This window comes from Brassica napus, chromosome C1, assembly GCF_020379485.1.
Source record: "Brassica napus cultivar Da-Ae chromosome C1, Da-Ae, whole genome shotgun sequence".
NCBI classification, from domain to species: Eukaryota; Viridiplantae; Streptophyta; class Magnoliopsida; order Brassicales; family Brassicaceae; genus Brassica; species Brassica napus.
The window spans coordinates 26,909,219-26,981,307 of NC_063444.1; the positions used below are offsets into that span (position 1 = coordinate 26,909,219).

Genomic DNA, 72,089 nt, shown 5'->3' on the forward strand with positions numbered 1-72,089 from the left:
TCTGAAAGAGGTTTGAAAACAACAGGGACTCACATGATTTAAAAACTTAGAATCATCACCTCTACAATATTGCAATCCACATCTAAAAATCCTAATCATAAAAGCACATTATACCATATCCTAGCTTAGCAACCAAATTCACCTAGCCAACAACTTAACAAATCCTATCTGAAATTCCCCTCTACCAACCTCATTTTTTAACATAAATAAAAGTGCAGACTTTACATTAGAAGTATCGATCACAGGATGCAAGGATTTTCAAACAAGTATCTGGATCTGCATGTAAAAGTTAGTTCATATCTTTTCTCTCTACTAATTTCTCTCTTTAGTCAAAGTTTGCTTATATTGAAAGATCATTGACCAAGATTGGACAGGATTCCATGAATCAAGCCTTAATGGTGGTTGCCACCAAGTCATGTTCACTTCTTTTTGACATATATCCAAGAATTCATGTGAATCGAACCTTGATGATTGCCGACACCAAGTCCCGTTCCAATTCTTTTTGTTGGAATCCTTATGAAGCAAGCCTTAATGGTTGTAGCCACCAAGTCATGTTCGGATTCCACCTAACTAACACCTATATATATATATATTTTTTTTTTCTTTTTTAATATTTTTTTTTTCTTTTTCTTTCTTTTTCTTTCTTTTCGTTTTTTTTTCAAAATAAATATCTCTACCTATAAATCTAGGGTCGAAATAGAGAGATAAAAGATGATAAATCTACACAAGACTTTACCTTCCAGACTTGTTTGAAGAATCCGATCCCATGTATACCAAGCCCCAAGACAAGCAGTTGTGTCAGGTTTAGTGTTGGAGGTCAGCTTTGGTTCCTTCAAACAATCTTAGCAAGTGTGAATAGTTGACAGGTTGATCCACTTTAGTATCTTTAGTACTATCTGCAACCAGTAAGTCTAGAATGGTGCTAAAGAGTGGTTAGATAACAAGCAAAAATCTAATAAGTTCATTATCCCCTTCTTGACTCAATAAAACTCTTTTGAAAATATTTTGATAAGACTCATGGACACACTAATATCAGTAAACATCCTCCCAGACTTAAATTACACTGTCCCCAATGTATATCTAGTCGGAGTTATTGTGAGAAATAATCATAAGTACATAATTAAACAAGTAAGAACGATATACATGCTCGCTGATGTTAGTGTCGATCGACACAATGAAGTGACAATCGATCGTTGTTGATGAAGTGCTGTCGACTGATAGCGACATGGTCTCATCGGTCGATGGCTAGAGAAATCATTCGACACAATGAATAGACAATCGATCGTTGGATCTAAAGTGCTGTCAATCGATATCGAGCTGGTCTCATCGGTCGATGTGCTCAGGAATCGTCTACTCAGATCTCTTTATTTTTTTTTTAAATAACTATTAAAACATAATATTAGTAGAACCTCCCCCAGACTTAAACAACACTGTGACCAGTGTTATACATTCTAAGAATGGTGGAGAAATAAACCATAAGGACAATATTTAACAAGGTGAAACGTTATACTTGATTGTTGATGGTGAGCGTCGATCGACACAGTTAAGTGGCGATCGATCGATACTCGTGATGCTCTGTCAACCGACAATGGCCTGTTGTCGTCGATCGCTGCTAGTATATCAACTCTTCTTCCTTGGATCTTTTTCCTTTTACCTATCATAAACTAAACACTAAAAGATAGCTAATAAAACATAATTTTTTTTCGATGAACACTGTTCTGCTACAGTAACTCCCGATTTTCGGCTAAAGTGTCGATCGATTTGTTTGCTCGATTTTCTTGCTACAGTGTCGATCGATGCTACAGTGCCTCTGCTACCGTGCGGTTGCTACAGTACCGTCGTTCCTGTTCATCCATCTTTTTTTTTGACCTGCAATAAATAAAAACTTTAGTCAGTAACAATCTAAACTAAACTGAAAGAAATTACGTAATAGTGGGTTGCCTCCCACTCAACGCTTTGTTATAGTCATTTAGCTTGACTTTGGAGATCTGATTTTGTCCGGATGAGAATGAGAACATGCTCCAAAACAAGTCTCAATGTCTCCTCTCTGAAGCTTTATCATTCTTGTGTGAAAGCCTCATCCATAGACTCTTCTCCTTTGTCTATCATCTCAGCAATAAGGAATGCTCGAAGCTTTGCAAATGGTTGTGAGAAGCATCTGCTGCGCACTCTGAATTTTCTGACACCATCTGAGAAGTGAGGAATAAATGATAACTGAGAATCACTCTTGATCCTTTTTCTCTTCTTCCAATTCCTCCTCTTCTTTCCCCCAGACTTGTCTGATCGCGTGGTGGTATCTCCATCAAATATATTTTCACACAAATCAAACTCCTTCTGCTCTGATACACGTCCACTGTCGATCGATGGAGAAGTGGTAGCGTCGATCGATGGTGAAGTGTTAGTGTCGATCGATGGTATCTGGTCGGTGTCGATCGATGCTGCTTCTGCTGGGCTTTTATCGACTTCATCTCTAAATCGCAACCCTCTCTGAGAAGCTTCTACGTGCTGATGATCATCAAATACCCCAATGTAAGAACTGAACTGCATACTTCTATCAGGTGGAATAGGAGATTCACCTTCAAATACAGCGCATGGAACCACAATCTTCACAGGATCATGTATCCTCTTCACTCTTTTGTGAAACCCCGCAGCTTCTTCTATCCAGATAGGTGGTCTCTGATGTTTAGGGAGAGCAAGGTGTGAGGCCTCAGACTTGTGCATTCTCACCTTAATCTGTTCCAGCTCGACTACATATCATGGCAGTTCATCCAACCATGGGTGTCGATCGATGCAATCAGGTGGGTGCCGATCGATGATGGAGCGTGGGTGTAGATCGATGCTATCTGCTGATTGTCGATCGATGATATAGGGTGGGTGTTGATCGATGATGTAGGGTGGTTGTCGATCGATCTCATCAGGTTTGTGTCGATCGATGCTAGCCTTTGGTGAAGTTTCCAGATCTCCTCTCGAAGTATGCTAATCGTCATCAAGCTTCTTCTTTGAATTCTGATCTATATCTTCAAGCCATTCCTCCAGCTCTAAGAAGTCTTCCATAATGACTTCTCTACTCGAATCCAAGTTTTCAAGCTTTTCTCCATCCTCCAACTCCAAAAACTCTTATAGCTCCAAGAAATCTTCCATGGTGATCTCTTTTCGAACATCTGGGGAAGGAAAACAACTTGATACATCAGTGCTCTTATGGGTCGAGTCTGTAATGTCCTGAGGACAACTCGATCTTTCAGGGATTTCGAGTGGTATCGATCGATGACAAAAGTCTGCGTCGATTGTTTCTGAAGTGCCGATGTCGATCGATTCTGAGGTACTGCTGTCGATCGATGCTGAAGTCGGATCACTTGTATCAGCTTCTTCTACTTTGCTTGGCTCTCCAGATCCATGTTGTTCATCCCTTTTTGCCATAATGTCGTCGAGCACCTGTATTGGAATCATATACTCCTCATCTAACGATACCAAGAACCTGTCCCATTTTTCATTTTTCTTCTTTTCTCGAATTGCTTCAGCATCATCAAGAAATTTGTAAAGTAAGGCTCTTTCAATGTCCTCCCAGCTGGTTAGAGATCCTGGCTTTAGTTGACTGGACCAGATGAATGCATCCCCAAAAATAGAACAGGGGAAGATCTTGCAGAGCATGTGGTGTTCAGACACTTCATGCTGCTCACTACTTGACACGAGATCCTCAAGCTCTTCGATGTGGTTTCTAGGATCTTGGTGAGGAAGACCCTCGAAGGGGTCTTGACCTACCCAATCGTACCACTCTCGGCTCAGATCAAAGTCATTCATCTCAGCAACATCAATCACATCAGGGATCACAGCACCCTGAGCATTAATTAATTGTCTTGCGATGTTGCGAGTGCGACCTTCTTCGTCTCTTAACATCCCATTCTCGTCGACTTTAAGTATGAGCACTTCGATCTTCTCTGTCTCCCCGCAAGTGGTGTTGTTTCTCACCGGATAAACAGTGTCAGGATGAACAGTGCTCGAATGAACAGTGTCACGAGGAACAGTGCCCTGGTGAACAGTGTCACGGTGAACAGTGTTCGGGTGAACAGTGTCGATCGACGCGGGATGCACAGTGTCGATCGACGGGAGATGAACAGTGTCGATCGATGCAGTATGAACAGAGTCGATCGACAGGAGATGAACAGTATCGATCGACGCGGGATGAATAGTGTCAAAATGAACAGTGCCTCGATGAACAGTGCCTCGCAGAAACAGTACCGTGATGAACAGTACTGGAGTGAACAGTGTTGTCTGACACAAGTTGGATAGTGTCTATCGATGCTTGGTTCACGCTGTCGATCGATGCTGCTTGGAGGGTGTCGATCGATTCTTCCCTCGTAGACTTACGAATCCTGCGTGAATCAGCAGGCTCCTTTGAAGAACCCATAAATCCTCTCTCGGCAACGGCACCAAATTTGATATCACTCAGATTACCCTAATGAGTGATTTATACTCTCTCAAATAAGAGGTCAAGTTGTAGTACTTAGGGATCGAATTCCCAGGGAGGTAGAGAACCAATTAGATCTAAACAGTTTATGATTAAGTTAGGCTAATAGTTTATAAAGCAGTAAATAAGCAGTAAACAAGTTGAACAAGGCAATTGTTCAGCTTGGCAGGGAATTTTTTTGATGGAAGGATGGTTTGCTAGATCTAGGGCTTCTATTCAGGAAATTAGGATTATAATGATATAAATGCATAAGATGTTTGTTGGATGCACAAGAACTCAAACAATAACAATAATCTACCAGTTCTCGCATGTCTAGATTATCTATCACTAGATCTAAGATCTCAACTCTCGCATGTTGATCTGTAGAAAGTGTCGATCGACAATTCGATTGGAATGTCGATCGATATACCTTTCAGACCACCGATCGATACAACTACCGAGTTGTCGATCGACGATCCTTCCAGCGAGCTTTACCGAGCAGGTTTGAACTATGTTCACTAGGTTCCTTGATCAACTCTCCTCTTTCTCTAGGAATCCTAGCACAATATGAATTATTCAGGAGATAAACCATACTCTCGCGTGCGCCTATTCATTCTAACATCATGGTTCTAGTTCGCGACTCTAGAACACAAGCAATAAGTGCAATTAAATTGATGGACATCCTAACAACTTAGCAATCTATATTTGGGGCTAATCCCTCATCCTATATGAACCCTAAACCTAACAGATGGATCTATTCAAGCATGAAGTTTTCACAGAAAATCATAGATAAATAGATAATAAAACTGCAATAGAATATATATAAAAGCAATCAAGAAACCAAAACAGTTCCAGGAGGACTCTGAAGGAGTTCCTCCTTTCTCTCCTAACTAAGAACAAAAATCAAAGAAAGCTTTTATATTTGGGGTTAATCCTAACAAATTAGCAATCTATATTTGGGGCTAATCTCTCATCCTATCTAAACCCCAAACCTAACAGATGGATCTATTCAAGCATGAAGTTGTCACAGAAAATAATAGATGAATAGATAATAAAACTGCAATAGAATAGATATAAAAGCAATCAAGAAACCAAAGGAGTTCTATGAGGACTCTGAAGGAGTTCTTCTTTTCTCTCCTAACTAAGAACAAGAATCAAAGAAAGTTTAAATAGCGTAGCCGTCAACAATGGCTTATAAATAACATAAATAGGGTTTCTGGTCATCCAAGGGTATTCTGGTAATTTGGGGTTGATTCTGGGATTCAACGGTCATAAAATATGCTCAACCCATATTCTGGCATCACTGTCGATCGACACCAATGCTTCAACATCGATCGACAGTCCTCCATCTCCTCGACAGCTTCCTCTCGCGAGGTAGACTGGCCACTCTTCAGTAAAACGAGCATAACTTCTGATACATGATGCTGAATGACCTCAAACCGGTGGCATTCGAAAGCTAACTCAAAGCTCTATCTTGTATCAAAATATAAGCTCAATCTAACGGTGGGAATCTCTCCATCCATAGCTAGTCATCTGACGCGTTTGTGCAGTTCTGCACCTCAAAAGACTCCAAAATCACCATATTTCTCAAGAACGTACATGAACCTGTAAATAATCTATATAGACTCTATATAGTAGTAAATATATATTAAAACACTTATAGACCATGGCTAAAAGTGGGTAAAATCCATGGTCTATCAGACGTCATCATATGTGGTTCGACTTGCCATTATAGAGTATTCAGTGCCCGAGGTATAGCTGACTGGCTATCGCAATGTATGCATAGAGTCGGGACTGGTTTCTTCCACATTGAAATATCTTCAAAAAGATTACTAAGCCATTCTACTTCTTCAGCTGCTTTGTCTAAAACAATGAACTCAGATTCCATTGTGGATTTGGCCAATACTGTTTGTTTGGAATATTTCTAACATATCACTGCACAGCCAAGTGTAAAGACATATGCACTTGTTGACTTCGAGTTCATAGAGTCAGATATCCAGTTTGCATTATTGTATCCTTCTAAGACGACTTGTTCTTTACCATAGTGCAGCTCATAACTTTTGGTGTATCGTAAATAATTCAATATCCTTGTTATGACTTTCCAGTGTATATGACATGGATTACTGGTGTAGCGACAATACGTTTACCGCATGCACTAAATCGATCGGGTCATGTACAATTGGTTAGGTACATTAGACTTCCAATGACCTTTGCATACTCCACAGGCGACACTCACCCGTCTGCGGTTTTAGTTAAGTGCAGTTGAGTGTCTATCGAATTTTCGCAATTCCATTTGAGTAACTTTTAAACTTCTTGATATCACTCAAATTACCCTAAAGAGTGAATTTACTCTCTCAAATAAGAGGTTCAATTACAGTACTTAGGATCGAATCCACAAGGAGCTAAGGAACCTAATCAATCTAATGGGATTTGTTAAGTAGGATGGTTTAATGATAAAAATGTAAATTTGTAGTTTTGTTGAGCAATCGATTGATTGGTTGAGGTTTTGGTGCTTTAAAGGAAATAGCTAGACTTAGGGTTTTTATTCAGGAAACTTGGAATTATAATCCTACAAATGCCTAATGAGTTACATGCATGATAATGTAGAGCTCAACTACTAAACAACAAGTCAATCAGCTCTCGCGTTTATGGACTTGTCTATTAACTAGATCTAATGACCCAAACAAGAGTGTTCGATCAATAGCAAGTGTCGATCGATTATACTATAGGGATATCGATCAGTATACATTTCACTTCGTCGATCGATTATCCAGTATGGATATCGATCGACGCGCTTGTAGTTAAGCTTTATGTGCGGGTTGAATGATGCTCACTAAGCTCACTAGATCAGCTCTCGCCTTACTCTAGCAAGAATCCTCAATTAGAATGGTTTCAGGATGAGAATGAAGCTATCGCTTTTATCTAACAATCATAGGGCAAGTTCTAGGTAGCTAATCTATAATCAGGCATTAATGACAATCCTAATGATTATTATCACAACTCAGCAATCTATAGTTGGGGCTAATCCCTCATAACATATTTAAACCCTAAAATCTAACAATGGAATTACTCAGACATGACCAAGCAATTCATAACAGCATTTAGGTAAAAAAACTTCATTAGAATAATAAATAGATATCAATGGAGTTCCAATCACAAATATAACTTTGGATCTTCTCTCCAATCTATCAAAATCCTAAAAACCTTTTGCTGATAATAGTAAAACAAGAAACACAAGAAAGCACACTTTGCCTCTAACATGGTGGCAAAGCTTATATAATTAGGTTAAAACTCACGAGGAGTAATCTTGTAATTTGGTGAAGACTTGGGCTTTAAGTCGGCTGTGACCAAACATGCTTTCTGCGCACTTCGCTGTTGATCGATGTTCTGATGTGAACATCGATCGATATTCATTCCTTAATATCGACCGATGGTCGAGCTCGATGGTCATCTCGGGTGCTTGCTCCAAATATCTCCAAAATTCTCCAAAATCATCACTTATCTCCAAATCACTCACGATCTTAAAAATATAATAAATAGACTATAATATAATAATTAGTAGTAAAAATACCTATAAACCATGTGTGAAAGGGGGTCAAATCCACGGTCTATCAACTCCCCCAGACTTACCCTTTTGCTTGTCCTCAAGCAAAACAAACAGGCAGTCTCTTTGAAAGAAGTTTGAAAACAACAGGGACTCACACAATTTTAAACTTAGAATCATCACATTTACAATATTGCAATCCACATTTAAGAAGTCCTAATCACAAAAGCACATTGTACTATATCATAGCTTAGCAACCAAATTCACCTAGCTAACAACTTAGCAAATCTTGTCTGACATTCCCTTCTACAAACCTTATTTCTTAGCATAAATAAAAGTGCAGGCTTTACAGGATGCAAGGATTTTCAAACAAGTATCTGGACCTGCAGGTAAATATTAGTTTCTATCCTCTCTCTCTACTAATTTTCTCTCTTAGTCAAAAGTCTGCTTATATTTACAAGATCATTGACCAAGATTGGACAAGCTTCCATGAATCAAGCCTTAATGGTGGTTGCCACCAAGTCATGTTCACTTCTTTTTGACCTATATCCTAGGATTATTTGTGAAGCAAGCCTTAATGGTTGTAGCCACCAAATCCTGTTCTAATCCTTTACCTATAGAATTTTTATGAAGCAAGCCTTAATGGTTGTAGCCACCAAGTCCTGTTCGAATCCGTTTCCAATAAATCTCTAATAGATATATATATATATATATATATATATTTATAATATCTATATTTTGAAAATAGAGAGAGAGGGTGATAAATCTATCTGCACAAGATTTTACCTTTCAGACTTGTTTGAATAATCCAATACCATGTATACCAAGCCCCAAGACAAGCAGTTGTGTCAAGTTTTAGTGTTGGAGGCCAGCTTTGGTTCCTTCAAACAATCTCAGCAAGTGTAACATAGTTGACAGGTTGATCCACGTTAGTATCTTTAGTACTATCTACAATCAGTAAGTCTAGAATGGTGCTAAAGAGTGGTTAGGTAACAAGCAAAAATCTAATAAGTTCATTATCCCTTCTTAACTCAATAAAAACTTTATGTTTTAAAATATTTTTAAAATTCAAGAATAAACTAATATCAGTAAACCTCCCCCAGACTTAAACTACACTGTCCCCAGTGTAAACTGAGTCGGAGTTATGGTGATAATTAAATCATAAGTACGTAATGTAACAAGTTAGAACGATATACCAGACCAGAATGGATATCGATCGATGTAAGCATGTTGATATCGGTCACGGCAGGTGATGCTATGTCAATCGATGTCGACAGTGTCTCGTCGGTCGATACTCACGGCAATCGTCTACTCGGATCTTTTTTTTTATTTATAATGACCTGCAATAATTAAAAATCAACATAAATAGTAGATTAATAAAAACCAAATAAATATTACCTAATAGTGGGTTGACTCCCACTCAGTGCTTTGTTATAGTCATTTAGCTTGACTTTGGAGGTGATTGGGCTAGTAAAGTTGAAAGCTGGCACTTGTTGGGAAAAAAGTCTCCATCTCTTCTTTGCGCTTGTTGAACCATGTACCAGTGAAGTCTCGCATTGCTTCATCTCCTCTTCGCCATTCGTCCTTCATTGTTGTAGTTGCATCTTCTATCTTCTGCAATCTATCTCCAAGACTCTCAAGATTATACTGATGTCTCATAATTGTGGCGTATGTATCAGCTGAGATCTCGTCTTCACGGTTGTGTGTATTAGACATATCTGATGTCACCTTTTGTACTAGCCTCCCTCGGTTTGAAGCTTCTTCGACTGATGTCTGTCTGTGAATGTCGGTTGATTTAGTGTTGCGTCTGTCGATCGATGATGATGCTTTTGGTCGACGGGCAATGTAACTCTGAATCTCCACTAATTCCCCTTGAGTAGCTTCTATCTTGGAAGTCAAAGCAGTAATGGTGAGGTCCATTGGGAAATAGATGTCATCACATCTCCTATCAAGCCTCTCTTTTGTAGTTTCCAGATCGATGTTGGTAAGTGTCTGTCGAACGATGTAGGGCGATAAACGTCCGTCGCACGCTGAATTCTGGCTATGTCTAGCCTCATCTCTTCCATGCAGGTAGTTAGCCAACTGATACTATCATTCAATGGATAGTATACTCCATCAAGCTTCATCTGGAATTCTTCTTTGTTCTTCTCTTGTTCTCCGCAGATTCCATAGAACATCTCTTTGATCTCGTCCTTGGTGTAGATCTCTGGTACTAGCTTGGTTTGAGTGAATGAGCTAGCATCTTCTGGACGACAGATGTAGTTGGGGTCATCTCTCGAAGCTCTTTCCAGAAGTCTTCGTATATCTTTGTTGTGAACGCGAATGGTGTGTCCATCTACGTCTCTGGCGTATCCCTGATCATCTTTGTAGATTCCATACTCATCCTTCTCTTCCCAGTAGAATTTTCAAGTACCGAAAAGATCAAAGGCTCTTCTGCCAAATTCAGGACGTCTGTCGACCGATGTTGAGACGTCAACGTCGATCGATGGTCGAGTAGGATGCCGAGACCTCTGTTTGAAGCTTTTATCTATGCCACCAGCTGTGTCATAGAACTCCTTTGTAACCTTCTGCTGGTGTTCTGGAAAATTGTGTTGTTGCACGAAGAGGTTGTCTGCTCCATTAGCCGTCTGAAGGATGTCTTCAATATCCTCTCGAGATACATGCAGAGTACGTCCATCGACTGCTCTTGCGTAGCCATTTGGGTCCTTGAAAATACCAAATTCGCCTGGAGTTAGATACTGCTTATCAAATTTATCTTTTTCGCTTACAGTAGTTTTTGATTTTGGACGGATGTCGATCGATGTTGTATGGTTGATATCGATCGATGTTGTATGGTTGATGTCGATCGATGTTGTATGGTTGATGTCGATCGATGGAGGTATCGCTCTGTCGATCGAATAGCTGAAATGTGTTCTTTCCCAAGCAGCTTCTGCTCGTTTCTGATCTGCTTCATCGCGTGTTTGCATGTTGAGAAGTTCCTCATATGTGAAACCCTTATGAAGTTCATCAGCTCTTTGATCAAGGTATGTTGTCTCTACTGCGTAGCTCTCGTGATGGCGATCATCTGCCCAACTTCCAATTGAGTAATCTCCGTCTCGGGTAGCGTCGAAGTTAGTGTCGATCGATGGGTAGTAGGCGATGTCGGTCGATGCTCGAAGGCGGTTTGGTTGATGAAGTTGAGTGTCGATCGATGTTGAACCGTTCATGTCGATTGATGGAGAAGTCTATCTTCCTCGTCAAGAATCGCTCTTTGCTCTATAGCTCGTTCTTCCTTATAATCTTCATCATACTCCTCCGTATGCATGGTGTGTGCTGCCATAGTGGGATTGTAGTAATCATTTTCCCATTATATTGGACTACTGTCGACCGATTCTTCTCCTGCTGCGTCGGTCGATTTTTGCTGGGCACTGTGATCGATGTTGCAGTGTGAGTTTCGATCGACGCTGAGTATTCTGTCTCGTATTCTGCTCCACAGTGGCATGCTGCAATGATTCCTGGATCATTGATTCTTCTGGAGGTCGTCTGTGGCTTCTTGACTGAAATAGGGTTGTAGTGGACATGAGGATCTATGAGCGTTAGGCACAACTGGTTGGTTTGCAAGTTGCACACTACTCCCACTGTTGACAAGAAAGCTCTCCCAAGTAATAGATAAGAGTTCCAGTTGAACTTGATATCCAAAACATGGAAATCAACTGGAACTAGGGCATTACCAATCTGCACCTCTAGGTCTCTCACAATCCCTCTTGAGTTCCTCTGAGAACAATCCACAAAAGTGAATGATTCCTTTGGAAGGCTCCACCGGCAAACCTAGATGATCTGCCATAACCCTAGGTAGGATGCTGACTGATGCTCCTGTGTCGCACAAGGCATGTGGGAATTCAATACCCTTCACCGTGCATGGTATTGCAAATTGCCCAGTATCACTCTTCTTCTTCAATGTAATCCTTTTCCTCATCTTCTCTCTAGCTTCACAGTACATTCTCCTGATGTCTTGTTCTGTCTCTCTAGTTTCTCTGAAGAACATCCACAATCTGTGGGTAAAATAAGCCTCCTCGAATGGCTTATCTAGAGGAATCCCGAAGACTCTTTTTCGGAAACTTTCCTTTTCCTTTGCATTAGCCCCCCCTCTTCAGATGTTTATCCACTTTTTCCTTTCTTTTCCTTAGGGTTCTTCCCGTAGGAACCTTATCAACCTCCATAGAATCTGTTTCAACTTCTGAAGGTGTCATGACGGCCTCTGGTGGGTTTTCTGAATGTTTGGGTTTGGGCCTGAGTGCATTAAGACGTTGAACATCTATTTTGGCATCTGCTATAGGTACGTAAGAGGTGCTCGTCGATCGATGGGCGCTGGAGGTTGTCGATCGATGGCGCGGTCTCCTGATGTCGATCGATGACGGCGTCAGAATGTTGATCGATTTTTACGTAGACAGGGATGGGCGGATGTGGGTGTTTTGCTGCGAACTCCTCGTGAGTCATGATCCTCACGGCATTGCAAGATGTGGTTGACTCCGTAGGTGTTGTCGATCGATGTTCAGGAGAGGATGTCGATCGGTTTTGGATGACTTCTGTCGACCGATGTTCGTGGCTTGGCGTCGATCGACACCAATGCGATCCACCGAAACTCATCAGTCTTTCTACTTCGAAATCTCCTTCTTGCAGCTTCTCTTCCTTCACCACTTGACAGAAATCATCCCCAATGATGGCATTCAAGTGGTGCTTCATCACATCATCTTTTACCCCTCTTGTCAAGGCTCCCTGTCTCTTAACAGCTTCTCATGTCTGAACAACCTTCATCTCCAGTTTCTTAACATGAGTGTTCAAAGTCTCAAACTTTTTGTTCAGGTTGGTGTAGACAGAATCAATCTTCCAATTGAAGTCTACCGTCATGCGGTGCTGTCCCTCAAGAAATCTATCAAGCATCTCCTCAATCTTGCTCTCTTGAGTTGGCGGTAGTGGCTTCTGGTAGTTGTTGTTGTAAGGTGTCTGGTGCTGCGAACTCTAGTTGAAATTGCCCCTATTTCCATAGGAGTTTCTGTTTCTGTCTTGGTTTCCAGAACCTTGGAATCAGTTCCACTGATGAAGTTAACATCTGCTTCCTCTGCTCTACCCTCTGTGTCTACAGCCTCTGCATCTTTAACCAAGCAGACCGGCTTCCTGAGAAGCTTGTGAACACTGTCCAGCTTTGCCTTCACTTCATCCATCTGGTCATTCCCAAGGATGGTGGCAGATCTCTTCCTCTCAAAGTCAGTGTTCTTGGTGCTGCTGCTAGATGCTAGGTTTTCAATGACCTTCACTGCCTCCTTTGGTCCTGGTGATGAAGTTCCCATTGCTGGATGCATCAAGAGCCATCTTGTACTGCACCGCGATGCCTCTGTAGAAAGTACTGAGCAGTTGTACTTCATTGAATCCGTGGTGTGGACAATCTCTCTGATAAGACTAGAATCTGAGCTTCTGAATGATTCTGCATGCTCCTGAGTGAATGTAGCAATCTTGCTCTCCAAGTCTTCAGCACGTGCTTCATCAAAGAAGTTGCATGATAATGCATTCATGATGTCCCTCCAGGATGTAAGAGATCCTGGTGGTAATTGCTTAAGCCAATGCAAAGCATCTCCAGCAAGTGAGTACTTGAAGAGCTTGCATAGGAGGTAGTCTTTAGAGAGTCCCTCGACTTTAATAGCAGATATGAGATCCTCGAACCTCTCCAGGTGGTCCATAGGATGCTCGTGAGATAACCCATAGTAGGGTCTCTGTCCCACGAGTGTGTAATACTGCGGCTTCAACTCGAAATCCCTATGAATAGTTGGAGGTCGAATGGCGGATCTGTTGGTCTAGAACTGATCTCGACGGTTGTAGTCAACCAATGTTCTTGGTCGAGCGGCCTCATCTACAGGTAGAGTAGCTTCTGTAGCTTTAGACTCAGGGATTGCAGCCCCTTGAGCGTCTATCCTCTGACCTGTTGCATTACGCAAATGACCTTCCTGGTCATACAGGTCTCCTCTCTCATCACGTACAAGAATCAAAGTCGTAACCATGTCTCACGGCTCAGTATCGATCGATGTTCGGACTGAAGTATCGATCGATGTCGGATGGAAGATGTCAGTTGATGGGAGATGAGTGTCTTCGGTCAACGGTGGTGAGCGAGTATCGGTCGACGGGACTAGTGCCTGGATCGTCGGTGGTTGACGAAAATCGAGCGACGAACAAGCGTTGTTGTCGATCGATGAGGAGCGTGCTTCTTTGCGGATTGAACGCTCCAAACTTGCAGGATCTGGTGAGAATAGCAGTTGAGTTTCCTTGTTGCTTTTGGTACTGCTGGGCATGTACCTGAAAATCCAAGAAAAAAAAATTTATGTCAAAAACTTAACAAAATTAAATCTAATAGGCGATCAAAGCTCCCCGGCAACGGCGCAAAATTTGATATCACTAAAATTACCCTAAAGAGTGAATTTACTTTCTCAAATAAGAGGTTTAATTGCAGTACTTAGGGATCAAATCCACAAGGAGCTAGGGAACCTAATAAATCTAATGGGATTTGTTAAGTAGGATGGTTTAATGATTAAAATGAAAATCTGTAGTTTTGTTGAGCAATCGATTGATTGGTTGAGGTTTTGGTGGTTAAAAGGAAATAGCTAGACTTAGGGTTTTTATTCAGGAAACTTGGAATTATAATCCTACAGATGCCTAATGAATTGCATGCATGATAATGTAGATCTCAACTACTAAACAACAAGTCAATCAGCTCTCGCATTTCTAGACTTGTCTATTAACTAGATCTAATGACCCAAACAAGTGTGTTCGATCAATAGCAAGTGTCGATCGATTATCCTATAGGGATATCGATCGATACACCTTTCACTCCGACGATCGATTATCCAGTATGGATATCGATCGACGCGCTTCTAGTTAAGCTTTATGTGTGGGTTGAATGATGCTCACTAAGCTCACTAGATCAGCTCTCGCCTTACTCTAGCAAGAATATTAGCTCAATTAGAATGGTTTCAGGATGAGAATGAAGCTATCGCTTTTATCTAACAATCATAGGGCAAGTTCTAGGTAGCTAATCTAGAATCAGACATTAATGACAATCCTAATGATTATTATCACAACTCAGCAATCTATAGTTGGGGCTAATCTCTCATAACCTATTTAAACCTTATAATCTAACAATGGAACTACTCAGACATGGCCAAGCAATTCATAACATCAATTTTGTAAGAAAACTTCATTAAAATAATAAATAGATATCAATGGAGTTCCAATCACAAATATAATTTTGGATCTTCTCTCCAATCTATCAAAATCCTAAAATCCTTTTGCTGATAATAGTAAAACAAGAAACACAAGAAAGCACAATTTCCCTCGAACATGGTGGCAAAGCTTATATAATTAGGTTAAAACTCGTCAGGGGTAATCTTGTAAATTGGTGAAGACTTGGGCTTCAAGTCGGCTGTGACCAAACGGGCTTTCTGCGCGCTTCTCTGTCGATCGATGTTCTGATGTGAACATCGATCGATATTCGTTCCTTAATATCGACCGATGGTCGAGCTCGATGGTCATCTCGGGTGCTTGCTCCAAATATCTCCAAAATGCTCTAAAATCATCATTTATCTCCAAATCACTCCTTATCTTATAAATATAATAAATAGACTCTATAATATAATAATTAGTAGTAAAAACACCTATAAACCATGGGTGAAAGTGGGTCAAATCCATGTCTATCCCTTCTCAAGTATGTTTTCAACATAATGATCATGAGATAAAATTATCTCGCCAGGAGTTCTTGTGATTTTAATGCCGAGGATAACATCCGCAACACCCATGTCTTTCATGTCAAACCGACTATGAAGCATGTTCTTGTTTTGTTGGATGATATATGTATTATTGCTAGGTTCTTAGGGCGGATAGGATATTACAGGAGGTTTGTTCAAAGCTATGGGATGTTGGGAAAACCTTTAACATATATGGAACAGATCAAGTGGTCAACTGAAGCACATAATTCGTTTGATAGATGGAAAGCAACGACGATTTCAGCTCACGTTCTCGCTATACCCGAATTTTCCAAGTTATTCATCATCGAGTCTGATGCCTCTAGATATGGTCTCGGCGCAGTCTTGATGGCAGTCTTTATGCAGGACGAATATCCTATAGCATACTTTAGTCATGGACTAACATATAAGGAGCAACTGAAGCCAATCTATTAGTGTGAGTTGATGGCAATAGTAATGATGCATATACAAAAATGACGGAGAACAGATCAGAGTAGTCTGAAAATTTTGTTGGAACAAGGAGAAGTAACATTAGACTACTAGCGTTAGCTCACAAGAATCATGAGGTATGAATTTGACATTGAATACAAGGTGGGGACTGAGAACAAAGTGGCTGATGGGTTAACGAGAATTGTTTAGCATGAAACAACTTCTGCAATATTGTTCTATCTCACAATACCAAAAATGTTGGAGTTACAAGACCTATACAAGGAGGTTTATGGGAGTGATGAGATTAAGGAGTTTCTATGGATGAGAATGAGGATACAAAAGAGTAGAAGAGTCACTCAGTGAAGAAAGAATGCTTATTCTATAAAAATAAGTTGGTATTTCCCTCAGATTGTTAAAAGCGTTCCAATGAATGAAGTTAACATTCTAAAGGTCTAAGATGAGGCATATAGTACAACGTTATGTAGCTGAATGTGCAATTTATCAAACACACCAGTACTCAAACTTATCACCCGTCGGGCTTCTACAACCAATCAAGATTCCTACTCAGATATGGAAGGACCTCTCAATGGATTTTATTGAAGGGTTGCCATTATCACGAGGAGTAAATGTGATACTACTTTGGTTTGAGACATCCCTTTACTGCATCAAATGTGGCAAGGAAGTTTGTTCAGGAAGTGATACGGCTTCATGGATATCCCAAGTCGATGATCTCTGTAAGAGACAAAATCTTTCTCATTAATTTTTGGAGAGAGTGTTATAAAGTTTTGGGTACAAAGTTGAGATTCAGTACAGCCTTCCATCCACAATCAGATGGACAAATAGAGGTCTTGATCATATGTTTGGAGACATTCTTACGCTGTTTTGCGTCTACACATCCAAAGAGTTGTTCTCATTTTCTTTCTTGGGCAGAGTTGTTGTATAACACATCATTCCATACCACCACTTATTGCACACCTTTTAAGATGGTTTATGGCCGAGAACCATTTGCATTGTTGAGTTATGAGAAGGGGTTTATAAATAATTTTGAGTTGGAAGAAATGTTGACTGAGAGGGATAAGATGTTGCTAAAGGTAAGCACCATCTTTTGAGAGCTCAAACTATCTTGTAAAACAATGCAGATAAACATATAAGGGATAGGGGTAAAAGAAAAAGAGATTGAAGCTGGATAAGCAACAAACGAAGAGTTTGATATGGCAAGGAAGTTGGAGTAATGGCTACTTGAAGTTGAAGCTGGATAAGCAACAAACGAAGAGTTTGATATTACAGGCCATTTGAAGTCTTGGTGAGAGTGAGGAAGGTGGTTTATTATTTGAGACTTTCGAATAATTCTAAAATTCATCCAATGTTTCATATCTCTCAGTTGAAATTTGTGGTGGGATCCATTCAAAAAGTCAATCCATTTCCGTCGACGCTATCAGTTAATTATGAGTTGATTGTGGAACCAGAAGAATTGTTGGACAAGCGCTATGATGAGTTGGGTCATTTGGATGTTTTGATTAAGTGGACGATTCTACCTACACACGAGACTATTTGGATGAGGATGAAGGATCGTAAACATCAGTTTCCTAATTCATCAACTGCGGACAAGTTGGTTCTGCCAAACCGGGGATTGATAAGCCATGGCAAGTATATACACGAAGGCAAAAGAAGGTGATAGCAGCTCAGGAAACAAAGGAAGCACATGAAGAGCTTTAAACATTTGTATATTAATGATAAGAAGTAACAAGAAAACAGTTAGTTACAATTCTTTTAAATCTAGTTGTTTTGGGCCTTAAACTATGATTGGAAGATACAGAATCTTGCGAGAGTCTTTGTAGCTCATTTGTATACAGAATCTTGCGAGAGTCTTTGTAGCTCATTTGTATTCTACTATCAGTGCCATAGGTTATATTTTAGTTGGGAGAAGTTAAAGTTTGCAGAGGGGAGTTAAATACATCATATGTATTTCACCTTAGAAGATACATTCATCATAGTCATAGTTCAAAAAAGAAAAGGAAAAAGAAACCTTCAGAGTTATTCATATTAAGCAAAAATGTTCAGTGGTTTTGATTTGTACAACGTTGTTTTCGGTGTTGAATTACATAACACTTTTATATTGTTTAATTGATCTGGTAATGATTTGGCCAGATGTTTGTATTACAAATCAGGTACCTGGTAAAGGATCCGATTTGTTTAATCGGAAAACGGTAATAAATAAGATGTGGGTTTAAACAAAGACGTTTTATTAATGGTCGGAAGTATCAACGTTCGATCGGTTACAAGGGAAAAGAAGAGAGTGCGACAGAAAGGAAGCCGGTGGCTCGATGAGCTACCGGAAAAGTACAACTAACGGCGAGATGAAGCAAAAGGTGAAAACCCTAATCTAGCCGTCAAGTCTTAGTCAGTGATTTCGGATCCTTCTCTCGTTGTCTCCCCTTTCCCTTATATAGACGTCCTGATGCCTCGTCCTTGACCTAATTTACGCCATCTTGGTGGGCCTCCTCTGCTGGGCCGAGAAGCCCGTAGGCGTCCGAGCAGCCACTGAGCTGGATGTACTTCAGTCGATGATGATCGACTAAAAGTACCCAAGAGTCAAGCCGAGAGACCTGACTCTTGAGCCGACCGATCGAGCCGTCGCTCTACCTAATCCGGGCCAGGCCTTTCTATTCCTCGGGCCTTGTGGGATGGTCAAATCCATCCTCTACAGTAAGTCCCCCCCCACTCCATTAGTGAGCGAAGTGCTTTCTGGCTCGTGATGGATTCTAAGGTTTGAAGGTTTGAAGGAATAGAAGGCCTATCGGAAAGTTGGAGCAGTTGGTCGATGAGTCGCACAGCGTCGTTTTCTCGGAAGCGAGCAGTAGAAGCTTTATCGCTCCTTTTGATCGTTGTGTCGCATGAAGGCCGATTAGTCGCGGATAATCAGATCCCGATTGACATATCTAGATTAACCGTTGGTTTATTCTGATTTTAGGATGACCGACGCCCGATTTAGACGAGAAGCCGAGCCGTCGCGAGGGTCCGCTGGATATCTGGGAGAGTTTCGAGGCCCATTTAGGCCCGTTTAGGCTTAATGACGACACCTCGAATCCCCCCCCCCTTTTTCTCTTTTAAATGCACCGAGAAGTTGAAACGTCGCGAGGGTCCGCTGGATTTTTGGGGAGAGTTTCGAGGCCCATCTAGGCCCGAATAGACCTAATGATGATGCCTCGAGTTCCCCCCTCTCTTTTCCTTATAAATACGAGGATCCCCTCTCATTTCTTCAAGTTTCCTCCGCGATCAAAGGTACTTTCTCTCTCTTGTTCTTTTATCTCTCTAAGTGTTATAGCCTTCATTCGACGCGTTCTTCGCCGCCTTGTTCTACCATGTCGTCGGCTCAGGGGTCATCGAGGCAGCAAAAGGGGAACTCAGTTGTTGCGGCATCAGCTCCGGCAAGGGGTCCAAACGGAGGTTGTATCGGGGATCTCGAGTCGACTCATCACGAGGCGATGATGGACACAGTTAATTTGTCTCGCTCCCAGAGGCTTTTGGTCGCAGATGCTACACGGCTTGCGAGGGAAGGGAGCGAGAACATCGTCGTGGGGGATGCGACGGAGTGTGCGAGAGACAGACAGAGTGGGGCGGTGCCCGTTGACTCGATTATTTGAGGGTTCGCGCAGTGGAAGACGATTCTTCGGAAGACGACGACTCCGAAGCCGAGTCGTTTCCGACGACCTTCTATCCCGAAGGGATTTTCGAGGAGCTTCCGCGACTACATCCTGATTTATTGCGCCCTGCTTTCGTGGCCGGTCAAGATTGGGACGGTGTGGAGGAGACTAAGTCGACCCTGAGGAGCGTGAAGAGGGTTCTTCGGGCCAAGAACGCTACAGGCGTGACCTTCCTTATTCCTTCGAAGGAGCAAAGGCCTTGGTCTCCTCCGATCGGGTACCAGACAGTATACGAATCATATTTCCAGGATGACACTCGCTGTTGGTTCTCCATCCCGCGACTGATCACCGCGTACGCTAGGCGGCGAGATATTGCGATTAGTCAGTTACTGAACGGCTCGCTGCGACTAGCCGTCACCTTATCAGTTCTAGCGGAGGAGATTGACGTGCCGATGAGCGTCAGGTCGTTCGAGGAGATGACCTCGATAAACGATATGAAGGACGGAACCTACTCAGTGAAGATGCGACCAAACTGCAATGTGTGCGCCGGTCATCCAAACAAAACGCAGAATTGGCAGCGTTCCTACTTCTTCATCAAGTCCGACGACTCGGCTTTCGAGGAGCCTCCTCGAGAGGACTATCGGGTCCTGTGGAACCGTTCTTGTGGTAGAATATCTAGTCGCGAGCTACGTCTGATTTTGTTGATCTTAACGGAACTTTCTTTTTGTTGTGCTCGCAGTTGGCCATCCCACGTCTCCAGTCTATCCTGAGGATTTCCTGAAGAGCGTTCGAGCCGTTGCTTTGCTTCGGATCTACCGTTGGTCCGAGATTACCGTCGAGAAGATTCGTGAGCTTAAGGACCGGATCGCTCGAAGTGCGTTCCCTCGCCGTTTCTGGTTATTTTTTTTATCGCAAAGTTTATTTGTCGCTCCCTGATTTTTCCGCCTTGTGTTTTCAGGAGAGTGGAGATCTGACCTTCCGACCGTTCTTCCTATTCGCACCAAGCGACTAGACATCTTCCCAAAGGATATCCAGAAGTGAATCTCCGAAGCAAAGAGGATAGGAACCCTTCCCGATTTGAGCGCGATGTTAGCCGCCAGGCTGGGACTGGCCAGCGAGGAAGGACCTTCGACGACGGTTCCTCGCATTGGTGAGGTTCCCCCTTCTGACGCTAGAAACGCGGGGAAGGGCAAAAAAAGGAAGAGGGGCGGCTCGGGAGTCGAGAGGAGCGCTGAGGAGGCGAGCGACGTTCCTCCAACTGGCGAACCCCAGAAGAAGAAGAAGAAGAAGAAGAAGAAGAAGAGGACAGAGAAGTCTGCTGGCGAGCAGTCAGAGAATCCCGAAGATCCGACTGAGAATGAGGAGGGTGATGTTCAAGCAGAAGAACTTCAACCCGAGGAGGAGGCTTCTGAGGCTGAAATCTCGGGAGAACAGGACGATGCGGTGGAAGTTGGTGAAAGGGAGGAATCTGACATTCCTCTTAACGCCGCCCGTCCGGACGGTTCTGAAGAAGACAGCGGAGAGTCGCCGCTTTTGATCAGGAGACGTAACGACGAGGTTGGTGATGAGGCGCGACCTCCTATTATGGCGTCTTCTCGCGAGGGAACTCCGGTTCCCATTGGGGAAGGGGTCGTTCAGGTCGGCACTTCTTCTCGCGGCTCCGCTATCTTGAGGAGGGTGCCCAGAGTCAACTTTCCAGACGAGGTCTCGTTTCACTACGAGGGACCGGCCCCTCTAGTGTACATTCCCGAGAAGTGTGGGGAGTTCCTTCGCCAATTAAGGGGGAGGGCGAAACCTTTGCCTGCTGTGAAGGACCTCATCTTTGGAGGTGAATACGAGGAAGCCGCGAGGGCCACGCTGCTGGTAAATGGCTCGGTCCCTTCCTTTTTTTTGTTTCGTTCTTTGACTTTTCCTTACAATTTTCATCTCCTCATTTGTTTAGGGGGATAGTGCGATGAACGTCGTGATCGACAAGTATGACACTGCCCTGAAGGGAGCTTTAGGCGAACTCGAGCTGGCTAAGAAGGAGTGCGCGGAAAAAGAGGAAGCTTCTGCTCGCCAGCTGAATGCGTCGAGGGCTGACGTCGAGAGGCTTAACGGGATGGTTGCTCGCATCATTGCTCGAAGAGATGAGCTCAAAGCCGAGTTGGAGGTATCCCGAGGAGTCGTTCGTGAGCTCGAGCGGAAGAACGCCGAACTTGAAGGCGAGAAGGTTTCGCTCGCTGCGTCTCATGAAAGAGAGATGAGGCGCCTTAGAGACTCCAGGATCCTGGAAGTGACGAGGGAAAGAGGAAGAGTTGAGGCCGAGATGGCCGCGAAAGCTAATCGTTTCTTCGCTAGGATTTGCTCCCGAGAAGAGCGACGAGGTCCCTATGAGGAGGCCCGGTTGCTTCATAGCCAAGCCTTCAGAACCAGGAAATGCCTTGAGGCTTTGAAGAGGGCTGGAAGCGACATCTCGCAAGCTACTATCAAGATATTCGCCGAGCAAGAGAAGAAGTACGAGGAGGAAGCCGAGAAGCTTAGGGTGGGCGAGATACCCGAGGAAGATCTCATGCTTTCTCCTCTCGTGTTGGAATCTCAGTTTGTGGATGCTCGAATCTTGTCGAGTCTCGATCCGTATGGGTCCAACGCCGGCTTGATCGATCCGAAGATTGCAGCGAGTCTTCACGTTCCGCTCACTCATCCGACTGAAGAGCGGCGCGAAGACCCGACGCTTCTTCTTGAAGGTCCTTTGGCCGATCCAGAGATCGTCCCGAGATCAGGTGAAGTGCATGCTCCTCCGGCTGCCCGTGAGTCAAGCGTCAGGGCTTCGGAGCTCTCCGTCCTCAACGATCGCGAGAGCGATCGGGAAGCTTAGTCTTTTCTGTTTGTTGTTTTCTTTTGAGTCCCGGAGGACTTATGTTGTTGCCTTTTAGACTTTTGCCTTTCGAGGCTTCTACTTTGTTTTTCCTCTGTTACAGCTCTTCGAATTGTATTAACTGTTTATCTTTTTTATTGTACTTGTCTATCAAATGCATGATTTCTCAAGATTTGAAGTGACTGTTTGTTTAGTATAAACATTATTCGAGATATCGAATCGTCGTAGTGTTGAGCTCGTTATGATTTTGTCTCGGTCGATTTCTTTGACTCGCGATCGTTCGTCATTTGAGTTTAGTTATAATCGAGATATCGAATCGTCGTAGTGTTAAGCTCGTCACGATTTTGTCTCGGTCGATTTCTTTGACTCGCGATCGTTCGTCGTTCGTCGTTCGAGTTTCGTTGTTAAATATGAGTTCTCGACATTGACGGTTCCAAATCGACCCTAACGTAATTTTCGGGCGTTCGGTAGGTCAAACCTTACTTAGCAAATTACGGGGTGAGTTGGAGTCATTGTCTCGGCCGTGCCGGTTTAAATCGCAACACGGTCGACTCCCGTGAATACGTGTCTGATCAAGACATATCCAAAGTGGGATGCGAGTACCGATACACTTGTTTGAGAAGCCGGGGCATGCTCGTGTCGGCATTGCTTAAGTGATCGTCAGCTTCGGAGATCGATTACTCGGCGAGGAGGTTTTTTTTTTTTTTTTTTTTTTTATTTCGGCTGGACCCCTTTTTCTTTTGGGCTGCCTACGTATCCCTTTGTGGGAATCAAGTCATTCGTAGTTCTTAGATTGCGAGTAGAAGTGGCTTTTGAGGCGCATTTACTCGGTTTTTTTTTTTTTTTTTTTTTTTTTTTTTTTTTTAGCGAAAGAGAGAGACCGAGTAAAAGTGGCCTTAGTGGCGCATTTACTCGGTAACGTGATCGTCTTGACTAAGGATGGAAGAGGCGGAGATGTTTGGAGTTCCAAGCTCTCGGTACTGCATCGCCTGTTGAAGTCTCGAGGCGGTATACTCCTGGTTTGATGACTTCGACTATCTTGTATGGTCCTTCCCAGTTGGCTCCAAGCTTGCCGGCTTTCCACTCCTTAGTATTTTCGAAGACCTTTCTTAAAAAAAGATTGCCCATTTCGAGGGGACGCGACTTAACCTTTTGGTTGTAAGTAGCTCTCGATTTGATGCTGGTAATTTTGGATACGGAGTAGTGCTTGGTCGAGCTTTTCCTCGATGTCGTCGAGTGCGTCGAGCAGCATGTCACGGTTGAGTTCGACGTTTTGTGGCATTCGTGATCGGCGCAAACTCGTCACATTCACTTCTGCGGGAGCCATTGCTTCGACGCCGTAGGCCATTGAGAAGGGCGTAGCCTTCGTCGCTCCGCGAGGAGTTGTTCTGTGGGACCACAGGACACCATCTAGTTCATCCGCCCAGCAACCCTTCTTTAAGTCGAGTCGTTTTTTCAGACCGTCGATGATGGTCTTGTTCGTCGACTCAGCTTGGCCGTTACTCTGCGGGTTTCTCGGGGTCGACATGTTGAGTCGAATGCGCCATCTGTCGCAGAATCCCTTGAAATGATGCGAGATGAATTGTGAACCGTTGTCTGTGATGATTTCGTATGGGAGCCCGTGTCGGCAGATTATGTTCTTCCAGATGAAGTTTTGTACCTCCTTGTCGGTGATGCTGGCATAGGCTTCGGCTTCTACCCACTTGGTGAAGTAGTCTGTGAGGACCAGGATGAACTTCTTTTGGCGAGATGCCGGCATTGGACCGATGATGTCCATTCCCCATCGCATGAATGGGTATGGAGCAGTTAGGGTATGAAGGATCTGCGTTGGGCTGTGTAAGGTGGGAGCATGACGCTGGCATTTGTCGCACTTGCGCACGTGTCTCTCGCAGTCGGCGTTCATGGTTGGCCAGTAGAATCCGAGATTCTTCACTTTTAATGCAAGAGCTCGTCCGCCCGAGTGATTGCCTGCTGCTCCTTCATGTGTTTCGGCCATGACTAGTTTCGTTTCTTCGCCGGAGATACATTTGAGTAGCACCTTCGTCGCGGTCCATCGGTGTAGTTCCCTGTCCATGACAACGTAGTGTGCACTACGTCGCTTCAGTCGCCGCGCGTCCCATTTCTCGGTGGGTAATAAACCTTCGGCGAGATAATCGATGAGTTCCTTGCGCCAATCTGTTGGCTGATCGTCCTGTGAAGGAGGTTATGCTTCGTCGATGTCTATCGCTTCGCTAATCGCTACCGCGATTGCAGTCTGTTCCGCCTTCATGTCGATGCTCGGTTTCTCGATTTTATGGATTGGGATTGTCCTCTTGACTTGATCGTGTAGCTTGCTTCCTAGAGCAGCGAGGGCGTCGGCACAGACATTTTCTCCGCGAGGAACCTTCGTGAGTTCGAAGAACTCGAAGTCTCGCGTGAGGTCTTGGACGAGTTTTAGGTAGGCGTCCATCCTTTCGTTGCGGACGTCGTAATCTCCGAGGTACTGGCTTACAACAAGTTGAGAGTCGCAGTAAGCGTTGATTCTTTTGGCCTTTACTGCCTTGGCGAGACGGAGCCCTGCGATGAGGGACTCGTACTCAGCTTCGTTGTTTGACGCCGCAAAACCAAAACCGAATGACTGCCGGATGAGTTCTCCTGTTGGTGATTGCAGTTGCACTCCTGCCCCCGACCCTTTACTCGTGGATGAACCGTCGACGTGGAGGATCCAGTTTAAACTTGGTAGGATGAGGTCTTGCTCCAGCTCTGGTGTTAACTCGATCAAGAAGTCTGCAAGGACCTGTGACTTTGCTGCTGTGCGATTCTTGTACACGATGTCATGTTCGCTCAGCTCCATCGCCCATTTAGTCAACCGTCCTGACTGGTTGGTATTATGCATGACCGTTCGGAGTGGTTGGTTGGAGAGCACTTCAATCGTGTGTGACTGGAAGTAGGGTCGCAGTTTCCTGGCCGAGGTGACGACAGCTAAGGCTATCTTTTCGAGTGTTGGGTATCTCGTCTCCGGCTCAGTCATTCTTTTACTTGTGTAAAAGATAGGTTTCTGTTCTCCCCGATCCTCTCGAATGAGCACGCTGCTGACAGCGGAGGATGTGACGGCTATGTAGAGAGACAATGTGTCGCCGGCTCCTGGCTTTGATAGTACTGGGGGGGGGTTGTGAGGTAGTGCTTGAGTTGATTGAACGCCTCTTCGCATTTTTCGTCCCAGACGAACCTCTTGTTGCCCCTTAGTAGCTCGTATAAGGGAAGACACTTATCGGTTGATCGCGAGATGAACCTGTTGAGAGCTGCTATGCGTCCGGTTAGTCGATGTACTTCGCGGCTGTTCTTTGGGCTTGGAAGATCGAGGATCGCCGAGATCTGCTTGGGGTTAGCCTCGATTCCTCGTTGAGTGACAATGTAGCCGAGGAATTCTCCCGAAGTGACACCGAAGGTACACTTGGCTGGGTTGAGCTTCATCCCGTAGTCATTCAAGATCTTGAAGCAGTCACGTAAGTTATTTAGGTGATCGTCGGCCTTGAGCGATTTGACTAACATGTCGTCGATGTAAACTTCCATGGTGTTGCCTAGCTGATCAGCGAACATTCGGTTGACGAGTCGCTGATAAGTCGCGCCGGCATTCTTTAACCCGAAGGGCATCACCTTGTAGCAGTAGGTCCCTCTGTCGGTGATGAATGCCGTCTTCTCGCGGTCGTCGGGATGCATTAAGATCTGGTTGTATCCCGAGAAAGCGTCCATGATGGTTAGGAGTTCGTTACCAGTAGTTGATTCGACGAGACGATCGATATGAGGGAGTGGGTAACTGTCCTTTGGGCACGCCTTGTTGAGGTCCGTGAAGTCGACGCATATGCGCCATTTGCCGTTTTTCTTTTTGACGACAACCGGGTTAGCCAACCATTCGGGGTATCGGACTTCGGTTATGAAACCCGCGTCGAGGAGCCTGTCAACTTCTTCGTTTACGGCTTTAGATCGTTCTGGACCGAGTTTTCGTCGCTTCTGTCGGATGGGTTTGAATGTTGGATCGACGTGCAGTTCATGAGAGGTAATTGCGGGGTCGATTCCCTTCATGTCGGAAGTCTTCCAGGCGAACGTCGAGGCGTTGTCTTTGATGAAAGAGATGATCTTTGAACATACGTCGTCGGACAGGTAGACGCCAACTCGGATGATTTTCGTCGGGTCGGATTCATCAATTGCGACTTCGCGAACTTTCTCCTTCTGAGGGTATATCTTGTTGAGTGGTTTACTGACGGAGTTGACAAGGGAAGCTTGTTGCTGCATCTTTACAGTTGCGATCAGCAGTTCTCTTGCGGCTTGTTGATCGCCCCGAATCGTCTGAGTTTTGCCGTCTTTTCCGGGAAACTTGATGCATTAATGATAAGTCGAAGGGACGGCTATCATGGAATCCAGCCATGGTGTTCCGAGTATGGCATTATAGGGTGCTTTGGCGCGGATGACGGAGAACTTGACGGTGCGGGTTATACCACCTGCGTAAACTGGAAGGCGAATTGTCCCGATCATTTGCTCCGAGGCTCCGTTGAAGCCGGTGAGCGTGCGAGAAGAAGGCTTCATATCCCTTAAATCGACTCCCATTTTGTCGAGCGTGTCGTGAAAGATGAGATCGACTGAGCTGCCGGTATCAATAAGGACTTTTGTGACCAGACATTCGCCGATGTCAAGGTCGACGAGGAGAGGATCGTTATGTGGCATGTGGACGCCCTTGGTGTCTAGTGCTGAAAAAGTGATCTGGTGATCATTTTCGACTGGAGAAGGCCACTTCTGAGAGGTGGTTGCTTGACGTTTGTAATCTTTGACGGCTCGAACCGAGTCACCGCAAGGTGGTGATCCGCCCATTATTACACTAATGTGCGGGGCTCGGGTAGCTCGCATTGATTCGAGTTGCTTCCTCAAATCATCAGTTGTGTTCTCGAATGTAGGGATTTCTGCGGGCTGTTTCTTTTTCGATTCAAGACGTCATCGCAGATCGGACCCTTTCGAACGGTTGAGTTGGATTCGCAAGTCGTCGGCCTTCGAATTGAGCTGGTCACGAAGGTCACCAGTTTGACCGACTCTCCGAGCGTTGCATTTTGAGATGGTCGCACGGAGGTCGGTGGTTCCTGTGTTTTTGTTCGTGGCGCTTTTTCGCTTCAATAGATTGCGTAGGTCTTTATCTGCTCTCGAGGGAGCGAGAGACTGCTTTTCCTTGCTGTTCAATTTATCGCGCAGATCTGGTTGCACTGTCGGGACGTCGTCATCTGAGGAGTCGCAAGGGCGAGAGAGTATGACTTCCACTCGTCGCCGGCGACGCGGGTGTTCGTCTTCTGACGAATCGTTGGCGGGGCCGACGTTGTTGATGGGAGTGCGCTCAGGGCTTGCTCTTTCCTCGCTCGGGGCCGTGTTTTTTTGAGACTTCTGTGCCTTCTTCTCCTTGTTCTTACTCCAGCTTTTAGTGTTTTTCGGTGTCGTAGGAGAAGTGGGCATTTGGATTGTCCCATTAGTGCTCCCGTCGAAAAACTGCCCGATGAGGACCTTGCACTCCTTCGTGTCATGGGAATCCCTTTTGTGGTAGAGGCACCATTTTTTCGGCTCCTCGGAGTTTGAACTCGCTGGTTCGGTTGGGGTTGATTGCTTCGGAGCGGAGTCACGATCCCAGTGGTTCCAGCCTTTCTCTCGCGTGATGGCTGCTGATTTTGGAGATTCCTCATCATCGACCGAGATAACGTAGCCTCGCTTCTGAGTGGTATTTCCACCGGAGGAGTGCTGGCGAGGCTCGGGGCGGGTGTCGTTTGTTCGGGAGGATCGTTGTCTCGCTGCTGCTTCTTTTGCGAACTTTGCTCTGGTGTCTTCTTCCATGCGGATAAAGTTGTGCGAGCGAGCGATGGCGTCGGAGACAGATTTTATCGGATATCGGTAGAGATCCTGGCGGAATGTGGAGTCGACGTGCAAGGTATTCATTAAAGATTCGACGGCGATATGGTCGGGAATATCGATCTTTGAGACAATAGCTTTGAATTTCTCCATGAAGTCACGGAGACTTTGGTCGCTGGCGTGAGTGAGGTTCCACAAATCTGACACGGTCGCTTCCTGGTTGGTGAACATGATATAGTTCTTAAGGAAAGCCGTCGAGAGGTCGTGGAAACAGTCGACGGACTTCTCTCTGAGGCCGGTGAACCAAGTAAGGGCCGGTCCTTCTAGGGTTTCGACGAAGAGTTGGCAAAAGCCGGCGTCTTTGTCTTCGTCGGTCAGGTTTGTGCGTCGCATCGCTATGTTGAAAGATGTGACGTGAGTAGAAGGGTCAGAGAGACCTTTGAAGGTTGGAAGATGGAGTTTCTCCATCTTCTGTAGCCACACGCCGGTAACCTTTTGCGTGAAAGGTGTACGAAGAGATTCCGCGAGTACATGCTCGATTTGGGGCGCGGACATCGTCACCTGGTGGATCTTTGAATTAATGTTGAGGACCGACTGTTTCAACGCGGCTAGTTTGCTTGCGGTGTGCGCGTTGGTGTCGTTACTGGCGCTTCGGTTATCATTATCCCGCGTAGGTGCCAAGTCGGTGGTTCGTTCTGTGGCGAACAGGTGTCGACGATACTGCACCGTTGAAGCTTCGGCGTTTGCAGCGAGAGGAGCAAGGATCTTTGCTATCGCCGTGATTTGGTCAACTGCCGCCTTCTGCGCCGCTTCTTGTAGGGCGAGGCGTGCCAGGATAGTTTCCATAGATGCAGGATGAGGAAGTGGAGTTACTGGTGTAGGCGTAGGTGTCACCTCTGGAGCCGGTGTCACCTCGAGAGCTTCGCGCTCCTCACCTGATGAAGAACTGTCGTTGCGAACGACCATAGTTCTGACGTAACTTTGCTAGTTGCCCCACGGTGGGCGCCAACTGTTTAATCGGAAAACGGTAATAAATAAGATGTGGGTTTAAACAAAGACGTCTTATTAATGGTCGGAAGTATCAACATTCGATCGGTTACAAGGGGAAAGGAGAGAGTGCGACAGAAAGGAAGCCGGTGGCTCGATGAGCTACCGGAAAAGTTCAACTAACGGCGAGATGAAGCAAAAGATGAAAACCCTAATCTAGCCGCCAAGTCTTAGTCAGTGATTTCGGATCCTTCTCTCGTTGTCTCCCCTTTCCCTTATATAGAAGTCCTAATGCCTCGTCCTTGACCTAATTTACGCCATCTTGGTGGGCCTCCTCTGCTGGGCCGAGAAACCCGTAGGCGTCCGAGCAGCCGCTGAGCTGGATGTGCTTCAGTCGATGATGATCGACTAAAAGTACCCAAGAGTCAAGCCGAGAGACCTGACTCTTGAGCCGACCGATCGAGCCGTCGCTCTACCTAATCCGGGCCAGACCTTTCTATTCCTCGGGCCTTGTGGGATGGTCAAATCCATCCTCTACACGATTGAAATGATTTGGTAATGATTTTACCAAATGTTTTTGTTGTCGTATTACAAATCGAGTAGGTGGGATGCATGGAAACTGGAAATGATTTACGAAATGTTTACTAGTTGTGTCAAGAGAAAAATATAAAAACAGAAAACTTAATATAAGTTAATGTCACTTATCATAAAATCAGCTAAAGTATCCTCAGATTATTTGCAATTACATATTTCGAAAACAGAGGAAGAAAAATAGCTTTCAGACAAAGGTCTTAAATACATATGACAACATACGACAAGTTCTTCGAGATCATGGAGGAGAGACGACAGAATATTTTTTATGATCATCATTTTCAAGGTTTCTATATTTGTAAATCCAAGAACACACGAGGAAATAGCCGAGATTCAAGACTCCTCCAATGACAAATCCAGTAAACATTGTCAACTCTTCCATGGTTTATATCATCTGGTAACCAATCGGTTGTCCTTTGAATCAGATCGATTAGAGCAGTACTTGTGTAGAAGCATATCCCAATCACCACCGAGGTAATTGACGTTGCGGTGTTCTTCATAGACTCTGGGAATTCTTGATAGCACAAAGCTACATTCCCTAGAAATGAAAAGCCTCTCCTGCAAGCAAAATGAAAAATATGGAACAAGATTGGTTTGATGTCAATTTGGAATAAAATGAAATATCTGGAAGCAAATTCTTACCAATTTCGACTATGACTAGAGAAGGGAACAGCCATAAGGCTGACATGTCAGCAACCGATGATGATTCACGAAAATGACCGTTCTCTACTATCTTCAATCGCTTTGCTTCAACTATGGCAGACAAGGCCATGCTTAGAATGTTCAGAACATGGCCTATTCCCACTCTTTGAAGCGGTGTGGGGAACTTTCCTGTTAGCTTTTGGTAAAATGGGTAGAGAAGTCGATCGTTCACTATGATAAAAGAGCATGTGGAGAGAAGTGTTACAACTTGAAGATAACCTGCTGGTATTTTGAACTTAGGACCAAGACTTATGTCCATGACTAGACCCTGAAGAACTATTAAGCTTAGCTGTGTGGCAATTGGAGTGCTCCAGAATATTGTCGCTAACGCACAAGGAATTATTCTGATGACCGCTTTGAAATCTTCCACTTGCTGAACACTGCATAGTCTCCAAGGATTTCTAATTGTACCGTCTGGTTTAACCTCATTCATCTCACTCAAATTACCCTAAGGAGTGAATTACACTATCAAATAAGAGGTTCAGTTGTAATACTTAGGGATCGAATCCACAGGAAGCTAAGGAAACTAATAAATTTAATCAGAATTGTTAAGCTAGGTGGTTTCATGATTTAAATGTAAAGTTGCAGTTGTTGAGCAAGTAATTGCTCGATTGATTGGTTGAGGTTTTGGTGCTTAAAAGGAAATAGCTAGACTTAAGGTTTTTATTCAGGAAATTTGGAATTATAATCCTATAGATGCCTAACAAGTTGCATGCATGATATTGTAGAGCTCAACACTTATAAACGAACCACTAGGCTCTCGCTTTCTAGGTTCATCTATTGACCAGTGTCGATCGATGATTCTATATGAATATCGATCGATGCACTATTCAAAACGTCGACCGATTATTCTATTTGAATATCGATCGACGCTATTGGTCAAACGTTAATGCGCGGGTTGAATATGCTCACTAAGCTCACTAGATCAGCTCTCGCCTTACTCTAGCAAGTCTTAGCTCAATTAGAATGGTTTCAGGATGAGATGAAAGCTATCGCTTATATCTAACAATCCTAGGGCAAGTTCTAGCTAGCTAATCTAGAATCCGGCATTTATGACAATCCTAAAGATTAATATCACAACTTAGCAATCTATAGTTGGGGCTAATCCCTCATAACCTATTTAAATCCTAAATCTAACAAGAGAACTACTCAGACATGGCCAAGTAATTCATGACAGCAATAAGGTATGAAAATTGCATAGAAATAGATAGATATCAATGGAGTTCCAATCACAAATAACTTTGGATCTTCTCTCCAATCTACTAAAAATCCTAGAAACCTTTGCTGTGAAAAACAGTAAAATAAGAAAGCACACTTTGCCTCTAACATGTTGGCAAAGCTTATATAATTAGGTTAAAACTCGTCAGGGGTACTCCTGTAAATTGGTGAAGATTTGGGTTCTAAGTCGGCTGAGACCAAACGGGCTTTCTGCGCGCTTCGCTGTCGATCGATGTGAAGATGTGAACATCGATCGATTATTCCTCTTCAATGTCGACCGATGGTCGAGCTCGATGGTCATCTCGGGTGCTTACTCCAAATATCTCCAAAATGCTCCAAAATCATCAATTTCCTCCAAATCACTCATGATCCTATAAATATGCTAAATAGACTCTAGAATATAATAAATAGTTATTAAAACACTTATAAACCATGGGTAAAAGTGGGTCAAATCCATGGTCTATCAACTCCCCTAGACTTACCCTTTTGCTTGTCCTCAAGCAAAACACATAGGCAGTCTCTCTGAAAGAGGTTTGAAAACAGCAGGGACTAACATAATCTTAAACTCAGAATCAACACCTTAGACAGTCCTAGTCTCAGAAGCACACTATACCATATCCTAGTCTAGCAACCAAATTCATCTAGTCAACAACTTAGCAAATCATGTCTGACAATCCCCTGTACCAACCTCAATTCTTACATAAATAAAGCGTAGGCTTTACCTTGGGGGTATCGATCACAGGATGCAAGGATGCTCAAAAAAGTATTTGGACTTGTAGGTAAACAATAGGTCATATTGTCTCTCTACTAATTCTATATCTCAGTCAAAGTCTGCTTATATTGCAAGATCATTGACCAAGATTGGACAGACTTCCATGAATCAAGCGTTAATGGTTTTAGCCACCAAATCCTGTTCACTTCTTTTTGACCTATGTCCTATGATTATTTGTGAAGCAAGCCTTAATGGTTGTAGCTACCAAGTCCTGTTCTAATCCTTTACGTATAGAATTCTTATGAAGCAAGTCTTAATGGTTGTAGCCACCAAATCATGTTCGAATTCCTTCCTAATAATATATTATATATATATATATTTTTTCTAACTATATCTATAATTTCGAAAATAGAGAGAGAGGGTGATAAATCTACACAAGGCTTTACCTTCCAGACTTGTTTGAAGAATCCGATCCCATGTATACCAAGCCCCAAGACAAGCAGAGTTGAGCTCAACTAGGTTGGAGGTCAGCTTGGTTCCTTCAAACAATCTTAACAAGTGTAACATAGTTGACATGTTGATCCACTTGTGTATCTTTAGTACTATCTGCAACTAGTAAGTCTAGAATGGTGTGGTTAGATAACAAATAAAATCAATAAGTTAATCATCCCCTTCTTGACTCAATAAAAACTTTTTGAAAACATTTTAATAAGACTCACAAATAAAACTATTATCAGTAAACCTCCCCCCAGACTTAAACTACACTGTCCCCAGTGTATATTCAGTCGGAGTTATGGTGATAACTAAATCATAAGGACTCAATGTAACAAGTTAGAACGATATACCAGACCGGGATGGATGTCAATCGATGAAAAGGTGTTGATATCGGTCGTGGCAGGTGATGTTCTGTCGATCGATGTTGGCAGTGTTTCGTTGGTCGAATCTCACGGCAATCGTCTACTCGGATCTTTTTTTTATCACCTGCAATAAATAAAAACCAATATAAATACTAGATTAATAAAAACCAATTAAATATTACCTAATAGTGGGTTATCTCCCACTCAGCGCTTTGTTATAGTCATTTAGCTTGACTTTGGAGGTGATTTGGCTAGTAGTGTTGAAAGCTGGAACTTGCTGGGAAACAAGTATCCATCTCTTCTCTGTGCTTGGTGAACCATGTACCAGTGAAGTCTCGCATTGCTTAATCTCCTCTGCGCCATTTTTCCTTCATTGTTGCAGTTGTGTTTTCCATCTTCTGCAATCTATCTTCAAGACTCTCAAGGTTGAACTGATGTCTCATAAGTATGGCGTAAGTGTCAGCGGAGATCTCCTCTTCATGGTTGTGTGTATCAGATGTGTCTGATGTCACCTTTGGTACTAGCCTGCCTCGGTTTGTAGCTTCGTCGACCGATGTCTTTCTATGAAAGTCGGTCGATTTGTTGTTGAGTCTGTCAATCAATGCTGATGCTTATGGTCGACGGGCAATGTAACTCTGAATCTCCACTAATTCCCTTTGTATCACTTATATCTTGGAAGTCAAAGCATTCATGCTAAGGTCCATTGAGAAATAGATGTCATCACATATTCTATCAAGCCTCTCTTCTGTAGTTTCCAGAGTTCTGTAGATCTCTTCTACCAACTGATCAATCTCTGCTTTGGTGTGAAAATCTGGTTGAGACTTCATTGAATGTGAGTTCTTTGGGTCGTCGTCTATCGATGTGGAGTGGTGTCTGTCGATTGATGCTGGTCGATGTCTGTCGGCTGCATGCTGAATTTTAGCTATGTCTTGCCTCATCTCCTCCATGCATGTAGTCAACCAACTGATGAAATCATTCATTGGACAGTAGACACCATCAAGCTTCATCTGGAAATCACCTTCATTCTTTTCTTGGGCTCCATAGACTCCATAGAACATCTCATTGATCACGTCCTTGGTGTAGATCTCTGGTACCAGCTTGGCATGTGTGAATGAGCTAGCATGTTCTGGAAGACATATGTAGCTGTTCTCATCTCTCGAAGCTCTTTCCATTACCTTTCTGATATCATCCTTGGACACATTGATGATGTGTCCATCCACATCTCTTGCACATCTCTAATCGTCTCTGTAGACTCCATACTCATCCTTCTCTTCCCTGTAGAATTTCCTAGTTCCAAAAAGGTCAAAGGCTCTTTTGCCAAATTCTGGATGTATGTCGATCGATGGAGGAACGTCAACGTCGATCGACGGTCGAGTAGGATGTCTATACCTCTGCTTAAAGCGATTGTCTATGCACCAACTGTGTCATAGAACTCTTTTGTAACCCTCTGCTGATGTGTTGGGACGGTGCGTTGTTGCATGAAGAGATTATCTGCTCCATTAGCCATCTGAAGAATGTCTGCAATGTCCTCTATGGATACTTGCAGTGCATGGACATCTATTGCTCTTGCGTAGCCATCTGGGTCCCTGAAAATACCAAATTCATCCTATGTTAAATACTGGTTATCATAATTAGGGTTTTTGCTTACAGTGGATGATGGTTTTAGACGGATGTTGATCGATGATGGAGGGTTGTTGTCGATCGACGGGCGGTTGGCTCTGTCGATCGATTCTTGTATTTCCCTGTCGATCGCTGCACGTTTGTCTGCTTCATCACGTCTTTGCATGTTGAGAAGTTCCTCATGTATGAAACCCTCATGCATTTCACCTGCTCTTGGCTCATGAAATGTTGTTTCTACTGCATAGCTTTCGTGATGGTGATCATCTGCCCAGCTGCCAATCGAGTAGTCTCCTTCTCATATACGGTCGACTCCAGTGTCGAACGATGGGAAGTAGACAATGTCGGTTGATGCTCATTTTCGGCTTGTCTGATGAGGATGAGTGTCGATCGATGTTGAGACTGTTCTGTCGATCGACAGCGCATTCCTTTTCCAAGAGGAATGGTGGAGAAGTCTATCTTTCTCATCAAGAATGGCTCTGTACTCTGTAGCTCGTTCCTCCTAAAAATCTTCATCATACTCCTCCGTATGCATGGTGTGTCTGGTGTGTGCTGCCATAGTGGGGTTGTAGTAGTCGTTCTCCCAATCGTTTGGACTACTGTCGATCGATTCTTCTTTGGGTGTGTCGGTCAATTTCTGATGGGCACTGTCGATCGATGTGGCTGTGTGAGTTTCGATCGACGCCGAGTATTCTGTCTCATACTCAAGTCCATAGTGGCACGCTGCGATGAGTCCTGGATCATTAATTCTTCTGGAGGACGTATGTGGCTTCTTGACTGGAATAGAATTAAAGTGGATATGAGGATCTATGAGTGTCAGGCACAACTGGTTGGTTTGCAAGTTGCACACTGCTCCTACCGTCGATAAGAAAGCTCTCCCAAGTAATAAAGAAGAGTTCCAGTTTAGCTTGTTATCCAAGACATGGAAATCAACTGGAACTAGGGCATTACCAATCTGCACCTCTAGGTCTCTCACAATTCCTCCTGAGCTCCTCTGAGAACAATCCACAAAAGTGAATGATTCCTTGGAAGGCTCCACCTGCAGACCCAGATGGTCTTCCATAACCGTAGGTAGGATGCTGACTGATGCTCATGTGTCGCACAGAGCATGTGGGAACTCAATACCCTTCACCGTACATGGTATTGCAAATTGCCCAGGATCACTCTTCTTCTTTAGTGTAATCATCTTCTTCATCTTTTCTCTACCTTCACAGAACATTCTCCTAATTTCCTCTTCGGTCTCTCTGGTTTCTCTGAAGAACATCCACAATATGTGGGTAAAATAAGCCTCTTCGAATAGCTTTTCTAGAGGAATCCTGAAAACTCTCTTTTGGAAACTTTCCCTTTCCTTTTCATTAGTTCCCCTCTTCAGATGTTTTGCCACTTTTTCCTTTCTTTTCCTCAGGGTTCTTCCCATAGGAACCATATCAACTTCCATAGGATCTGCTGCATCATCTGAAGGTGTCCTGATGGCCTCTGGTGGGTTATCTGAAGGTTTGGGTTGTAGCATGAGTGCATTGAGACGAGCAACGTCTATCTTTGGCATCTGCACTCGGTATGTACGGGGTGCTCGTCGATCGATGGTCGCTGGAGGTTTTCGATCGATGGCGGTCTCTTTCTGTCGATCGACTGGAGTATCAAAACGTCGATCGATTTTGACATAAACAGGGCTGGGCGGATGTGGGTGTCTTGCTGCGAACTCCTCGTGAGTAAGGATCCATACGGCATTTCAAGATGTGGTTGACTCCGTAGGTGTCGTCGATCAATGCTCTGGAGAGCCTGTCGATCGATTTTGATTGAAGTCTGTCGATCGATGTTCGAAGTCCGGCGTCGATCGACACCAATGTGATCCGCCGAAACTCATCAAGATTTCTACTTCGAAATCTCCTTCTTGCAGCTTCTCCTGCTTCACCACTTGCCAGAAATCATCATCTATGATGGCATTCACGTGGTGCTTCATCACAACAACTTCTACCCCTCTTGTTAAGGCTTCCTGCCTCTTAACAACTTCTCCTGTCTGAACAACCTGCATCTCCAGCTTCTTCACATGAGTGCTCAAAGTCTCGAACTTTGTGTTCAGATTGGTGTAGACAGAGTCAATCTTCCCATTGAAGTCCACTGTCATGCGTTGCTGTCCCTCAAGAACTCTGTTAAACATCTCTTCAATCTTGCTCTCTTGAGTAGGTGGTGGTGGCTTCTGGTAGTAGGAGTTTCCATAACCCCTGTTGTTGTTGTTATAGTTGTTGTTGTAGGGTTTTTGGTGCTGCGAACTTTGGTTGAAATTACCCCTATTTCCATAGGAATTTCTATTTCCACTCTGGTTTCCAGAACCTTGGAATTCAGTTCCACCAATGAAGTTCACATCTTCTTCTACCTCTGCTCTACACTCTGTGTCTACAGCCTCTGCATCCTCAACCAAATAGACCTGCTACCTGAGAAGCTTGTGAACACTGTCCAGTTTTGCCTTTACTTCATCCATCTAGTCATTCCCAAGAATGGATGCAGATCTCTTCCTCTCAAAATCAGTGTTCTTGGTGTTGCTACTAGATGCTAAGTTCTCAATAACTTTCACAGCCTCCTCTGGATTCATGGTGTTGAAGTTTCCATTGCTTGAAGCATCAAGGGCCATCTGATACTGCACCGCGATGCCTCTGTAGAAAGTACTGAGCAGTTGTACTTCATTGAATCCATGGTGTGGACAGTCTCTCTGATAAGACTTCAATCTGATCCATGAGCTTCTGAATGATTATGCAGGGTCCTGAGTGAATGTAGCAATCTTGCTCCTCAAGTCTTCAGCACTCGCCTCATCAGAGAAGTTGCATAAGAATCAATTCTTGATGTCACTCCAGGATGTGAGAGATCCTGGTGGTAACTGCTTAAGCCAGTGCGAAGCATCTACAGCAAGTGAGTACTTGAAGAGCTTGCATAGGAGGTTGTCTTCAGAGACTCCCTCGACTTTAATAGCTGATATACGATCATCGAACCTCTCCAGATGGTCCATAGGATGCTCGTGAGATAACCCATAGTAGGGTGTCTGTCCCACGAGTGTGTAGTACTGCGACTTCAATTCGAAATTCCCCCTCTAAATAGTTGGAGGACGAATGGCTGATCTGTTGGTGTAGAACTGATCTGGACGGTTGTAATCAACCAACGTTCTGGGTCGAGCAGCCTCATCTACATGTAGAGTAGTGCTTGTAGCATCAATATCAGGCTCAGGGATTGAAGCCCCCTGAGCATCTATCCTCTGACCTGCTGCATTACGCAGATGACCTTCCTGGTCATGCAGGTCTCCCCTCTCATCACGTACAAGTATCAAGGTAGCAACCATGTCTGACGGTTCAGTATCGATCGATGTTCGGACTGAAGTATCGATCGATGTCGGATGGAAGATGTCGGTCGACGGAAGAAGAGTGTTTTCGGTCGATGGTGGTGAGCGAGTATCGGTCGACGAGACTGGTGTCTGGGTCGACGGTGGCTGGCGAAAATCGAGCGACGAACAAGTGTTGTTGTCGATCGATGAGGAACATATTTCTTTGCGGATTGAGCGTACCAAGCTTGCAGGATCTGATGAGAATAGCAGTTGAGTTTCCTTGTTGCTTCTGGTACTGCTGGGCATGTACCTGAAAAGCCAAGAAAAAAATTTTGTGTCAGAAATTGGTTTTAAGAATAAACCTAGACTAAACAATATTAAATCTATAAGGCAATCAAATCTCCCCGGCAACAGCGCCAAATTTGATCTCACTCAAATTACCCTAAGGAGTGAATTACTCTCTCAAATAAGAGGTTCAGTTGTAGTACTTAGGGAGCGAATCCACAGGGAGCTAGGGAACCTAATAAATCTAATCAGAATTGTTAAGCTAGGTGGTTTAATGATTTAAATGTAAAGTTGCAGTTGTTGAGCAAGTAATTGCTCGATTGATTGGTTGAGGTTTTGGTGCTTAAAAGGAAATAGCTAAACTTAGGGTTTTTATTCAGGAAATTTGGAATTATAATCCTATAGATGCCTAACAAGTTGCATGCATGATATTGTAGAGCTCAACACTTATAAACGAACCACTAGGCTCTCGCTTTCTAGGTTCATATATTGACCAGTGTCGATCGATGATTCTTTATGCATATCGATCGATGCACTATTCGAAACGTCGACCGATTATTCTATTTGAATATCGATCGACGCTATTGGTCAAGCGTTAATGTGCGGGTTGAATATGCTCACTAAGCTCACTAGATCAGCTCTCGCCTTACTCTAGCAAGTCTTAGCTCAATTAGAATGGTTTCAGGATGAGATGAAAGCTATCGCTTATATCTAACAATCCTAGTGCAAGTTCTAAGTAGTTAATCTAGAATCAGGCATTTATGACAATCCTAAAGATTAATATCACAACTTAGCAATCTATAGTTGGGGCTAATCTCTCATAACCTATTTAAACCCTAAAATCTAACAAGAGAACTACTCAGATATGGCCAAGCAATTCATGACAACAATAAGGTATGAAAATTGCATAGATAAATAGATAGATATCAATCACAAATAACTTTGGATCTTCTCTTCAATCGACTAAAAATTCTAGAAACCTTTGCTGTTAAAAACAGTAAAACAAGAAAGCACACTTTGCCTTTAACATGTTGGCAAAGCTTATTAATTAGGTTAAAACTCGCCAGCGGTAATCTTGTAAATTGGTGAAGACTTGGGTTCTAAGTCAGCTGTGACCAAACGGGTTTTCTGCGCGCTTCGCTGTTGATCGATGTGAAGATGTGAACATCGATCGATTATCCTCTTCAATGTCGACTGATGGTCGAGTTCGATGGTCATCTCGGGTGCTTACTCCAAATATCTCCAAAATGCTCCAAAATCATCACTTTCCTCAAAATCACTCATGGTTCTATAAATATGCTAAATAAACTCTAAAATGTAATAAATAGTTATTAAAACACTTATAAACCATGAGTAAAAATGGGTCAAATCTATGGTCTTATGACTCATCTTCCTGTTTCAGTGCTGCACGGTTTAAAAATCTGCATGTTTAAAGACTCGTTAGAAACTAGGAGTCCACTGCGGTTCTCAAACTAGTTTTTACCTGAAACTCTTCGTGGGAACTGCCTTTGATTCACTGTGGTAGTCTTTGTTGTCGATAGAAATCTCAGCCTTCCTTTTGTGTACTGCTGCGAGAATGACGCGAAGTAGACTTGTGAACGGACTTCCCAAGGGCTTTTCATGTTTGTAGAATCTTTTCCCAGAGAGGAAAGCCAAAAACCCTAATAGATTTGCAGCTAGGCAGAGACCAAACCCGAAAGTCCAGCTGATGTTTTCTTCGGCGTAGACAATGGAGGTTGTACTTATAGCAGCAGTAAAATACCATGTGAAGAAAAACCAATTGAAAAAGCTGCCTTGATCTTTAGTTTTTTTAAACTGATTCGCACCAGCAGTGGCCAGGGTGAACCTGTTCCCACCTGCTCCCACACAAGCTAGAGTAATGGCCGAGTAAAGGACGCCGAGCTGGATTTTTGAAGGAGACTCGCATAGGTTTGATGCGGTCTCGCATGGTTTGGGCCTTAAAGAGTCAACCGATACGATTAGAGTCAGCAGACAAACGCCCTGATCAAGGAGTGGAAGAAGTTCGTGAGTTTAATTCAGAGAGGAACAAAGGTTGAATTTGTTTTAAGACTTTACCATTAGAGAAATGAAAGCTGAAACAGAGATAACAGGAATGGTTCCGAAGAAAGAGTCTGCTGCTATAGCTCCAACAACTGGAAACATAAAGGTACAACCACTAACTATGTTGGTAATCTGAGCAGCCGCAATACTCTTCATGTTGAATTCCTCAATCAAGAAGACGATCAGGTTAAATAACCAACCCAACACAGCTAATGAGAGGAATAACAACGTAGCTGCACCATAAAAAGCACTTTTTATATGAACACACTTCTGTGGTTATATGAATATATGCAATGATTTGAGAGAAAAAAAAATCAGAGAAGCAAAAATCCTTACCTATCATAAACGGGAAGGTGATCCAACCTCGATTGCGGTGTTTGGTGTTAGAATCTGCTGACATCGGTGCTTCTGCATCGCTGGAAACTGAAACCGCCATTTCTAAAAAGGCAAGAACGAGGATGAATGATGATTGACAATGATGACAAGTTCTCTTCTAATAATTATTTATATATATAAAAAGACTCAAAAACGTGCATTCTCTGTGAGTTAAGCCATCTCTGTCCGTTTCTAACAACTTGTGTCAAGGCAGCTCTTTAAATCTAATATTTCTAGAAGTCAACTAAACTTGTTGTCCTGTTAGAGGAATACTAAAGAAAGACCCACTTGTATATTTTTGCTAAAAATTGATCATATGTCAAAAATATAAGTAGCCACCAATGTTGGAGATACACATGAAGTTAACTTAGGCTTCAAGTTACACCAATCCTAAATGAGTTAGGATTAGGATAGTTTCCTAATGAGTTTAGGAAATATAATCTTTATATAAAGAGTTGCAAGAGTGTTGTATACTTTTGTGAGTTTGAGTGATTGTGTTTGAGAAGCTTAAGTTTTTTGAGTGTTTCCTTAAGAGAGATTAATAAAGAGAATTCTTCATTTGAGTTCTTATACAACCTTTGAGACTATATTTGGTATCAGAGCCATTATTTTCAAAAATCGATCATGGGGACACTACAAGAAAACATCAAGGATTCTGAGGGAAAAAATCGTCGGAATTTCGTCGGAATATCGTTATTCCGACGAAATTCCGACGAAACACGTCGTCGGAAATAATTCCTCGGAATTTCTTTTTTCCTCGGAAATCCCTCGGAATTTTCCGACGGAATTCTGAGGAAATAAATTTCCGAGGAAATTCCGAGGATCCCTTGTCTGTCGGAAAAGTCCTCGGAACATACCGAGGGAGAACTTCGTCGGGATAATTCCTCGGAAGTTCATCGATCGATGCGTGTTTGGACATATATACATCGATCGATAGGAGTATACCGACGGACTTTTTCCTCGGTTTATTCCGAGGAACTGTTCCCTCGGTATATTCCGAGGAACTGTTCCCTCGGTATATTCCGAGGGATCCGTTCCTCGGAATTTTCCGAGGGAGCTGTCCCTCGGAAAATTCCGAGGGAAATGTCCCTCGCTATATTTAAAAAAAAAACGGATCGATCGATGCGTTTTTGTTCAAAAACGCATCGATCGATCTAGTGAAAAATATAATTAATTTCCTCGGAATGTAAAAAATATTAATTTTTTTGAAAAAATAAAATTTCTGAAATTTAAATTCGAAAATATGAAATTAAAAGTAAAATTGAAATCATATTAATTAATATTCAAAGTTTCACAAATAAAAATAAAACATTCCGAGATTGGGGAAAAAAAAAACTACGGGTCTGGCACGTCCTGGAACACCTCGTTCGGGTACATCCTCTCCATCATCTCCATCATTTGCTGGTTCAGCCTCCTCTGTACCTCATAGCCCGCCTGTTGAGCCGCCAACAAAGATATACGATCATCTTTGTCCTTCAACTGAGCCGTAAGTACTTCTGGATCAACAAAGGGCGGTGGTGCAGAAGAAGGAGGAACCGACCGGGTGAGACGACCCAAACCGACCAAACGTCCCTTCTTCTTTGGAACCGACTGAATAGAAAAAAGCCAAATTTAGAAATTTTAACCAAGAAATAAATGAATTGAACTTTAAAAAAAAAAGAACTGACGGATTCAACGATTTCGTTGATTCGAAACCGGGACAAGTTGGTCGAAGCCGTCGAAGCGTCATCCTCGGTTTGAAGCTGAGACACTTCGTCTACCACCTGAGTTTGGACCAGGTCGACCACGTCCCTCACAAGACCGTCATCAATCTGGCCGGTCTTCTTGTTGGTATACGCCCTCCTCATTAGGGCGAGATCATCAACCGGCTCGCCATCATTTTCTTCCGCCTTGAAAAAAAACATAAAATTAAAGAAACATTAGAAATTAGAAGAAATGCACAATAAATTTAAATTCTGAAACTCAAATAATTGAAGAAAAAACGGTTGAACTTACCATGCGATCTCCGAGAGTGGCAATAGATTGAGCACCCAAGTTATGCTTGTAGATGCCCTTCCCTTTACGGTCGCTCCTGCGGTTGGTGGAGTTGGTGGAAGAAGTTTCTTTCGTCTCCTCCTTATCCCAATGCGCACACAACTCCTTCCAGACCGTGTCGTTCATCGACTTTGGGACCTTTTAATTAAAAAAAAAGAAAAAGTTTAATAAATTAAAAAATAGTTTAATAAATTAAAAAATTGTTTAATAAATTAAATCGAACCTTATTGATTTCCCACTTCTTCTTCCACTCGTGGATCTGCTTCCCATAGTTGTCCATTACTTTATGGACGAAGTGGTGATAGATAAAGAGCGTCTCATCGGAATTCCAGTTGAACTCTTGCTGAAAAAAAAAACACAATTAGTAGAAAATTTATATTAAAGATTAAAAATATAAGTAAAAAATTAGAATACTTACCGCAAACTGACGAAACCACAGAACCTGCTTGTCGGTTGGGAAGTGAGTGAAAGTCGGATGTCCACTGTCGAGGGCCGAGTACATCATACGGTTGATCCATGCGCTGATCCCGTTCCCGGATCGGTTGAACCTTATTAAAAGAACAAACGGTTAATAATGAATCCAAATTTAAAGAAAAAAAATGTTTAATTACCATGTTTGACCCCGTCCATGTGGATACGGAGTGAGATACGGAAGATGGTCACGACCGGGCTGTTGAACCAACTCCGCAACCCTCATCACTCCCGGAGGACCCGGAGGAACAGGAGCGGATGCAGCAGCGGGAGCGAGAGGAGCATGAGCGGGTGCAGCAGAGGGAGATGTATGGTTGGAGCTGTGGGGCGAAGGGGAATCCTGAAAATGGCTGGAATCCCGAGACTGGCTCCCCGTACCACCACGACCACGACGCTGTCGAGGCCGGGTCTGATCATCATGAGACCTGTAAATTAAAAAAATATATTTAATAAATACAGAAATATATAAATTAATTTTTTTATTAAAAAAAAATCCCAAATAATTTAATCACAGAAAAAGATTTATATATGTTAAATTTTTTTAATAAATATATAAAAATAGTTCTAATAAACAAAAAATAGTTTTAATAAATAAAAATTGTTTAATAATTACAAAAAAATAGTTTTAAAATATATATATATATGAAAAATATTTTTAAATCCCAAATAATAGTATTTAATCACAAAAAAGTTTTATAGATATTTAAAATGTTTTGTAAAATCCAAAAAATCGAATTTATATAGAAATGTTTTTTTGTAAAATCCAAAAAATCGAATTTATATAGAAAAATCGTTTTGTAAAATACAAAAATCGATTTTATAAACAAAAAACAATTTTATAAATACAAAAAATAAAAAAATTATAAAAAAATTCTAAATCAATTCAACAAAACAAATTATTCAACCAAATCACAATTCTAAACCTATTATACAACCAAATCACAATCCTAACCAATCACCCTAACAAAAATCTATCAAAACTACACAAAAACCTAACAAATAGAACCTAAGAGAGTGGGATAGGGTCCTTACATGATTTGTGTAAGAGAAGAGGGAGATCGCCGGAGATATCGTCGGATTTCAGGGGGAAATCGCCGGAGAGAAAGAGAGGAGTCGCGCAGAGGAAGAAGAGAGAAATGGGGAAGAAGAAGGGGCTTGTGGTTATAAAACCTAGGGTCCGACGGACATTATCCGTCGGAATTCCGTCGGAATTCTAATTTCAATTTTCGCGAAATATTTGCCCGGTAAAATGAAAATATTCCGAGGAAATTCCGACAGATAGTAAAATATCCGTCGGAATTTCCTCGGAATATTCCGAGGAAATACCGAGGAACTAGTGTTTGGGGTTTCAAAACATCAATTTTTTTTGCCGTATTTCATTTCTTATACAATTGTAATGCATACCATTGAGGATTCTTTGTATACATGAGCATAAACCATGAAATAACAAATTTCAAAACTAATTGAAAGTATTCCCTTTACCGTTCATTAAAAGGTATAAGTGTTTCTCTTATGTTGCGAGATTTCGTTCATACAATCGGAAAAGTGTTAATTATACGGTAAGGAACAAATTTTTGACTTCATAATGAACGTAAGACACTTAATAAGGGTTATATAGGTGTTATTCAAACGGCAAAACGTTGTTTTCGGTTTAAAAACCCTATTTCCTCGGAATTTCCTCGGATTATTCCGAGGGAACTCCGAGGAAACCCTCTTCTTCCTCGGAATTTCCTCGGAATATTCCGAGGAAATTCCGACGAACTAGTGTTTGGGGTTTCAAAACGTAATTTTTTTTTAAAAAACGCATCGATCGATGCGTTTTTGAACAAAAACAAATCGATCGATTACTAAGATAAACCGGGCCGTAAGATTGTGATCGATCGATGAGAGTATCCCATCGATCGATCGAGAATCTGAATTGTTCCTCGGAATGCCCTCGGAAAATCTTGTATGTTTTTTTAAAAACGCATCGATCGATGCGTTTTTGAACAAAAACAAATCGATCGATTACTAAGATGGACCGGGCCGTAAGATTGTGATCGATCGATGAGAGTATTCCATCGATCGATCGGGAATCTGAATTATTCCTCGGAATGCCCTCGGAAAATCTTGTATGTTTTTTTAAAAACGCATCGATCGATGCGTTTTTGAACAAAAACAAATCGATCGATTACTAAGATGGCCCGGGCCGTAAGATTGTGATCGATCGATGAGAGTATTCCATCGATCGATCGAGAATCTGAATTGTTCCTCGGAATGCCCTCGGAAAATCTTGTATGTTTTTTTAAAAACGCATCGATCGATGCGTTTTTGAACAAAAACAAATCGATCGATTACTAAGATGGCCCGGGTCGTAAGATTGTGATCGATCGATGAGAGTATCCCATCGATCGATCGACAATCTGAATTGTTCCTCGGAATTTCCTCGGAAAATCTTGTATGTTTTTTTAAAAACACATCGATCGATGCGTTATAGAACAAAAACGCATCGATCGATGCGTGTTCGGAAAACAGAATTATAAGGCAAAATCCGACCTTTTTTGGATCTAAACCTTAGAACTCTCATCCCCTCCGATTTCTCCTATAATTCGCCCCCCCCCCTTTCTCTCTCTATAATCATCCGATTTGAACAATTTTGGGCTCTATTCCACTTGATTTTTCGAGCTCTACCTGATTCCTACACTCGTCTTCACCCTAAGACAGGTATACTCCGCGAATCTCCACATTCTGAAATCGTGTTCTTGAGCAATTTTTTGGGTTTTGTGAATTTCTTATTTCCGTGTTGATTCCTTGATCAAATATGCATGAAACAGATGTTTAAACATGGAATAGAACACAATTGTCTGTGATCAACGAGTTTGGAACAGGATTTGAGATGATTTAGGGATTGAGAATTTTTTTCAATTTGGTTTTTTTTTATCACAACTCGATTTCGCTTTTCATTTTCATGTTGCTTTGAGTTCTTAATTGATTATAACCATGTTGAGAGCAATGATTCTATTTTGTAGAGAATGAAGCGCACGAAAACATCAGCAAAGAAAAACACACAAGAAGAGGGTTCGTCTCAGCTGGAGAAGCAAAGGCCAAAGAAGTGGGATAAGTCTGATACCACCCACTACAACAACATGAAGAAGGTAGCCGTTCCGGCTACACAACTAGCATGTCCTGAGACGATGACAATATTGGGAATCAAAGCAGACATTGAAGGACTGTTCCAGAACATGGGTCTAGGCCAACTATGCAACCTCAAGGAACCCACTTATCCGGAGTTGGTACGCCAGTTCATAGCATCCGCATACGTCACCCGTCCCGATGATAGCCATCAGGAAGGTTTTCTGGCATTCGTAGTGCAGAAAGTATACTATGAGGTATCTTTCACAGACCTCTGCGGACTATTTGGATTGAGTGCAGGGGAGAGGACATCGGGTCTTTATTGGACTTCAGAGCTGTTGAACTTCTGGGAAACGATTGGCACAGGGGTTTATAGATGTTCTCAGGCAAAGGAGTCACTTATCCGGAGCCCAGTACTGAGATATGCCACACGCCTCATTGGCTCATTGCTATACGGGACAACCACAGCCGCATCAGTCACGCAATGGGAGTTGTGCCTCCTGTACCAAGGTGTGAGGCATTTGCTACCGGCATTTGGAAACTCTACATTCCCACCTGCTACTGCCTTCAACATGGGAGCGGTGCTGGCCGCAAACTTAGCAGGATACAAGGGGAAAGTAACCAAATCCAAGAGCAATGCATGTGGATTTGGTGCAGTGATTACTCGGATCCTTAGACATGTGGGTGTAGACTGCGAGAACCAGCAGGTAGCACTGGACAGATCGAACAACATTGCTTGGAACTACCTGGATGTCATTTCTCTAGTAAGTAAGGAGTTCATAGCTGGTCCCCACTCGAGGATCCATCGGGATGGTCCTTACGTCTACGTATTCCAGGACCGAGCGAAGAAAACACTCTACTGCCACCTGCCTCAGATCGGCCTGACTGCTCTACTTTCAGAGGCTGCAGTTGAGTTCCTACCCCCTGCTACCGCACTAGTAGACAAGCCATCCTTCTTCACGCCAAAATATCAGACCAAAGGCAAGGGCGTGGTTGATGAAGAAGGACAAGATGAGGCTGCACAAGCCATTCCAGATGATTCACAACCCCATCAGCTACTCCCATCAGACTCCAGCCAGTACAAGCTGCAAGAGCTTCCACCGAACGCCACTTCGCGCCAGCAACAACATTGGAGAGATCAGAGCATAAAGACAAACAACGACATGCTACACAAGATCTGGGCTGCCATTTCACGTATCAGGCCGTGTCGTTGCCAAAAGGATGATGTAGTTCATCGGGACAACTCTCCATCCAGCTCTGGTTCGGGTTCGAGTGGTACACACAGGGTAAGAAAGAGGTCCAAGAGACCCAACGATGCAGGAACATCTGGAGCAGGAGACGAGGAGTAGGAGCTATCACCGGCTATTTTCTTTTCTTTTCTATTCTAACGTTTTATGGTCTTATTTTCTGTTAATTTTGAACTGAGTTTTTTTTTAGGTTTCTTAATTATGAGTTCGTATTTCTTTTACATGGTTTCTTCGTTTTATTTGGTTGTGTTTTGAGTAGCTTTTAATTCGTATTCAGCTTTCCTTGCTAGATAAACCAAATAACTATTATCCGAGGAAAGAGGTTATATCAAGTGTTCCTCGGAATTTCCTCGGTATTTCTTAAAAAAAAAAAAAAAAAGTTCAATGGTAGTCTGTTTCCGAGTCATCATCACCAGATGAATCTGAATCTGGATCTTGGTGAAACTCTCCAATCACTGGTTCATCCTCTACGTGAACGACGGCTTCCTCTCCAAAGTCGGTTAAATCGACTACAAGGCCAACTCCAGCTAAATCTTCTGCTGCACTAAAGTTGCCGGATGTGCTTGGTTGTAGTGGGTCTTCCAGCTCAGAACTTCCCTGAACTCGGCCTCTCGGGTTGAGTCTTGTAACAGTAACCCATGGATCATCTCTGTTCCTTACCCGGGGGTACTTGATATAACAAACCTGTAACATTTAGAAAAATTATAAATTAATACACATGATGATGAATCATTCTGAATAATTAACATTTAATTACCTGATCGGCCTGGGAAGCAAGAATGAAAGGATCATAATATTGCAGCTTTCGCCTCGAATTTACTGATGTAACACCAAATGCATCTGTTCTCACACCTCGATCTGGGGTGTTGTCGTGCCAATCACAATAGAAAACAGTACAGCGCAATCCAACCATGCCCAAATACTTGATTTCCAAAATCTCATGTATGTGTCCGTAGTATACATCATCTCCTGATGCAGAACAAACGCCAGCATCATAAGTCGTACTCGAACGTCTCCTCTTCTGAGTTGTGAATGCATATCCTCGAGTACAAAATCTCGGATATGACTTCACAACAAAGTTTGGTCCAACGACCATCTCACGTATCCAATCGTCAAATGTTTCACCTCTGGCCAAACCAGCAGACACCTATTAATAGCACATATATATATATTATATCAATAAATGTGAATTAGTATAAATATGTGATAAAATATATTTTAATTTGTTTAAAGCACTCACATAAGTAAACATCCATCCAGTAAATTCTCTCTGCTTCATTTCTTCTAGTTCGTCCTCTGTGGCGTATCTATACTCGAACCGCTTTTCTGCCATGAAAATCCTGTATATGATGACAATAATGTAATTAATTAAGATTTAAATTTCAACTTGTTAAAATAAAAATTTGTAAGCTCATTTATTTACCTCTCATATTGAAGAACGTCTTCGCAGTTGGTGAGCAAATATGTTTGCAAATGACTGCGCTCCTGCTCAGTAAGTCGACGGTCCTTTGGTTTTCCGCTAAGTCGTCCAACGTCTGTGAAAATGTCTGGAACCGTAACATGATATGTTGCCCGTTCGCCTCTATCATCATGCCGAGCAGGTCTTCTGTTTTTGGTCTGAACTTCTGCTGGAAAGTAGTACTCGGCAAAGTTTGAAGTTTCTTCATTGATCATCTGTGCGACTATAGAACCTTCCACCCTACTTAAATTTTTCACCATCTTCTTCAAATGGAACATATACCGCTCATACAGATACATCCATCTATACTGCACAGGACCACCAAGTTCCAATTCTCTTGCCAGGTGAATAACAAGATGCTCCATAACATCAAAAAATGAGGGAGGAAATATCTTCTCAAGGTTGCACTGAATCACGGCTATGTTAGTCTTCAAATTTTCAATACCTTCAAGAGTCACTGATCTCGTGCATAAATCGCGGAAGAAACCACTTATCCCTGCAATTGCTTCATGAACATTTCGTGGTAATAGTTCCTTGAAGGCGAACGGAAGGAGGCGCTGCATCATTACATGGCAATCGTGGCTTTTCAAGCCAGTAAACTTTCCTTCCTTTCTGTCGATACAGTTACGCAAATTTGATGCGTAACCGTCTGGAAATTCCACATCGTTTGAAATCCAATCAAAGAACGCATCTTTTCCCGCTGCATCAAGTCGGTATATGGGAAAAGGAGCCCTACCATTCTCATCAACATGAAGTTCTGAACGAGCACATATATCGACTAAATCCAGTCTTGACTTCAAATTATCCTTTGTTTTACCTTGAACATTAAGGATCGTGTTCATGAGATTGTCAAAAAAGTTCTTCTCAATATGCATGACATCTAAATTATGCCTTAGCAGATGATCCTCCCAGTATGGCAGATCCCAGAAAATATTTTTTTTGTGCCAGTTATGTAGTTCTCCAACAGCATCTACCGGAAAACGCTCATGTCCACCGACTTCTGGCGTCCTTTCTGCACCAAAATCTCTTAGTTGTATCTTCAAATCTTTCCCACAAATTTCCGGAGGTGGACTGTCAAACACCCTCTTGTTCTTCGTAAACAAATTCCTACTCCTACGATATGGATGATCAGGTGGTAGGAATCTCCTGTGACAGTCAAACCAACACGTTTTCCTTCCGTGCTTTAGTTGGAAAGCATCAGTGTTATCTTGACAATATGGACATGATAGCCTTCCATGCGTTGTCCATCCAGACAACATACCATATGCTGGAAAATCACTTATTGTCCACATTAGTACTGCCCGCATTTGAAAGTTTTCTTTACACGAAACATCGTATGTTTCAGCACCTTGAGCCCATAGTTGTTGCAACTCATATATTAGTGGCTGAAGAAACACATCAAGTGATCTCTTAGGATGCTCTGGTCCGGGAACGAGAATCGAGAGAAACAAAAACTCTCGTCGCAAGCACAAGTTTGGGGGGAGGTTGTATGGTGTAAGAATGACGGGCCATAGAGAATACTGTCTTCCACTCTTGCCAAACGGACTGAAACCATCAGTACATAATCCAAGGTAGACATTTCTTCTCTCATACGCAAAGTCGGGATACTTTGATTGGAAATGCTTCCACGCTTTTGCATCTGAAGGATGTCTGATCTCACCATCTGTTGAGTGCTCCGCATGCCATCTCATTGGTTGCGCTGTGCGTTCAGACAGATACAACCTCTGCAACCTTTCCGTCAAAGGTAAATACCACATCCTTTTATATGGCACTGGAACTCTTCCACTCGTATCTTTATAACGAGGCTTTCCACAAAATTTGCATGTAACCCGCTGTTCATCCGCCCTCCAATAAATCATGCAGTTGTCGCTGCATACATCTATTACCTGATACGATAAACCAAGACCAGCTACGAGTTTCTGAACCTCGTAGTATGAACCAGGAGCTACATTATCCTCGGGTAGAATACCTTTTACAAAATCAGCAATCGCATCCACACAGTCTTCAGCCAAATTATAATCTGTTTTAATGCCCATCAATCTTGTAGCAGATGATAAAGCTGAATGACCATCTCTGCAACCTTCGTACAATGGTTGCTTTCCAGCATCCAACATATCATAAAATCTCCTAGCTTCTGCATTGGGTAAATCTTCCCCTCTAAAATGATCATTTACCATCTGCTCAGTACCTACACCATAATCTACATCCGTTCTAATTGGTTCTTCTAATCTAACCGCTGGCTGAGGTTCACTAGTACTACCATGTTCATAATCAGTTTCCCCATGATGATACCAAATTTTGTAACTTCGTGTAAACCCACTCAAATATAGATGAGTCCAAACATCCCACTCTTTAATAACCTTTCTATTTTTACAATTAGAGCAAGGACATCTTAACATACCTGTTTTTGCTTCCGGTTGTCGGTGAACTAACCCCATGAATTCGGTTATACCTCGTTGGTATTCTTCCGTAAGCAATCTCGTGTTCGGATCCAAATGAGGTCGATCGATCCAAGAACGAAAATAATTTGAAGAAGACATATTTTTTATGAATCAAATTCGTGTGTAAATAGAGTAAGAGGGAGGATGAAGATATGGAGTGAATGAAGAGGAAGAGGAGTGCTTGTATTTATAGTTTAAATCCTGCCGACATACCGAGGAAATTCCGACGGAATTCCGACGGAAAAAACTAGTTCGTCTCGATTTCCTCGGAATTTTGGAAAATCCCCCAACGGCTCTCCAACGGCTATAATATTTCCTCGGAATTCATCGGTTTTTTCCGAGGAACACAGTTTTCCTCGGAATTTCCTCGGAATATTCCGACGGATTGTAGTTTCCTCGGAATTCCGTCGGTATATTCCGAGGAAATTCCGAGGAAACCCAATTTTGTGTTTCCTCGGAATTTCCTCGGAAATTCCTCGGTATATTCCGAGGATTTCATTTTCCGTCGGAATGTCCGTCAGAATATCAATGTTTTCTTGTAGTGGGAATATCGTGATAGCTAAGACAAAAGAAGGAGGAGGGCCATCGTCGATCAAGTCCAATGCTAAACGCAACTAACTATACGGTATGGGCTATGAGAATGAAAATTCTACTCAAAGTTCATAAAGTATGGGAGGTTGTGGAGACTGAATCGGATGCATCAGACAAGAATGACATGGCAACGGCTCTTCTATTCCAGTCGATTTTGGAAGCCCTAATTTTACAAGTTGGTGAATTAGAGACTGCAAATAAGGTTTGGGATGCCATCAAAGCTCGACACTTAGACGCAAACAGAGTAAGAGAAGCGATACTACAAACTCTTATGGCTGAGTTTGACCATCTTAAGATGAAGGACAACGAGAGCATCGATGAATTTGCTGGTAAATTGCCTGAAATATTGACAAAGTCAGCCGCATTAGGAGAGAACATGGAAGAATCTAAACTCGTGAAGAAATTCTTATCGAGTTTGCCAAGGAAGAAGTACATCCACATAATCGCATCGCTTGAACGAATCCTTGATCTCAAGACTACTAACTTTGAAGATATCATAGGTCGTTTAAAAACCTATAAAGAATGTATCTGTGAGGAAGAAGAAGAACATCAAGACAATCAACAAAGAAAATTAATGTACACTAACATGGAGTCTCAACAAAACCAAGAGGTATTATAACGGGTACAGAGGAAGAGGTTGAGGAGGTCGCGGCTACTATAGAGGAAGAGGGCGAGGTCGCTCATATTGGGACAGGAGAGACGCATCCAAAGTAACATGGTACATGTGTGATAAGATAGGGCACTTCGCTGCAACATGTCCAGACAGATTACAACAACTTATTATAAACTAAGAGCATTGAGATATAAGCAAGTGAATTTGATCACATATTATAAACTCTTGGTCGATGAACTGAAGCAGGGTTGTACATGATAAACCCTTATATATAAAAGTTTGTATAATTGAGGCTCATTCTATGATACATGACATCAATATAATGGTAAGAATTCATAATTACTCATTTCACTTTTTTCCAAGATTATTAGTTGCAAAAGTTGATGGTTTAGCTAAGATAGCTAGAAAGAAGAAATAATCATATTTAATTAACTGGTTTACTTATGGTCCTAATGGTAACCGCGATTTTGGTAATATAAACAGTGGTGAGTTAAAATATGGTATTGTGCAACAACGGTTCATGCGACATACGAAATATGTGCGGTTTTGATTAAAAATTAAATACTACGGTTTTTTATTTAAAAAAATAATGTGGTTTAAATAGAAAAAAGCATCACAGTTTTTATAGAAAAGTATTACGGTTTAGATGGGAAAAGTAATATAAGATAAATATATTAACACAATTAGAATACTATTTTAAATTTAGATTAGTTTTAATATTTAGTTTTATAAATATTTGACATATTTTTATTTATATATAAATAATAATTTAAAATATTAATAAAATAAAAGAAGTATAAAATAACAATATGTTATTTTAGTTTTTACTATCTATTGAAAACTAAAAAAAAATGCATTGGTTTACTACATGATATAGACAAATTACTGTTTTAAAATAAATTTTAAATTGTATACTACAATTTTTGAGTTGAACCACTACCTTTTATGGGTTGAGAGTCTTAAGACTTATGAAATGCGTTATTTGATTATTTTGCCTGTGTCAAATAACTCGCGCATATTTACTTATTCATAAATTGCTCTCTTAGCTGAAATTGTGATCGGTGAATGGTTTGTGTTTCCTTTTATGTTGACTTCGAAAACTGTATCCCATAGGTGTACCATTTACCACATGAATGGTGAAGCATTGGCGGTATTAGTAGTTCCACAGTCAAATACGTCATGCACTCTGTTCCCATTCATTATCTTAATAATAATATATATATATAATTATTAGTGTCAAATTAAACTTTTAAAAATCTATACTATTTTATTAGGTACTATAGACTAAGCTCGCCACTAAGAATAATCTCAGCTAATAGTCCATCGTATGTGTGGTGGACTAGCATTTCGGCTGCAAGGGAGTTGTTGATGCTGGGAATTAGACAGAAGATTCATTCGGGTTATGAAGTCAAGGTCTGGGAAGATCCGTGGATCCCAACGACCCCTGTGAGACCAGTTATCCCGATGGCGCCAGTTATGAATCTCAATATGAGAGTGAGCGATCTCATTAATCAGGAAGCGAAGGATTGGGATGCGAGTTTGTTGGAGAACTATGTCAATATGGATGACATACCACTTATAAGGAGTTTGGCCATAAGCTCAGCTCACCGTCGAGACACTTTTTGCTGGAATTACACAAGGAATGGACAATACACGGTCAAATCGGGGTATTGGGTGGCTCAGAATTTATTAAAGACAGAGGAGGAAAAGGAGATTGTGGAGCCAAGTATCACCGAGCTTCAAGCCTTTGCTTGGAAGTTAAAGGCGCCTAAGAAGATATGTCATCTTATATGGCAATTGTTAACTGGTCATGTGGCAGTTACAAGGAACTTAGCAAGACGAAATATGAAGTGTGATAACTACTGTCCAAGATGTGAAGAACTAGAAGAATCTGTAACATACGCAATTTTCGAATGACCGCCAGCTCTACAAGTTTGGTCTCTATCATCAACTCCAACGAGCCCAGATATATTCCCAGTACCGAGCGTCTACACAAATATGGACTATTTATTCTGGAGGAAAAACGCTATCATTGAGCCAGACCAGGACAAGATCCTTATCCCTATCTAATCTTGTACATTTGGAAGGCTAGGAATGATAAACTTTTCAGGGGGATAGACAGAGATCCTTTGGAGCTAGTCCGATATGCAGAAAGCGAATATCAAGCATGGTTTGAGGCGAACAAGGTGGTACAACCAGTGGTACAAGACATCAATGCTGAGGAATCTCAAGTCATAAGCTTGGATAATATTTGTTTGTTATATGGATCTTGGATAGCTTCTGCTCATTTTAGTGGATGTGGATGAGCTTGGATGGACAGTGGTGGGAACATTCAACTTATGGGGACAAGGAACTTCACTCGGCGCGAATCAGCTTTGCATTCGGAAGTAGAAGCACTGCGGTGGGAAATAGAGAACATGCTTCAATATTCAACATGCCAGAGCTTTGGAACAGATTGCAAGGAGCTGATTGCAATGATAAAGGAACCTCATGCTTGGCCAAGCTTTCCGACGGAGTTGGAAAGGATTGAGACGCTTCAGATTTGCTTTCCGGATTTCAACATCTTTTATGTTCCACGAACGCGCAATCAGACTTCATATTTTTTAGCTAAGACTGCTAGATCCTTCCATAGGGAGTTATTTTTATTGGTTGTTCTATCCCGGTCTGGTTACCCAAACCACCTCAAGTTTGAGTAATAGAATGGTCTTTTGACGTAAAAAAAAAAAAAATTATACTATTTATAAGTTGAGGCTATAAGCCATTGAAGACGTCCACGTACGATTTAAAACCATCAATCGTATTTTGAAACATCATTACATAAGTTTATTATTTTTTAAAAAAATGTTAATATTTCCAAAAAAATATTTTAAAAAAACGAAATTAAAATTTTATATATAACTTAAACTAAAAAAAATAAATATTAACATCTGACAACTTACTTTAATAAATGGTAAATATTATAGTAAAACAGAAAATCAAAAGTAAAATATTAATAGTAACAAAAAAATACTTCTTCTTAATATAATAAATCTAAAATACATTTTATACAAAAATAAAATGGAAATTAATGTTAAAATAGTTAAAGTATCAAAACTAGATTATCTTTTTATTTTTAAAATGTTAATATCTCCAAAAAATAAAATAAAACGAAATTAATATTGTATATATATATATATAATCTAAACTAATAAAATAAATATTAACATTTAAAAATTTATTTTAAAATGGTATCTATTATAGTAAAATGGAAAATGAAAAGCAGAATAGTAATGTTAACAAAACAATTAATTTTCTTATAATATGTTGAGGCTATAAGTAATGGAGGGTGTCTACATAGGATTTAAAACTACCAATTATAATATGCTAAATCATTATTTTAGTTTACTATTTTTAAAATGTCAAATTTTCCAAATATATAATTTTCCAAAATAAAATAGAGATCTATACAAATAAAACAAAAATCAACTTGATATATATGATTTTTCAAAAACTGAAAATATATATTTAAAATACTAAACTAAATAAAAAATCAAACATATAATAATTTAAATCACATATAATTTCAAAATATATACAAATAACATAAACTAATGATTTAAAAAAATATATATAAATAATTTTTATTTTGGAAATAAACATTTTTTATAAAAATAAAAAAATAAAAATTTAAACGAAGCTATAAGAAGTTAAACACATATGATTTAAAACCACATATGACAAATTATCATTTTAATTTACTATTTTCAAAAATTATATTTCCAAAAAAAAAATTGTTTATATTGGGCTGGTTGATACCACTCAAATTACCCAAAGGAGTGATTTATACTCTCTCAAATAAGAGGTCGAGTTGTAGTACTTAGGGATCGAATTCACAGAAAGCTAGGGAACCTAAGGATTCTAATATGATTTGTTAAGCAAAGATGTTTTAAGAGTTTTAAAAGTAAATTGCAGTTTTATATTGAACAAGTGTTTGTTCAATAGCAGATTTTTGGGGTTTTGGTGCTTAAAAAAAGAAATAGCTAGACTTAGGGTTTTTATTCAGGAAAGTTGGAATTATAATCCTATAGATGCCTAATGAGTTGCATGCATGATAATGTAAAGCTTAACTATTTGATCAACACGTCTTTCGGCTCTTGCGGGCATTGACTTGTTGTCTATTAACTAGATCTAAGATCTCAACTCTCGTTATATTGATCTATAGAAAGTGTCGATCGATATTCCAATGGGGGTATCGATCGATACACCTTTTGCACCGTCGATCGATTATTCAAGTGTGATATCGATCGACGCGCTCTAGTCAAGCATTATGCGTAGGTTGAATGAATATTTACTAAGCTCACTAGATCAGCTCTCGCCTTGCTCATAGCAAGAAACATAGCTCTATTAGAATGTTTTCAGGATGAGAATAAAGCTATTGCTTTTATCAATCAATCCAAGGGCAGGTTCTAGGTAGCTAATCTAGACACAGACATTAATGAACAATCCTAAAGATGATTATCACAACTCAACAATCTATAGTTGGGGCTAATCCCTCCTAACCTATTTAAACCCTAAAATCTAACAAGAGAACTACTCAGACATGGCTAAGCAATTCATAGCAGCAGTTAAGTATAAAAACTTCATAGAATAATAATATAGATATCAATGAAGTTCCAGTCACAAATTATAACTTTGGATCTTCTCTCATATCTATCAATAAAACAATGAAACACAAAGAAAGCACACTTTGCCTCTAACATGGCGGCAAAGCTTATATAATTAGGGTAAAAACTTGTCAGGGGAAATCTTGTAAAATAGTGAAATCTTGGGCTTCAAGTTGGCTGTGACCAAACGGGCTTCCTGCACGCTTCGCTGTCGGTCGACACCATGTCTTGTGTATCGATCGATTCTAGCTCTCCAATATCGACCGATAGTCGATCTCCATGGTCATCTCGGGTGCTTGCCCAAATATCTCCAAAATGCTCAAAAATCATCACTTATCTCCAAAACATTCCTGATCTTATAAATATAATAAATAGACTCTATAATAATATAATTATTAGCAAAAACACCTATAAACTATGGAAATGGGTCAAATCCATAGTCTATCAACTCCCCCAGACTTACCTTTTTGCTTGTCCTCAAGCAAAACAAACATGCAGTCTGTCTGAAAGAGGTTTTAAAAATAGAAGGGATTCACATGATTTAAAACTTAGAATCATCACCTTTCCAATATTGAATCCACATCTAAGAAGTCATAATCACAAAAGTACATCATACCACATCCTACCTTAGCAACCAAATTCATCTAGCCAACAACTTAGCATAATCTTGTCTTTCATTCTTCTCAACCAACCTCATTTCTTAGCATAAAATAAAAGTGAAGGCTTTACCTTGGGAGTATCGATCACAGGATTCTAGGATTTTCAAACAAGTATCTGGACCTGCAGGTAAACATTAGTTTCTATCCTCTCTCTCTACTAATTTTCTCTCTTGGTCAAAGTCTGCTTATATGCAAGATCATTAACCGAGATTGGACAGACTTCCATGAATCAAGCCTTAATGGTGGTTGCCACCAAGTCTTGTTCACTTCTTTTTGACCTATATCCTAGGATTATTTGTGAAGCAAGCCTTAATGGTTGTAGCCACCAAGTCCTGTTCTAATCCTTTACCTATGAAATTCTTATGAAGCAAGCCTTAATGATTGTAGCCACCAAGTCCTATTCGAATTCCTTCTAATAAATCTCTAATATAATAACAAATTTTTTTTTTTTTGTTTTTTGTATAATCTATATTTCAAAAATAGAGAGAGAAAGGGTGATAAATCTATATACACAATGCTTTACCTTCCAGACTTGTTTGAAAAATCCGATCTCATGTATACCAATCCCCAAGACAAGCAGTTGTGTCAGGTTTAGTGTTGGAGGTCAGCTTTGGTTCCTTCAAAACAATCTTAGCAAGAGTGGATAGTTGACAGGTTGATCTACTTTAGTATCTTTAGTACTATCTGCAATCAGTAAGTCTAGAATGGTGCTAAAGAGTGGTTAGATATCTAGCAAAAATCTATAAGTTCATAATCCCCTTCTTGACTCAGTAATAACTTAATTTGAAAACATTTTTAATAAGACTAATAAGTAAATAAATATCAGTAAACCTCCCCCCAGACTTAAACTACACTGTCCCCAGTGTAAATTCAGTCAGAGTTATGGTTAAAAATAAATCATAAGGACTCAATGTAACAAGTAGGAACGATATACCAGACCGGAATAGATGTCGACCGATGTAAGGATGTTGATGTCGGTCGACGCAGGTAAGGCAATGTCGATCGATGTCGACTTGTTTGCGTCGGTCGATACAGATGGCAATCGTCTACTCGGATCTTCTTTTTGTTTTTTCTATTGACCTGCAATAATTAAAAACCAACATAAATAGTAAATTAATAAAAACTTAATAAATATTACCTAATAGTGGGTTGCCTCCCACTCAGCGCTTTGTTATAGTCATTTAGCTTGACTTTGGAGGTGTTTTGGCTAGTAGTGTTGAGAACTGGGACTTGTTGGAAAACAAGTATCCATCTCTTCTTTGCGCTTGTTGAACCATGTACCAGTGAAGTGTCTCATTGCCTCATCCCCTCCGCGCCATTTATCCTTCATTGTTGCAGTTGTGTTTTCAATCCTCTACAATTTATCACCAAGACTCTCAAGGTTGAATTGATGTCTGGTAAGTGCGGCGTAAGTGACAGCTGGGATCTCTTTTCCATGGTAAGGTGTGTTGGACATGTCGGATGTCGTCTTTGGTACTAGCCGGCCTCGGTTTGTATCACTGTCGATCGATGTTGAATGGTTGGTGTCGATCGATTTTTTTTTACGTCTGTTGATCGATGGAGGTCGAGCAACGTCGGTCGCGTTCTGAATTCTGGCTATGTCTTGCTTCATCTCCTCCATGCAAGTGGTTAGCCAACTTATACTATCATTCAATGGATAGTAGACACCATCAAGCTTCATCTGGAAGGCTTCTTTGTTCTTCTCATGTTCACCACAGACTCCATAGAACATCTCATTGATCTCGTCCTTGGTGTAGATCTCTGGTACCAACTTCGTCTGTGTGAATGAGCTAGCATGTTCAGGAAGACATATGTAGGCTGGTTCATCTCTTGAAGTTCTTTCCAGAAGTCTTCTGACATCCTTGTTGTGAACAGGAATGGTGTGTATGTAACACCCCCGAACCGTCCTAGAGATATGGTCGATCAACCGGCCAACAATCAATCAAGAACATGACCGATCGACCGTCCAACACCCAAGGTTAGAGATGAATGAGCAAACTGGCCAGCCAAAAATCAAACAAGAACATGACTGACCGTCCAACCCAACACCATGGTCCGGAAGCGCTACGTGACGGGCTAGGGATGATTCGGTCAAAGTCAAAAAATTTACTCCACGAACTAGACCAGTTCATCCACTAACTCGTCCCGCTGCGTCAAGGCACAAGGCTTTACAACCTAGCCAAGAATTAGCATTTTCCGTTAGATCGAGGCCTAAGGCTTTTCAACCCGTACTACGACCTAACGCTGTGTTAGACCGGACTAGTCAAATATCAGAGTACTCATGAAGTGCTTATAAAACAATTACTTTTATTGATTTAGGAAATATTGATACTTTGAATAATTCAAGACTGGGCCCGGCCTAATGCCAAATCGAGTCAACTTAACACAATTCACAATAGCGTTTGCAAAAGGCATGAAAATCTACACTGGCGGTCCTAACGTCCAGCACCAAGCTATCCGATCATCCTTACCTAAAGCGACCTGCAAAAAGGACAACGGAGTTGGGTGAGTAACCTAATGTTACTCAGTGAGCTGGCGGCCTCTACCCGCAACATAGACCCTAACCCAGACAACCCAAAATAACAATCAATCTAGCCCTAGCATGGAATAAAAGCTAAGGCTAAGCAAACCGTTACTAAGTTAGACTTGGCCTCCTGCCATGATCTAGCTTCAAATAACGGGAACCTGCATTAATACAAGTCAACAACCAATCCCTAGTTAACCATATACACGTTTGAGTCCAGTACTCATGTAGTGTTAGACACTTATACTATACAAGTATCATTAATCGGTCGACCAACAATCAGACAAGAACATGATCGGCCAACCAATGATACCGCATAGCTTTAATATCCACCACTATTCACAAGCAATCACTCAAACACATACAAGCCAACGTCAGGCCTACACTAACAAAATACACACCAAGCCAAATCCGGTACATAAACCAGATTTAGGACTTAATGTCAGAACCTGTAAGACAAACAATCAACAACCACAACCACAACAATAATAAAATAGAAACTACCAATGACTCGATCTAACTCGTAACACCGTATATCGGTGCTACATTAATACGAAGGTTCCATAACCCTCTACGACACACTAACACAACACTCTAACCTGGGGCCTGGTGACTTCGTGTTCCTCCTCTCTATCGGCAATATCCTATCTTCCTACCACAAAGGCCAGAAGAAGGAACTTTCAACCGACCGCGGCCCACAGTCCTTCGGGTCACCGCGCGACATCCCACAGTCCTTCAGCTCACTGCCACATTACACCGTCGTGTAATACTCAGCCATAGGCCATGACCCCGTCTATCTGAGTCTTCCCGATCCAGCGAATAAGGGGTTTCCTTGAACCCGCTGAATACGAGGCCAAGGAAACACTAGTCCACCCCAAAACATGCCTAGCATGGGCGGGTTTCGCACCTTCTGTCGGCATAACACTTGACACACAATCCCTAGGAAAGACCTAAGGCAAAAGACTCCTACCGAAAACTAAATAATACTTATGATTCTACGACACTAACCACTAGTACTAGTAGTCCGCCCTATATGGCATATGACCTGTAGTACCAACATCACAACTAGGAGATCGGCCTATAGGGCCAAAGATCCCCTAAACAACAACAACTAAACAACTCAACCAGTTAGTCACTCCCATACCAAGAGATGACTAACCTCAATCAAAAAGATTAATTAAACGAGCAAGCATTTAATTAAATCTACTCAATCAATCTACTCAATCAAACTGTTACCCAGATAGTTCGGCCTCCTGCTACGACACTATCTTTAAAGATAACGGGAACCTACACTCAACCATATCAACACGCAAGAATATAAATCATGATGCATCCTAGTCCTAGTCAGGTTATTATCTCAGTCTTAATTCCATTCATCCCAGTTTAGCCCTTGCTAAACTGAGTCCGGTTCCATAAATAAAATAACCCTAAGGACTCTACCATTCAATAGCGTGAACATTCTACTCTATATGCGACTCAATCTTCCCTAAGTTCCAAGTGGAACTCAAACAAACCAACTCAAAACTACCCTAAATTCCAAGTGGAATTCACACAAGCCAACTCACAGTGTTCTAGGCGAGAAGCAGCTGGTTGATCAGAGAAGACTTGGCCAAAACCCAATTGACGACTTGACTGGAGTGGACTGGACTGATCTTGTCTTGGACACAACCTCGGCTTCACCATGAAGAAACTGACAGGCCTCGACATACTGATCTTGACACGGACAGAACCTCCTTTAGCTTCTGGACAGTTCTTCGGACTTCCCGGCCTATGACCTGTAGTACCAACATCACAACTAGGAGATCGGCCTATAGGGCCAAAGATCCCCTAAACAACAACAACTAAACAACTCAACCAGTTAGTCACTCCCATACCAAGAGATGACTAACCTCAATCAAAAAGATTAATTAAACGAGCAAGCATTTAATTAAATCTACTCAATCAATCTACTCAATCAAACTGTTACCCAGATAGTTCGGCCTCCTGCTACGACACTATCTTTAAAGATAACGGGAACCTACACTCAACCATATCAACACGCAAGAATATAAATCATGATGCATCCTAGTCCTAGTCAGGTTATTATCTCAGTCTTAATTCCATTCATCCCAGTTTAGCCCTTGCTAAACTGAGTCCGGTTCCATAAATAAAATAACCCTAAGGACTCTACCATTCAATAGCGTGAACATTCTACTCTATATGCGACTCAATCTTCCCTAAGTTCCAAGTGGAACTCAAACAAACCAACTCAAAACTACCCTAAATTCCAAGTGGAATTCACACAAGCCAACTCACAGTGTTCTAGGCGAGAAGCAGCTGGTTGATCAGAGAAGACTTGGCCAAAACCCAATTGACGACTTGACTGGAGTGGACTGGACTGATCTTGTCTTGGACACAACCTCGGCTTCACCATGAAGAAACTGACAGGCCTCGACATACTGATCTTGACACGGACAGAACCTCCTTTAGCTTCTGGACAGTTCTTCGGACTTCCCGGCGGAGTATCGAGCAGAACTTCGACTGATCTGAACCTGTAGATCTGAAATAACTCCGGACGGTACCTCCACTTGATTGTAGGAGAATATTACTAGATTGGACGGAATCATTTGGACAAAGCTTACGCGTCACAATTGTATAGAATCGCCGATTGGACGGAACTGGCCTTCTCGGGGAGAATCGACTATACTCTAAGTCGACCACTTTGTTTCTCTCACCCTCTCTAGCCACGTTGACTTGCTTCCCATCTGAACTGATCTTAACTTGATTGACCTTCAGTTGGACAGAAACTTCCCTAGGCACTGACTCGAAATCAGTAGAGAACTGATCTCGAAAACTCTCTAAAACTCTCGAAATAGCTCGGAATCACCTGCTTTCTTTTTCTACTTTTCTCTCACGTTTTCAACTTGGTTTGGACAGGTCTGCATGTGTTGAAACTGAAGAGAGGTCGTGACTATTTATAGAAGACAACAACCAATCAGCTTCAGGTTGGTGGCAGCCCGTGTGTCGCTTCGCATGGCTCCAGACGCATGCGCGGGGGCGCCTCGTGCTCCACATGGCTGGCTGCATGTCCAGGACACATGCAGGACGCCACCACTCCTCCCAGATGTCAAGCTGCATGACTAGAGCTCATGCAAGGCGCCACAGCAGCACACACATGTCGATCAGCATGCTTCGGTTTCATGCGCGGAGACACCTCGTGCTTGGTCGATCCACCTCGTGCTTCTACATGTCAGGCTGCGTCAAGGCACAAGGCTTTACAACCTAGCCAAGAATTAGCATTTTCCGTTAGATCGAGGCCTAAGGCTTTTCAACACGTACTACGACCTAACGCTGTGTTAGACCGGACTAGTCAAATATCAGAGTACTCATGAAGTGCTTATAAAACAATTACTTTTATTGATTTAGGAAATATTGATACTTTGAATAATTCAAGACTGGGTCCGGCCTAATGCCAAATCGAGTCAACTTAACACAATTCACAATAGCGTTTGCAAAAGGCATGAAAATCTACACCGGCGGTCCTAACGTCCAGCACCAAGCTATCCGATCATCCTTACCTAAAACGACCTGCAAAAAGGACAACGGAGTTGGGTGAGTAACCTAATGTTACTCAGTGAGCTGGCGGCCTCTACCCGCAACATAGACCCTAACCCAGACAACCCAAAATAACAATCAATCTAGCCTAGCATGGAATAAAAGCTAAGGCTAAGCAAACCGTTACTAAGTTAGACTTGGCCTCCTGCCATGATCTAGCTTCAAATAACGGGAACCTGCATTAATGTAAGTCAACAACCAATCCCTAGTTAACCATATACACGTTTGAGTTCAGTACTCATGTAGTGTTAGACACTTATACTATACAAGTATCATTAATCGGTCGACCAACAATCAGACAAGAACATGATCGGCCAACCAATGATACCGCATAGCTTTAATATCCACCACTATTCACAAGCAATCACTCAAACACATACAAGCCAACGTCAGGCCTACACTAACAAAATACACACCAAGCCAAATCCGGTACCTAAACCAGATTTAGGACTTAATGTTAGAACCTGCAAGACAAACAATCAACAACCACAACCACAACAATAGTAAAATAGAAACTACCAATGACTCGATCTAACTCGTAACACCGTATATCGGTGCAACATTAATACGAAGGTTCCATAACCCTCTACGACACACTAACACAACACTCTAACCTGGGGCCTGGTGACTTCGTGTTCCTCCTCTCTATCGGCAATATCCTATCTTCCTACCACAAAGGCCTGAAGAAGGAACTTTCAACCGACCGCGGCCCACAGTCCTTCGGGTCACCGCGCGACATCCCACAGTCCTTCGGCTCACTGCCACATTACACCGTCGTGTAATACTCAGCCATAGGCCATGACCCCGTCTATCTGTGTCTTCCCGATCCAGCGAATAAGGGGTTTCCTTGAACCCGCTGAATACGAGGCCAAGGAAACACTAGTCCACCCCAAAACATGCCTAGCATGGGCGGGTTTCGTACCTTCTGTCGGCATAACACTTGACACACAATCCCTAGGAAAGACCTAAGGCAAAAGACTCCTACCGAAAACTAAATAATACTTATGATTCTACGACACTAACCACTAGTACTAGTAGTCCGGCCTATATGGCATAGGACCTGTAGTACCAACATCACAACTAGGAGATCGGCCTATAGGGCCAAAGATCCCCTAAACAACAACAACTAAACAACTCAACCAGTTAGCCACTCCCATACCAAGAGATGACTAACCTCAATCAACAAGATAAATTAAACGAGCAAGCATTTAATTAAATCTACTCAATCAATCTACTCAATCAAACCGTTACCCAGATAGTTCGGCCTCCTGCTACGACACTATCTTTAAAGATAACGGGAACCTGCACTCAACCATATCAACACGCAAGAATATAAATCATGATGCATCCTAGTCCTAGTCAGGTTATTATCTCAGTCTTAATTCCATTCATCCCAGTTTAGCCCTTGCTAAACTGAGTCCGGTTCCATAAATAAAATAACCCTAAGGACTCTACCATTCAATAGCGTGAACATTCTACTCTATATGCGACTCAATCTTCCCTAAGTTCCAAGTGGAACTCAAACAAACCAACTCAAAACTACCCTAAATTCCAAGTGGAATTCACACAAGCCAACTCACAGTGTTCTAGGCGAGAAGCAGCTGGTTGATCGGAGAAGACTTGGCCAAAACCCAATTGACGACTTGACTGGAGTGGACTGGACTGATCTTGTCTTGGACACAACCTCGGCTTCACCATGAAGAAACTGACAGGCCTCGACATACTGATCTTGACACGGACAGAACCTCCTTTAGCTTCTGGACAGTTCTTCGGACTTCCCGGCGGAGTATCGAGCAGAACTTCGACTGATCTGAACCTGTAGATCTGAAATAACTCCGGACGGTACCTCCACTTGATTGTAGGAGAATATTACTGGATTGGACGGAATCATTTGGACAAAGCTTACGCGTCACAATTGTATAGAATCGCCGATTGGACGGAACTGGCATTCTCGGTGAGAATCGACTATACTCTAAGTTGACCACTTTGTTTCTCTCACCCTCTCTAGCCACGTTGACTTGCTTCCCATCTGAACTGATCTTAACTTGATTGACCTTCAGTTGGACAGAACCTTCCCTAGGCACTGACTCGAAATCAGTAGAGAACTGATCTCGAAAACTCTCTAAAACTCTCGAAATAGCTCGGAATCACTTGCTTTCTTTTTCTACTTTTCTCTCACGTTTTTAACTTGGTTTGGACAGGTCTGCATGTGTTGAAACTGAAGAGAGGTCTTGACTATTTATAGAAGACAACAACCAATCAGCTTCAGGTTGGTGGCAGCCCGTGTGTCGCTTCGCATGGCTCCAGACGCATGCGCGGGGGCGCCTCGTGCTCCACATGGCTGGTTGCATGTCCAGGACACATGCAGGACGCCACCACTCCTCCCAGATGTCAATCTGCATGACTAGAGCTCATGCAAGGCGCCACAGCAGCACACACATGTCGATCAGCATGCTTCGGTTGCATGCGCGGAGACACCTCGTGCTTGGTCGATCCACCTCGTGCTTCTACATGTCAGGCTGCATGTACAGCTTCTATGCACGGCGACACCTCGAGCTTCTGGAGACACTCAGCTTGTTAGATGGTTGACACCACGCTCTGAACCCATGCAACGAGCCACCTCGAGCTTCTCGGTCCATTGGCCTGATTTCGGTCCTTCCGGTAAATTTCTGATCCGCGATTAACCCCAAATATTTTTCCGCTCCCGTTCTGATGGTCTGAATAATTTTCAAAAAACTCCAGACTCCATTTTAACCTTGACGGTAATATTTCCCGAGCCTCCGGCTTCTCCGAAAAATATTACAGAATACCGAAATTAGGGTTTCGTTCAATTTCGGGTTTTCCCGCCGTGCTTCGATCTCGTCGTGCTTGATTCCCGTCTTGCTTGATTCCCGTCCTGTTTAATTTCCGTCCTGCTTATGTCTTCGAAATAATATTCTGCTGACACGAAGTTCCGCAGAAAACTTCGAACTGAAAAAACGTCGTTCTTCTAAAACGTCGAGCTTCTAAACCGTCGTGCTTCCAAAATTGTTATGCTTCCAAAACATCCGTCTCATCAATCTAGGACATCTTCTAACTATGGTCGAGCAACTTATTCGACTCATATTTCACTTACGATCACTTCTTCGCCCACCTCGTACTTTAAAACTTCTCGATCGATCCTTATTGCCCGCGACTCGACCACCACAAAGATACTCGACCATTCTCTTTCTTTTTTTTAACGGGTTTCTACATTCTCCCCCCCCCCCCACCTTAATAGAATTCGTCCTCGAATTCTTAGTTGCGCAATTGCTCATCTTGACGATATTCTCCACTCGTCTCCATATATCTTTACACTGTCCACAATTGTTCCTTAAGTGTCCTCCTCAAGGCCTCCACAATCGTCTTCATTTGAATGATCGCTGGATCATCTCATAATGTTGCTCTGCCATAACACTCTGATTCCCCATGATACGAACTTGTCCAGATTCCTCAAATCCTTCTCGATCTCCCTTTTCCCAAATACTGATGAAGTCCTTTCCCAATAATGTCTTGTTCCTCACCATATGTCCAGTCCATACCACAGCCCAGTTCTCTGTATCTGTCTCTCCTCTTTCGCTTCGGGTTTGGATTTGGCCTCGAACTCCCTCCACTTTAAGGTTTTCATCCCTTAAAGTTCCGATCAATGAACACACTTACTCGCTGCAACTCAAAAGAACACCTCACACGCAAGTTAGTCAAAAATAAATCCAACAAATACAAACAACAACCAAATCGCAATGCTAATCAAACAATCTAGCAATGCTAACCAGCAACCTAACAGTTCTAGATTCCACTATCTCAATCCTAATTCCTTAAATCACAAATCTTATCGCTGGACGTGACCGGTTTCCCTAATGCCTTTTGTGACTCATTTTGACTGGATAAATATTTAAACCCAAATTAAATCATGAGTTCCGGAAGCATGGACGAAACCACGCTCTAATACCACCTCTGTAACACCTCCGAACCGTCCTAGCGATATGGTTGATCAACCGGCCAACAATCAAACAAGAACATGACCGATCGACCGTCCAACAGCCAAGGTTAGAGATGAAAGAGCCAATCGGCCAGCCAAAAATCAAAAAAGAACATGACTGACCGTCCAACCCAACACTATGGTCCGGAAGCGCTACGTGACGGGCTAGGAAGTCAAAGTCACAAAATTTACTCCACGACCAAGACCAGTTCAGCCACTAACTCGTCACGCTGCGTCAAGGCACAAGGCTTTGCAACCTGGCCAAGAGTTACCGTTTTCCGTTAGATCGAGGCCTAAGGGTTTTCAACCCGTACTACGACCTAGCGTTGTGTTAGACCGGACAGTCAAATATCAGAGTACTCATGAAGCGCTTATAAAACAATTACTTTTATTGATTTAGGAAATATTGATACATTGAATAATTCAAGACTGGTCCCGGCCTAATGCAAAATCGAGTCAACTTAACACAATTCACAATACCGTTTACAAAAGGCATGAAAATCTACACCGGCGGTCCTAGCGTCCAGCACCAAGCTATCCGATCATCCTTACCTAAAGCGACCTGCAAAAAGGAACGGAGTTGGGTGAGTAACCTAATGTTACTCAGGGAGCTGGCGGTCTCTACCCGCAACCTAGACTCTAACCCATACAACCCAAAATAACAATCAATCTAGCCCTAGCATGGAATAAAAGTTAAGGCTAAGCAAACCGTTACTAAGTTAGACTTGGCCTCCTGCCATGATCTGCTTCAAGTAACGGGAACCTGCATTAAAACAAGTCAAAAACCAATCCCTAGTTATTAACCATATACACACTTGAGTTCAATACTCATGTAGTGTTAGACACTTATACTATACAAGTATCATTAATCGGTCGACCAACAATCAGACAAGAACATGATCGGCCAACCAATGATACCACATAGCTTTAATATCCACCACCCTTCACAAGCAATCACTCAAACACATACAGGCCAACGTCAGGCCTACACTAACGAAATACACACCAAGCCAAATCCGGTACCTAAACCAGATTTAGGACTTAATGTCAGAACCTGCAAGACAAACAATCAACAACCACAACCACAACAATAATAAGATAGAAACTACCAATGACTCGATCTAACTCGTAACACCGTAAATCGGTGCTACATTAACTCGAGAGTTCAATAACCCTCTACGACACACTAACACAACACTCTAACCTGGGGCCTGGTGACTTTGCGTTACGACTCTCTATCGGCAATATCCTATCTTCCTACCACAAAGGCCAGAAAAAGGAACTTTCAACCGACCGCGGCTCACAGTCCTTCAGGTCACCGCGCGACAGCCCATAGTCCTTCGGGTTACTGCCACATTACACCGTCGTGTAATACTCAGGCATAGGCCATGACCCTGTCTATCTGAGTCTTCCCGATCCAGCGAATAGGGGTTTCCTTGAACCCGCTGAATACTAGGCCGAGGAAACACAAGTCCACCCCAAAACATGCCTAGCATGGGCGGGTTTCGCTCCTGCTGTCGGCATAACACTTGACACACAATCCCAAGGAAAGACCTAAGGCAAAAGACTCCTACCAAAAAACAAATAATACTTAGGAGTCTACGACACTAACCACTAGTACTAGTAGTCCGGCCTATATGGCATAGGACGTGTAGTACAAACATCACAACTAGGAGATCGGCCTATATGGCCAAAGATCCCCTAAACAACAACAAATAAACAACTCAACCAGTTAGTCACTCCCTTACCAAGAGATGAATAACCCCAATCAACAAGATTAATTAAATGAGCAAGCATTTAATTAAATCTACTCAATCAATCTACTCAATCAAACTGTTACCCAGATAGTTCGGTCTCCTGCTACGACACTATCTTTAAAGATAACGGGAACCTGCACTCAACCATATCAACACGCAAGAATATAAATCATGATGCATCCTAGTCCTAGTCAGGTTATTATCTCAGTCTTAATTCCATTCATCTCAATTTAGCCCCTTGCTAAACTGAGTCCGGTTCCATAAATAAAATAACCCTAAGGACTCTACCATTCAGAAGTGTGAGCATTCTACTCTATATGCGACTCAATCTTCCCTAAGTTCCAAGTGGAACTCAAACAAACCAACTCAAAACTACCCTAAATTCCAAGTGGAATTCACACAAGCCAACTCACAGTGTTCTAGGCGAGAAGCAGCTGGTTTATCGGAGAAGACTTGGCCAAAACCCAATTGACGACTTGACTGGAGTGGACTGGACTGATCATGTCTTGGACACAACCTCGGCTTCACCATGAAGAAACTGACAGGCCTCGACAAACTGATCTGGACTCGGACAGAACCTCCTTTAGCTTCTGGACCGTTCTTCGGACTTCCCGGCGGAGTATCAAGCAGAACTTCGACTGATCTGAACCCGTAGATCTGACCTAACTCCAGACGGTACCTCCATTTGATTGTAGGAGAATATGACTGGCTGGGGCGGAATCATTTGTACAGAGCTTCTGCGTCACAATTGTATAGAATCGCCTATTGGACGGAACTGGCCTTCTCGGTGAGAATCGACTATACTCTAAGTCGACCACTTTGTTTCTCTCTCCCTCTCTAGCCACGTTGACTTGCTTCCCATCTGAACTTATCTTCACTTGATTGACCTTCAGTTGGACAGAACCTTCCCTAGGCGCTGACTCGAAATCAATAGAGAACTGATCTCGAAAACTCTCTAAAACTCTCGAAATATCTCGGAATCACTTGCTTTCTTTTTGTACTTTTTTCTCATGTTTTTAACTTGGTTTTGACAGGTCTGCATGTGTTTAAACTGAAGGGAGGTCGTGCCTATTTATAAAAGACAACAACCAATCAGCTTCAGGTTGGTGGCAGCCTCTGTGTCGCTTCGCATGGCTCCGTACGGATGCGCGGCGGCACCTCGTGCTCCACATGGCTGGCAGCATGTCCAGGACATATGCAGGACACCAACACTCCTCCCAGATGTCAGGCTGCATGACTAGAGCTCATGCAAGGCGCCACAGCAGCACACACATGTCGATCAGCATGCTTCGGTTGCATGCGCGGAGACACCTCGTGCTTGGTCGATCCACCTCGTGCTTCTACATGTCAGGCTGCATGTACAGCTTCCATGCACGGTGACACCTCGAGCTTCTGGAGACACTCAGCTTTTTAGATGGTTGACACCACGTTCTGAACCCATGCAACGAGCCACCTCGAGCTTCTCGGTCCATTGGCCTGATTTCGGTCCTTCCGGTAAATTTCTTATCCGCGATTAACCCCAAATATTTTTCCGCTCCCGTTCTGATGGTCTGAATAATTTTCAATAAACTCCAGAATCTATTATAACCTTGACGGTAATATTTACCGAGCCTTCGGCTTCTCCGAAAAATCTTACAGAATACCAAAATTAGGGTTTTGTCCAATTTCGGGTTTTCCCGTCGTGCTTCGA

At 42.3% G+C, this 72,089-nt stretch overlaps 2 protein-coding genes across 2 annotated transcripts; both read right to left on the minus strand.

The window, feature by feature from the left end:
- Positions 1-27,046: 27,046 nt before the first annotated feature.
- On the minus strand, positions 27,047-27,529 carry LOC125579903. Its single transcript, XM_048743811.1, has one exon. It carries the CDS (start codon positions 27,527-27,529, stop codon positions 27,047-27,049), a length of 483 nt encoding a protein of 160 aa, XP_048599768.1.
- A 12,188-nt stretch (positions 27,530-39,717) lies between these two features.
- LOC106374625 (protein NRT1/ PTR FAMILY 2.6-like) lies at positions 39,718-41,368 on the minus strand. Its single transcript, XM_048745739.1, has 4 exons — positions 41,220-41,368; positions 40,899-41,116; positions 40,306-40,823; positions 39,718-40,243 (listed from the first exon to the last, which is right to left on the minus strand). The coding sequence occupies exons 1-4, from the start codon at positions 41,317-41,319 to the stop codon at positions 40,201-40,203; spliced, it is 879 nt and encodes a 292-aa protein (XP_048601696.1). The 5' UTR covers positions 41,320-41,368; the 3' UTR covers positions 39,718-40,200.
- Positions 41,369-72,089: the final 30,721 nt, after the last annotated feature.

What these genes read in the sequence shown, in the direction of transcription:
- LOC106374625 (XM_048745739.1), bottom strand. Translation starts at nt 41,319, where the DNA reads ATGGCGGTTTCAGTTTCCAGCGATGCAGAAGCACCGATGTCAGCAGAT. An exon ending in CACCTTCCCGTTTATGATAG is followed by an intron (nt 41,117 to 41,219) that starts GTAAGGATTTTT and finishes TTTATGGTGCAG; the next exon opens with CTACGTTGTTATTCCTCTCA. An exon ending in CAGCTTTCATTTCTCTAATG is followed by an intron (nt 40,824 to 40,898) that starts GTAAAGTCTTAA and finishes CTCCTTGATCAG; the next exon opens with GGCGTTTGTCTGCTGACTCT.
- LOC125579903 (XM_048743811.1), bottom strand. Translation starts at nt 27,529, where the DNA reads ATGGGCGGATCACCACCTTGCGGTGACTCGGTTCGAGCCGTCAAAGAT.